Here is a 70893-nt window from a genome sequence, read left to right as displayed (position 1 = left end):
TCGCCTGGGCGCGGATATGTGCCTTGGAAGTTCATGGTGAACTGTTGGCACAAATCTTCCCAGGAGTGGACCGACGCGGGTGGCAGGTTCATTAGCCAACCCCGCGCCTGTCCTTTTAGGGCCATGGGAAAGAAGTTCGCCATGACCCTGTCGTCACCCCCAGCGGCCTCGATCCCGGTCGTATAGACCTGGAGAAACTCGGTGGGGTTGACGCTCCCATCGTACTTCTCGGTGATGGTGGGCCGGAACCTTGGGGGCCAACGGACATTCCGAAGACTCGCCACAAAGGCTCTACAGCCAACACCACCAGCCGGGGGCACGGAGGGCTGGTCCTCACGTCCATGTCGAGGTGACACTCTGGACGAAGAGGCGCCCTCCATTGCGCGGGGAGTACGCCGGCTATTACGCCGGCGCTCGATGTTGAGGCGGGCATCCGGCTCCCCATGCTGATCCTCCCGAGTCGAAGGTGCCGACGAGGGAGTGGCAGCCGAATGACGTGCAGCCGCCGCCGCTCGCCGCGCCCTCCGCCTCGATGACACGGAACCGGTGGTGGCGGCGCCGGAGGTCTTGGTGGTGGCGGACCGTCCACCAGCACCCAGGCGCTGCTGTGCCGTCATGACCAAGTTGGCCACGTCTTCCAGCCACCGTTGGGCTGGAGACTCCGGGTCATGGACGACAGGCGGATGTCGTAGAAGCGCGCCAGCAGCCTGAAGCGCACCCTGAGGCGTGCTGCCGTCGCCGTAGACGAGGAGGCGACGCTCCCCATCTCGCCGTTCTCCTGCATCACCTGCGACTGGTGATGCCACGGATTTGTCGACCCTCTCAAGCGCCTCCCCCTGCTTAGGGCTTTGGCGCGGAGGAGGTGGGGGAGTACGAGCTCGACGGCGTGGATTCGGCTCCCCATCGTCGCCGCTCACACTCGGAGAGAGGTCGTGCGCTTTTCCTTGCTCGGCCATTAGGCTGAACAAGAAAAACTTGGCGCACACGGAAGAGTCTGAGAGCTCAGAAAACACACGCTGAGCCCCCTACCTGGCGCGCCAGATGACGGAGCTCGTGGCTCCTCACCGGGAGACCGCGCAGGCCCCCCTTTGCCGGTTCGGCCGGGGGCTTAGGGTGAGATCTCAAGCTCTCGCTGTGTGTGGAAAGATCGCGTGCCAGGAAGAAACACGAGACACGGACGATGTATACAGGTTCGGGCCGCTGGGAAGCGTAATACCCTACTCCTGTGTTTTGGTGGATTTGTGAGTGGAAGAACTACAAAGTGTGAGCCGACCTCTCCCTTGTTCTAGGCTCTGAATCTGGAAAGAATCATCAATCCCCTCTCTATGGGCAAGGTCCTCCTTTTATACTTCAAGGGGATACCACATGCACCCTTCCCTTTCCAAACTGGACTTTTCTTCTTTACATAAATGGACGGAGATTTGCACGGTTGCCCTCCGAACGTCCTTCTGATGGGACGGCACATACCTACCTCCACTTCTGCCGGGGGCAGGCGCGTCGTGGGAACGTGGCTGTGCGCTGACGACATGAGCAGTGTCAGACCGGTCACAAATCAGTCATTCTTGTCCACCGCGTGTCAGCTTAGCAACGTGCATTTTTGCCCTTCTTCACACAACATCTTGCCTGTAATGGTTAGGATGAAGCCTGGTATAAATCTGACCAGGGCTAACGTGCCATCTCTAAGAGATAACACGCTAGCTCCGGCTTGAGACGAGTGCCTAGAGGCTTTCGTCTTGACGGGATGGGGCAAGGCGTGCGTCAGACCGCCAGTCGCCACCTAACCCGTGATCTGACCGGTCTGTGACTGGTCACAGACCGGATAAAGGAACGCGCTGTACTGCGTTGCATGCAGCGTGACACGCTTGACCAGACTGCAATAAATGCTGTTAGGTGAGCACAGCTGTGCTCACTTATCCCATATATGTGGCGCAGACTTCCTTAAGGGGTCGGGGTGCCTCGGCCCTCAGGGCCGGGGCAAGCGCAACCCGACCCCCCCCCCCCTCGGGGGAAATCAGGAGGAGGGCGGACACCTCACCCTCGGGCCCGACGTCCCCGAAGGTGCCAGGCCACGTGGGCGATTGCGTCTGCCTCAAGCCTCTGGTCATGATACTCCCGGTCCCATATCACCGACAGTATGAATCGAATTCTTATAACTAGGTATATACTCACAATTTGAAAATTTTGAAAAATTTAAGTGATTTTGTGCATTTGAAACCATGGTGCCCGGGCACCATGGTGCCCCATATGAGTGTCCTATATATATATATATATATATATGTATATATATATATGTATATATATATATATATATATATGTATATATATATATATATGTATATATATATATATATGTATATATGTATATATATGTATGTATGTATGTGTATGTATATGTATATGTATATGTATATATGTATATATGTATATGTATATGTGTGTATATATATATATATGTAGGTATGTATGTATGTATGTACGTACGTACGTACTAGCAAAAATATCCGTGCGTTGCAACGTGTGAAAAAAATTCTAATAATAATATACTTTTTCATGCATAATCATTGAATGACAATGTTTGTATTTTAATGAGCGGCTTGTCTTTTTTTATAAACGGCGTTTTTTTTCTCGCGTGATTTTCTGAAGCCATTTTCTACAAATAGCGCATTTCTTTCTAACAGTTTGTTCCTAACATGTTTTTTTCCCTTTTTTTACCGGTGACGAAAACCATATTTTCTCCCCTTTTTTGTTTTGCTTTTCTCGCATGTTTTTTGCCTATTTTTTCTGATAATTACTTTCTCGCGTGGTTTTTTTGCATGTTTTTTCTGAATGTTATTTTTTTCTTTTTTCCAATACATGAGAATATATGACGAAATAAAAGCCGTGTAGTAGATGGTAAAAAATCGATGGATCCTATCCGACTCAAACGTCCATCAATTTAGCTTTTTCCTGATAGTTTTTTCAGAGCGATTTTTTTATATAGATAGTGTTTTTTTCTTGCGTGGTTTTTTCAAACCATTTTTTTAGAAATGTCATATTTTTTCTGACAGTCTTTTCCTCGCATGTTTTTTTAAAATGTTTCTGCCGGCAATGGAAATAATGTTTCTCACGCGTTTTTTTATTTTTTTTAAGAAGATGGAAAAACCTTTTGAGCGTGTTTTTTGCGCTTTTTTCTGACTTTTTTCTCACACGTTTTTTTTTGACCGTTTTTATTTTCTCGTGTATTTTTTATTTTTAAATAGTTAGATTAGATTAGAGTAGAGAAGAGATTTATACTGATTAGAAATTGGACTTTGTTTCGCTCTTTCCATTTTTTTTTCTCGCGTGCATTTTTTATTTTATACGAACCAGCTTTTTATTTTTGACGAACCATTTTTTTGCCACTTTCTTAGGGAATCGGACAAACTTTTTTTAGATGTTTTTTCGGATTTTTTTTGCCTTTATAGGAATCAGACTTTTTTTTTCTGTTTTTAAAGAAATCGGATCTAGCGTTTTTTTTTCACCACTTTTTTTTGCCTTTTATAGGAATCGGATTTTTTTCCCATTTGCATGTATAGTTTTTTTCGCCACTTAGGGGAAATAGACTTTTGTTGTTGTTGTTTTTTGTTTATTTTCCTTTTTGTGTGGCTTTTCTTTTTCTTTTTATGCACCTTTCTGCCTTTGTTCTATCCCTTTTATTTATTGTTTTTTTTTAAAAAATACCAAAAGCACCTTATTGCAAGATTATAGGGACTCAAATGTAAATATAAAAATTACAGGGACTCAATGCAAATGTACAAACAAAACATTAAAATCATGTAAAAATGGAATGCTCTCGACATATAGGTTCCGTTTTTGCAAACAGATCTTCAATCCGGCACATCAATTTATTTTTATCAAGATGTATGAAATATCACGGTATAGATTGAAACTTGTGCCTGGTATCTCGGACTCAAACCGAGAGGAGTGGGACTCGAATCTAAAGTCGGACTTTTTTTTTTTGTTTCTGAAAGGGAATCGTAACGAGGAGTCGGACTTTTTTTTTTATCGCTATTTTTTTAGGACCGAGTCGGACTTTTTTTTTATCGCTATTTTGTTTTTTCTTTTCTTTTTTTCGCACGTTTTTGTTTGCTCGGTTTTTTTATCGGACAATTTTGGTTTTTTTTTCGTCCGGTTTTTTTGCCCTTTTTTCTGGATCGGACATTTTTTCCGCACTTTTTCGCTCGGTTTTTTTTATCGGACAAACTTAGTTTTTTTTTCGCCCGGTTTTTTTGACGGACAATGGAAGCACCTCTTATTTTTTAAGTAGTAGAGATATGTATATATATGTGTATATATATGTATGTATGTATATATATAGTAAATCTATTCTACACCTCTTCCCTAGAATAACTATTCTACACCCCCCTCCCATGGGTCAAACCCACCCTCTCTAGGGCCCAAAACCCCCTTCCCACCTCGGTCAAAGCGTCCTCCCGCCGGTCAAACCCGCCCATTGACTCCCTCTCCCGCCCACCACTTTGCTGTTCTCGTCTTGTAGGAATTGTGCAGTAACAGGACGGTCATCGTGCAGTAACAAGAGAACTTTCTCACAGTAACAACGTCAAAAAGTAGCCATGATGGATCTAGTTTCGTTAAGCATTTTTTTATGAACATTATGGTGCAAACGGATTAGAAAAACAAGATATGATGTGAGAGATATTACTTTCTAAAGATTGAGATTTGCCTCTTTTTAGTTCTCGTCTCACTGGAACGGCGTAGTAACGCGACGGCCAATGTGTAGTAACACGACTGCTTTCCGTAGTAACGACGTTAAAAAATAGTTATGATAGTTCTAGTTTCGTTAAGAACTTTTTTTTACGAATGCCATGATGCAAATGGGTTAGAAAAATAAGACATGACATGTACGTTACTGCTCTCTAAAGATTGATATTTAAAATATTTTAGCTCTACAAAAACATTACTACTATAGTGCCACCCGTTACTTTGCATGTTCTCTGTTACTACAAATTTTGTCATGTTGTTACTGCCATGATTGTAGTAACAACCTATAAATTTTGTAGTAACAAAATATAAATTTTGCAGTAACGTATCATGCTACTATCTTTATGTGATAATGTTACTGCCAAATCATAGTAATAAGATATAATTCTTATAGCAACATAACTGATTTATTCTCACACAATTTAAACAGACATACAAAGCATGCAAACAATGTTTTCTATTAACATAACATCATACAGTGAATTGGTTAAAAGAGCTTGCTATGAACCATGATATCATGGGCTCAAGTCTTAGATTCACCAATTTATTTTTTTCTTAAAAAAAGAAAAGAATAGGAGGAAAAATGAGAGATGGGAGGGAGAGAAAAGGGTCAGCACTCGGAAGAGAGAGATCGAGAGGGAGAGGGAATACCCGAGGGGGGGAGAGGGGGATCGAAGGGAGGGAAGAGAGATCGAGAGGGGGGTGGGGGGGATCGGGAGGGAGAGGAGGGCGCGCCCGAGAGGGAGGGAGGGATGGGATGGGCTGGGCTTGGGTGGTGGGAGGGGATGTGGAATAGTTATTCTAAGGGAGGGGTGTATATTAGAGCTGTCATATATATATATATATATATATATATATATATTGATTATTATTATTATTATATAGTATGATAAAGGGCCTCCATATTTAGTTTTGTAACGGGGTCTGAAATGTCAGGACATGCTCTGTTTATAGACACGTGGCAGTAAACTAAAGTGGTGAAAAATGAACCAATCAGATTGGGAGGAGAAACGCCAGCTTTATAGATAAGCATGCAGCTAGATGCCTACCTAGGACTCAAGTCAATCAACTCCTCTGCGACACTGCTCCTGTGGTAGAAGTCGACGAGGTACTAACCTAAAAGGTAATAATAAATATTAATAACGTTAAGTTTTTTTTTATGGAGGGAGTATGAGTTCTGGAAGAAGTGTGATCTACATATCACACACTGTAGAAGCTACTGAAGATGATCTCGTTCCACGTACCTAGCCGTCATCAGTCATTGGTAACATGCAAATTATCTAATGGCTAGGCCGCTAGGCCGCGATTTATTATATTATCTTTAAAAAATAGACAAATTATCGGTGATTTTACTGAGCCATCCAAATTTCGGCTCTGTTCGATTTTTTTTCTTTTTCAGATGGCTTCAATTAAGTTAAAGTTTGTTCAGATCTTGGATCCCCTCTCTCCGCGACGAGAAAAAAAAAACCTTGATTATAGGTACTATGGATTTTAAGAAGAGTTACAATCCAGCCAAATAAATGTCCTGAGGCAAGAAGTTGCTTGCAAACGTCAAATTGAACACATTACTGGCACTAATCAGTGTAACGAGCTAGTTCATTAAGCACTACGAATCTACGATTCATCAAATAATGCCTTTGTTTCCAGAAATAATTTATTCCCAAATTTCAACCAGGAGGTCAATATGAACATCACAGAGTATAGTATCTCAATCATTTTATTCTCACAACACACATACATCCGGCATCCTGTAGGACTGTTTGAAGTTTGAACAGGTAAAATTAACTGTATCCAAGTACTCTTCACTTCTTCAGTGTTCAGCTCAAACCTGAACTGAATCCTGAAGATTAAACCCCCTAATTAGCCAGTCTTTCGGTTTGCATACATACTGTGTAGTAGAGGCAGGCAGCCAGTTAAGTTTATCACTTCTTGCTGGGTGCAGCTGGTTTGGGCTTCTTGGCTTGCTTGTTCTTGTTCTTGCTCTGGTTAACGATAGGCGAAACAGGCTTCGGCCTATGAGTGACGACAGCGCCCTTGTACCATGCCGCCTTCACCACTCTCTCTGCAGGATCCTAACCATAAAACAACCATATGTTCATAATTAAAGTTAATTATGCAGAATAAAACATCTCTTATCATTGCTTAAACTAGAGATTATTAGAGAGAAAGAGAGAGAGAGAGAGAGAGAGTTTGCACCATATTTCGCCTGTCGAGACCTCGTCGGCTTTAGTTCTCTGTCGATTATATTTACTTGTTCTTCTGTGCTTGTATATATCCACAATGGCCTGTTTCTCCTACTGATATTATCAGGAGGCTTATATATGGGGCTTAATGGCCGAACTGACAACGGAAAATGCGCTGAGATTCTTGATTAGATCTTGGATCGATCAGTGGTTCTGGAGTCCATCCACTCAAAGGGCCATCTGTGGTTTTTAGCTGGCGTTGCCGCTTTTGGGGACTTGTTGGGAGTGTAGAGTGGCTCGGCCCCTTCCCGCTGTTTGGAGTTTGTATTTAGCCGCCGTAGTTTTTTAAGCTCCAACTTCTTTTTTGCTTTTTTCCCCTTCCCTCTGCATAAGCCGGTCTGGCTGATTACGTCGTGTAACTATAACTCTTTTCTTCTAATATATTGACGTGCAATTCTTTTGCGCGTTCCCGAAAAAAAGATCTTGGATCGATCGCCGGCATCTGATGCTGCTGGCTGCTCTGATCAGTTAGAGTGTGGGAATACGCTGATTTGCAGAAATTAGACCACATTGTATATATTCTCCCAACAGTTTTCGCCTGTAAATAGATCGAATTCAATTCTTGTCTTGTAATTAGTCCAAGACAATTGCCTGTACGATCCCCACAAAATCAAAGTTTTGTTCTTGCATGGGTAACTTCAGGGAGACGAAGGAATCAGATTATCGTTGATCACAGCAGGAGTGTGATAGGCATTACAAGAAGGTTCTATTTCCATGGCTTAGTTTGGTTTTGCAGGCATAATTGCAAGCAAAAAACTTGGAGATGAAGCTAAACCTCTCTTGCTTTGCTAGAAAACCATTCATACACGAAAACAAAAGGTGCATTAGAAATTAAGATCTTAGCAATGATTTGTGTCCTTCTGAAATGGCAAGCAATTGGCAGAGAGCTTGTCTCACCACAATGTGTATCTGTGTCTGTACCACAACGTGGTCACACAGGCATACGTAGGATTACACAGTGAGCATTGTCGTTGGTGCATTGCCCTTCACTAAATTGGAATCCGCGGATGTTGGAAGGCATAACACATGTCTATGTATAGTTGATTGATACCTAACTTTGCCAAACCACATGTTTTGATAATTATGATGGGGCTTGGTATGAACAGTGCGGCTAGCAAAACATACATTAGCTAGTACACTTAAGCAAAATTCGCCAACTGTTTAAAGTCATTGACATGTGAGTCCATACATGTAAAAAGATGTGGCGAGTCAAAACCATGGTAATGAATCTTTTTTCAATAGAGAAGTGGACCTCTCCCATTTCCACTATAAGAAACAGAGGTAATACTAAGTATCAATACTGAGGATATACGATGAAAAACATAACATAACTGAAAATCCGTGAAAATTGCATAAGAGTTTTATTCATAAAAACGGTACTAGAAATAGGTGTAGGCATGAAATACATTCACACAAAATCTCAAGTTCAAAACCAACTATATTTAAGATTAATAAAAATGACAAATTGTGGGTAAATAGTAACACATGATACTATTCACCTAAAATGTGTCTTTTTTATTATTTCATATTAAGTAGAGTTTAGACTTGAGATTTGATGTGAATGTATTTCATACCTATACCTATAGTAATTTTCTCATGAATTTAAATAACTTTTAGGTAAGGTTTTCACGAATTTTTACTGGATATTTTCTGGCACATCTAACTTTTGGTGTGGAAACTTGAAACATTCAAGCACACACTTTCTAGTTTCGCCCCTTTCTTTAAAGAGTTGAGACACATGTCTTATGAAGAGTTACGCATACGGTGAATTCTTAGTTCATAGTATTACAGACAAGATTTGTCGTAAAATACTCTCTCCATCCCAAATAATTTCATTTCTAGCAATTAGCATTCAAATTTGTATGAAAAAGGTACCAAAGTCTCTCATTAATAAGAAAATGGTATGATTCTATAGGTATTGAAGGGATAAAACCACTCGATTTGTAGAGCAATGTTAGGTAAGAACATATAGATGAATTCATTTTGGGATAGATATTAGAGACTACAAATAAACTTATTTTGAGATATGGGAGCTAGAGTAGTTGGTAAGCATACCGAAAACAATTTATGGTAAGTTTAATAAGATAATTAGGTGAATTTCTCAATTACACCAGGCCAGATAATAATCTATATATACGAAGTGGAATTATATTTTCTATACAACTACTAGTTTATCTTCAAAATACAATTGTTATTCACCGTACCATATATTGACCATGCTTTTCTTTTTCTCTTAGGAGTGAAAACGGATTGGGTATTTTCTGATCTGATCTGCTTCGAGTCCTTTTGAACAAAGGATATAGTTATAAAATTGGATGGTTCAAGACAAGGATATGGTACCGGTAAAATTAGATGGATGCACATGATCCGATGCTTTTATGAAGATTATCCGACAAAGAGTTTTATGGATAATCCGACTTTAGGTCATATTACTATGCCCTACTATTGTGTCATATACTATCATAGCCCAATTTTTTTAACTAATAGCCTCCCTAGTAAGTTTGGAAGTTTAGCTCATATGTGATGCTAAGTTGTTCATAGTTGCCATTATCATATTATCCCATAAATTCTATATGCTTAATTATAAGTTGTGTCCACTCTGACTCCACACCATTCCCAACGCCGCATCCGCATTGAATCCAAATCCGCCAAAACAATATATATAGTTTAGGATATGGTATAGTAGCTATTCATCTGAATTCGCTCTATTTTCACCCCTATGTTCTCTGATTAACAAGTAGTAGTACCCTATGGCAAAGAACAAAACAAAACAAAACAAAAACTATGGAAAGAGGGATGAATGTAGCAAGTACCTATTAGTAAAGAAAGGTGCTGGTTTTTTACGATGGCTCTCCCACGGGTGGGCTTGTGGGCGGGAAAAGCACTATAGGTGCTGGTTATACCATTTCCGGCACCTATAGTGCCACCCTCTATCTTTCTTTATGTAGGAGTGAGTTAAACCCAGACCATTAGAAAGCGGTCCAAACTATAGATCGAGTTGACGATTGATGAGAGAGTGAATTACGCTTTGGACGACCATCTTTTATTATATAAGTTTCACTTTGGATCACTCTCTATCTAATGTTTTTACTTTGGGTTATATATTTTTACTTTTTTGGACCACCCTAACACACTTTTGTCTAGCCACATCTAACCTATCCTTCGATAAAGATGTGAGTTGCATGTAAATAGAAAATATTGTGAGCATGAGGGTGCATGCCAATGTGCTTTGATGCTGTTGTGTTGGGCTCGCGAAGAAAGTTTAGGGGGGTCAAAAATAGAAAAATGGTAAAAAATATCTAGTCGAAAATGAAAAGATTAGTCAGAGTGGTGCAAAATGAAACTTAGGTAACACTTAAAAGTGAACCAAAGTATAATCATGAATGCCGTTTCGATCGGCATATCGGCCTAGCTAGCATTGATCTATTACGGTTCACACCGAGCGGGCGCGATAGATGAAAAGGATGAACGCCATTTGCCAATAGATGCCTCGACAGGTTGATCAGCCACACATCCATATTGCAGCAGTAGACAGACGGACCACATGGTACATATGCTATTATGCTAATGTGGCAGCTTTAATTTAATTTATGCGCCAAATGACAGCGAGGAAGCGTCGCTCCCATGCATGATTTATTAGTGAACTTGATACCCTAATTGACGTCCAATTCGTGTAAATTACTTAGTGGGTGACTCGATCGCTGACTCCACGTACGGCTGGCTCGATCGATATGCCGCCAGCTACTTGTCCACTGTGTACGTACTGTCGTCACGTGCAAATAAAACGTGATCTGCGCGTAAATATTCGGCTATTGTCACTGTTCCCTAAGTAGATTTTTGTTACAGTTTTGAGTATATTTTTTTCCTTTTTTCATTACATAGAAAATGCACTTGCACCCACACTATTATGCTTGAACATCACATTTACACACGTGTAGTGAGTAGTGACACCTACTAATACATCTACTAATAAATGTTCAAAAATAAGAACACGAATCCACTGAGTTCACGAAGTTCATAATTTCACTAAATTTGAATGACATTAGCTAGGATTTAAATTCTGATGGATGAGGGCAAACATATTCAAGATTCCATTACATCTTTTTGGTACTTCCCAACTTACTTTTTTTTTCCCTTTCATAGATGTTGTAAATTATTCTAATTTTAATTCTCTAGAAATGTCATAATGCTGGAGTAATTTTCATCTTCTAATGTTTATTACTCTTAGTATCTCTTGTAGTTAAGTTATAGTCCACGTTCCACCCTATAGCTCGGGTGACGCGTGTATATGCGCCACTATGTGGATGTGTTCTTGCTGTGTTATCTAGATAGGTAACGAAAATGTACATGTTTCAAGAGCGTACATAGAAACACCCATTTTCTCTTAAAGAAAGGAAAACCCATTTCAAAGGCTAAGCTAGGTTGGGGTTATAATGTTGTGAGGTGACATGGAAATCGTACACATATATATTGACATTATATAGTATGTTCGACAAATACAATTAAGGCCAGAAAAACTTTGTTCTTTCTACACCTTTTCATACTTAAAAAAACAATTTCCACCTTTTTTTTATGCATAGCAACTTACATTTGTCCATCTTTTTGGATGCTACACACAAATTCAAATGAATTATCCGCATCTCCCATCACATTAAGTTTTCAATGATTTTTTTCTACTTGACTTTTTTTTTTCTGACCGCAACTTATGTGCAGAGTCAATTGACCAAACCAAAGTAATTTTAGGTAAGATTTTTATACTTCTAATATTAACGGTTAAAAGCCAAGACTAAAACATGAAAGAAAAAATCACCTATATAATTTAAAATTAATTAATTTTTAATATTCAAATTTGGCTGTGACTTAATAAATTATAAACTTGATGAGATACCAAAATTGGTTGGTACATACAACTCGGTAGAGGGAATGGCTCTGCAACCATATCATTCTATTTTTTAGTAAATATTTTGAACTATTCACAGACTAATTTCATATATAATGTTTCATTAGGTAGTACCACCATAGTACTCCAAATCCAATAAGCTTGGAGATCTCTCAAGAAGGACCCTAGTACCATAGTACTCCACTCCTTGCCCACACATTCCTTTCCCTTGTACCCTCCCATGCATGTAGGACAGTAGGAGTAGCTATATATAAGGCTCGACCACGCACGCCGTGTCTGAGACCAACCATGGAGCATACCAACCTGCCGAGCCATGGCGCCCAAGCCGCCGAAGCAGAAGCACTCGCCGCCGCCGCCGACCTCGAGCAAGGCCTCACCCGCCACCTCATGGAATACCACCAGAGCGAGGCGTCGTCGGACGAGAGCGCCAGGCAGCGGCCCCGCGTCGGCCGCGTCCCGCCGCACGTCCGCAACCTGGACGGCGGCGCCGAGGCGTACACCCCAAAGTTCGTCTCCATCGGCCCCATCCACCACGCCGACGCCACGCTCCGCCGCCACAGCCACGACCTCAAGGTGGCGTACCTCCACGCCCTCATCGCGCGCCGCACCCCGGACCCCATCGACGAGGTCGCCGTCCTCGCCGCGCTGATCGGCTACAAGGCCGGCGTGGCGGCGGTGGAGGACCGGGCGCGCAGGTTCTACAAGGAGCCCGTGGACGAACACCTCACCGCCGAGGCGTTCGTCGACCTGCTGGTGCTCGACGCCGCCTTCCTCCTCGAGCACATGCTCAACCTCGCCACGGGGTACGAGGACCCGCTGCTCCACCGCACCCACTGGGCGCCGTCGCAGCTGCACTCCGACCTCATCCGCTTCGAGAACCAGGTCCCGTTCTTCGTCGTCGCCGAGCTGCTCGCGCTCTCGCCGCTGCACCGCGACCCGGAGCTGGAGGCGTGCCGCTCCGGCCGCCGCGACTTCCTCCGCAGCATCGGCGTGCACTGCCTCCTCCGCAAGGACGACGAGGAGCTCAAGACGCTGCCGCCGAGCGACGACATCCACCACCTGCTCCACCTCTACAGCCTGTCGCTGACGGAGGCGCGGCTGCGGCGGCCGCACGCGCACGCCGGGCTGGGCGCCACGGCGTGGCGCGCGCTCTGGAAGCTCCCCATCGTGACGCTCATGCCGTTCGCCTACCTGCTGTGCTCCGGTGGCGCCGACGACGGCAAGGGGGAGGAGGAGGACGAGGCGGCGGCGGTGAAGCTGCCGAACATCCCGAGCGCGACGGACCTGCAGAGGGTGGGGATCAAGTTCAAGCGGGCGCCGAGGAAGCCCGACGGCGGGTTCCTGGACGTGCGGCTGGAGGACGGCGACACGCTGGTGATCCCCATGGTGAACATCGAGCAGTTCACGGCGCCGCAGCTGCAGAACCTCATCGCGCTGGAGCAGGCCACGCCGGAGCTCCCCGACGACTGCTCCTGCTACGCCTTCTTCATGGACAACCTCGTCGCCAACCCGGCCGACGTCGCGCTGCTCGAGTCCGAGGGCATCCTCAAGAGCAACCTCGGCAGCCACAAGGCGGTACGTACGTACACAAATTATTAAGAGCTAGCCCAGGGTTCTTCACGAACTTGGAAAGAAAAAAAAATTAAACGAAAAAAATTTGAAATTTCAACAGGAATTTGAACTTTTTTTGTAAAGAAAACAAATTCAAGCTTTCTCTTTCTTCCAAAAGGCACATCCTAGGATTTAAGTTGAAAAGGGAGGATATGTTGCCATAGTTTGGTAGTAAGCCCGGTAACCATAGTAAACCGTGTGGTTGCCACGGTGAATAGTGAGATAAATAGATATGATTTATCAAAAATTCAAACTTTTACTTAATTGTTTTTAAAACTTTAAAACAATAGGTCCAGTTGATGGTAAGAAAAACACTGATCCTAATAAGATCCACAAGTAAACACAAAATTTTGGAAATTTAAGAACCAAATTAACCCTAAAAATTCTCAATTCTTATAGAAGTTTTCAAAAACTATTTAGGCCATATGTTTCATATTTTAAAATGTTTTAAGTTTATCCTAAGTCAAAATTCTTTAGGTTTGATCAGTTTTAAAAAATAGCAATATCTATAATATTAAATTAGTTTTGTTAAGTTCATTATTAAATATATCTTTGTAGCATATTTATTTTGTATGAAAATGTTAAATTTTTTATACTTAGTCAAATCTAAAAGAAGGACATATATAAACCTAAAACACCTTGTAATATGGAATAGAGGGAGCGCATGCTATTTGAGAAGCTCTAAGTGTGTATATGGGGGGCATGACACCATGGATTAATCATGCATGGGCTAATAACTATACCATTGGTCTGAAAATAAGTCATCATTTTGGGCTCAAAGTTTGCACCAAAATAACTGATCACTTTAATTTAGAACTTGGGAAGGAAAACAACCCACATAATCCTTGTCGCTATTTTAATGCAGCCAACAACGAATGGAATAGTACCAGTCCACATGGGTGGAGCTAGAACGAAATAAAAGAGGTGTCATCCACATGCTTTACTCTATTTCAATCGAGTTTACTTGATATGGGTACCTGAATTTAGATTGAGGAGTACACATATAGTAAAAATAGATGAGCTATAGCTAAAATCTTTTCTTAAACGGATTCCTGGGCAACTCCCCCCTCCCCCCTCTTCTACGTTGGCCCGCCCCTGCCAGTCCACGTGAGAATAAAGAAAATAAAAACCGGATGATACCTGTTCATGTGAGAATAAAAAATAATATAAACCAAACGAAATCAATCTACCTTGCACTGGTTTCCCTGCATGCACAATTATTGAACCTTTTGGGTATCCATGTTTGAAATAGCTAATTAGCGATCAGTCGCACGCGTATCCTCCCATGCACTCGGTTTCTGGACCCACAAAATATTCTATTCTCCGTATATATACATATATGAAGTTTAGATGTACATGTATAAATGTACACATATATAAAGTTTTATGTGGATGTATAAAAAATATTTTATATGTCCAAAGTGTATACATATACAGACATAAAATTTATACATATATAGGTATATATATGAAGTATGTACATGAAAGACATAGGGGGAGCTGACCGCGTGCCCACACCCGTGCCGCGCGCGGTCAATCGTGTATCAGTGCCCCACGCATCTTTCCATATCATAAAAAGCTCTAATAAATATTACTTATTTAATTTTGAGAAAGAGAGGTATCATTTTGGTTGATTACTGATTTGTCACTTATTTTGAGAAATATCATTTTGCTTAATAAGTATTAATTTGTCACTTATTTAATTTTGAGAAAGAGGGAGAGTAACTCAAACTTATGAAAATGGCTGCTTGCTGTTGCCAGGTGGTGACCTACTTCAACAAGCTGTGCAAGGGGAACAAGCTGGAGGTGGAAGGCAACTACCTGCGGTCCGTGTTCGAGGCGCTGATGGAGCGCAACAGGAACCCCATGTACGCCTGGATCCGCACCCTGAGGAAGAAGTACTTCAGCTCGCCGTGGGGGATCATCGCCATGGTCGTCACCCTCTTTGTCTTCGCCTCCACCGTCCTGCAGACCTACATCTCCATCGTCCAGTACTACTTCGCCAACAATGGCGATTACTAGCTAGCTAGCTGCCGGCCTACGCGTATATACGTACTGCATTTGCATTATTATTGTTATTATTGCCTTCGGATCGGATTGATTACGAGACCATCAGCTTGCATGCATGACGCATCGATCGAGAGCGAGAGCGGGGCCATCGATCAGAGTGGTGTGCTGCTGCTAGCTAATTAAGCTGTTTTTGAGTGCACATGCAAGCATGTATACCTTGTTTGTGATCATCAGTTTGCGCTTGTTTAATTTCTCATGCGTGATGCAGAGATGTGTACTGCTAATATCGGTTTTGTGAGCTGTGGGTTTACTGACGTACGCTGTGCCAGAAATATTGCGTGGCTTTGAATGTCATCTCATCGATTACTAATTTTCCCAAAAGGTTGAAAATAATTCGTCAAAATATACGCGTGTGTTCATATGGTGAATGCTTATTTAATGTGTTTCGATATTTTTTTATTATTTATATACCCATATATGTCATCAGTATCACACAAGCATGATGCAATAAAGCTTAAATCACTATAACATTTCTGAATTTTCTTGATGGATTACCAGTGACAAATAGAGATTTCATCACTGATCAATGTCGATTTTTCTTTTTTAGAAAAGATCATCGTAAAGTTTAGCTTCGACGGATTCTAACAGCGACTAGATGTCTTGGTCATAAAAAAAAAGTTCACGACAACAAACAGGATCGTCACAAAAGTGGTGATTCGTCATCAGAAGTTGGACTATCACACGGTGATGAAGAATTTATAGTAGAACTTGATCGGCAGGGTCCTCATAGGCCCACATTAATCCGGTCCCATTTGTAAATAGAAGATCGTGACAAAGTATTTTTGTCATAAAACTAGCTAACAATAGTTGCGAGAAGGTCCCACATGTAAGTATGTGAAACTTTAAGGAGGAAACAATTTATCCAGTATTTACTATGACTGTGTGTGTTTGTCTAGCATTTGTTATTGTTTAAGCACTAGTGGAGAAATCATCTTTCGTCGGTCGGGCTAATTCCACAATAGTCCCGGTTGCAACAAAAACCGGGACTAAAGATCCCGGCGATCTTTAGCCCCGGTTCATAACACCAACCGGGACTAAAGTCCCACCCCTATATATATGTCTTCTTCCTCCTCCAGCCCGAGCAAGTTTCAAAATTTCTTCAAAAAAGAGGGGAGGTCATTCTAGTGAATTTATTTTGGTGATTATATAGAAATCGGAGGTGCCTAAAAGGTTAGCAACTTCATCCTCCAATGTTTTTTTTTCATATTACATTTGGATCTATGTTTTGCACACTTTTTTGTCTCCAAAATTTTGTTGTTAGTTGATGAGAGAGAAAATTTGTGTGGAGAAGAAAGAATATATAGAAATTTAGTTTATTTGCTAAAGAAGATTTTATAAAATAGTTGAGAAGGAAAATATAGTGAAAGTTAATCTTGAATAATAGAAAACAAAGTAAAATGAAAAATTAAAATAAGTACAACACATTAATATTAGTTTAAAACTTTATAAATAGTAAATATATAATTATTCGGTGTAATATTTCATAATTTTTGTATGAATAATGATATGTCATTATTGTGTGACTGTTGAAAGAGTTTTTAATTATTTTATAATTATTGTACGAATAATTATGTGTGTACGATTTTTTTTCATGTCATGTAGATGGATCGGCAATGGATGTACGCTGACCAGCGGTCCAAAGAGTTTATTGACGGCGTGCATTATTTTTTGAGAGTGGCCGAAGCTAACAGGCAAAAGGGTTTTATTTGTTGTCCATGCAATAATTGTAAGAATCGGAAGGAGTATTCTGCATCCAGGACTATTCATTTCCACTTGTTTGAGTCGGGGTTCATGCCAAGCTATAATTGTTGGACATCCCACGGAGAGCAAGATGTTGAAATGGAAGAAGATGAAGTAGAAGACAACAATATTCCGGACTTTGCTCAGTACGCTGGATTTGAAGGAAATCAAACGGGCGAGGAGGAAAGGGATGCTGATGGTAACAACGTTGCGGATGATCTTGGTCAGATGTTGCAGGACGCCAAGGAGGATTGTGAAAGTGAAAAGGAGGCCCATAAATTGGACAAGATGTTAGAGGACCACAGAACGTCGTTGTACCCAGGTTGCGAGCAGTAGCACAAAAAGTTGGATACCACTCTGGAGTTCTTGCAATGGAAGGCAAAAAATGGTGTTAGTGACAAGGCATTTGGCGATTTATTGAAACTCGTCAAGAACATTCTTCCGGAGGGAAACAAATTGCCCGAGACAACGTACGAGGCTAAGAAGATAGTCTGCCCTCTAGGACTGGAAGTTCAGAAGATTCACGCATGTCCGAATGATTGTATCCTATATCGCGGTGAGGAGTACGAGAACCTAGAAGCATGCCCCGTTTGCAAAGCACTACGATACAAGATTAGACGAGATGATCCAGAAGAAGTTGACGGGCAACTAACGAAGAAGAGAATTCCTGCTAAGGTGATGTGGTATTTCCCTATAATACCATGGCTAAGGCGTTTGTTCAGGAACAAGGGGAATGCTAGAATGATGCGATGGCACGCTGAAGAGCGTCAACAGGATGGGATGCTGAGACACCCCGCTGATGGTTCGTAGTGGCAAAACATCGATAGAAAATTTAAAGACTTTGGAAAGGACGCACGAAACATACGGTTTGGTTTAAGTACGGATGGCATGAATCCTTTTGGAGAGATGAGCAGCGGCCATAGCACTTGGCCCGTTATGATGTGTATCTACAACCTCCCCCCGTGGCTATGTATGAAGAGGAAGTACATAATGATGCCGATTATAATTCAAGGCCCCAAGCAACCTGGTAACGTCAATGTGTACCTAAGACCACTGGTCGAAGATCTTAAACTGTTGTGGAAGAAGGAAGGTGTCCCCGTGTGGGATGAGGACAAACAGGAGGAGTTTAACCTACGAGCGCTGCTGTTCGTAACCATCAACGATTGGCCTGCACTTAGCAACCTATCCGAGCAGTCCAACAAGGGGTACAAGGCTTGCACTCACTGTATGGATGAAACAGAAAGTACGTATCTTAAGCACTGTAGGAAGGTTGTGTACATGGTTCTTCGTCGATTCCTTGCAGCAAACCACCCGATACGGAAGAAAGGCAAGCACTTTGAACATAAGGCAGACCACCGTACGAAGCCTAAATATCGCGGCGGGAAAACAGTGTTTGCTATGGTTATAGATCTTAAAGTAGTGTTTGGAAAGGGGCTTGGCAGCCAGCCTATAGAGAGCGAAGATGGTCATGCGGCGATGTGGAAAAAGAACTCTATATTTTGGGAGTTACCCTATTGGGAATTCTTGGACGTCCGCCACGCAATCGACGTGATGCACCTCACTAAGAATCTTTGCGTAAACCTTCTTGGCTTCCTAGGTGTATATGGAAAGTCGAAAGATACACTGGAAGCACGTAATGATCTGAAGCATATGGAACAACGCGGTGACCTTCACTCGGAACCAAAGGAGAAAGGAAGCCATTACTTGAGTCCAGCCAGCTACACTCTTAGCAAGGCAGAGAAGGAAAGTATGTTTGAATGCTTGGAGAGCATCAAGGTACCGTCTGGATACTCCACGAATATAAAGCGAATAATAAGCACGAAGGAGAAGAAGTTCACAAATCTAAGGTCTCATGACTGTCACGTGCTGATGACACAGCTGCTACCAGTTGTAATAAGGGGTATCCTCCCAGACAATATCCGGGCAACAATAACAAAGCTATGTGCTTTCATGAACGCAATTTCGCAGAAGGTCATCAATCCTGATAGATTAGAAGCCCTACAAAATGATGTGGTGCAATGTCTTGTCAGATTTGAGTTGATATTTCCACCTTCATTTTTCAATATAATGACGCATCTACTTTGTCACCTTGTCAAAGAGATCGGTATTCTCGGTCCTGTGTACCTACACAACATGTTTCCTTTCGAGAGGTACATGGGCGTTCTGAAGAAGTATGTTCGTAACCGTGCTCGTCCAGAGGCAAGCATCGCCAAGGGGTATGGAACAGAGGAGGTCATTGAATTCTGCGTAGAATTTATCGAAGACCTTCGCCCAATCGGGGTACCTGAATCACGCCATGAAGGAAGACTACGGGGAAAGGGGACTCTCGGAAGGAAAGCAATAATGACGGTAGACAACAATTTATTCCGTAAAGCCCATTTCACGGTTCTGCAACAATCTTCATTGGTGACTCCCTACTTCGAGGAGCACTTGGCTCTAGTTCGCGCCAGAAACATCGGTAAGTCCGATGCATGGATTACAAGGCATCACATTGATACTTTCTCCACGTGGCTGCGACAACATCTCATGGGTAACGAGACGATTAACCAACAACTGGCCTTCCTGGCGAGGGGACCATCTGGCTCGATCGCGACATTCCAGGGATATGAAATCAATGGGTACACATTCTACACGAGGGCCCAAGACATGAAGAGCACGAACCAGAACAGTGATGTTCGTATCGATGCCATGGGACACGATGGTACAACTGGCACGTATTACGGTGCCATCGAGGACATATGGGAACTTGACTATGGACCTCTCAAGGTCCCTCTGTTCCGGTGCCAATGGGTTAGGTTGACTGGTGGAGGCGTAACGATTGATGACAGTGGGATGACAACGGTTGACCTTAACAAGGTTAGATACTCGGACGAACCTTTTGTCCTTGCCAATGATGTAACCCAAGTTTTTTACGTCAAGGACATGTCTAGCAAAGGAAAAAAGGCCAAAGGGCTTGACGACCCGAAGCACCACGTGGTTCTCCCAGGAAAAAGAAAAATTGTCGGAGTAGAGGACAAGACTGACGAGGATTACGATCAGTTTGATGGGCAACCCCCTTTCACGGTCACGATTGACCCTAGCATCCTCCTATCAAATGAAGACACCCCTTACTCACGTAGCGATCACAAGGAAGGAACAATAGTGAGGAGAAAGTACGTGTGGTCAACCGTCACCGCCGATGTATTGCCGTAATTGTTCTGTACACGATGTAAACTATGTTGGATGTACTGAATATCCATACAAATCAATTGTTGTATGGCATATGTTAAATATGTACGATTAGTAGAATTTTTATCAAATTGAAATCATCCATATGCTAGTTATACATGATTATTAGATTTTTTATTAATTATGTATGATTATTAGAATTTTAATCAAATTGAAATCATCCATATGCATTATTAGAATTTTTAAAGGTTTTAAATCATGCACGTGGTATTTACATATGTTAATTATAATTTTCAACAATTTAATATCATGATATGCTAGTTATATATGATTATTAGATTTTGTATTAATTTTAAATCATGCATGTGCTATTTACATATGTTAATTAGAATTCTTAACAATTTAATATCATGCATATGCTAATTATATATGATTATTAGAATTTTTAACAATTTTAAATCACTCATGTGCTTATTATATATTATCCACGTATTCTAGTACATACAACAATAATTTTTCGAAGGTTTTATCATTAATTGTTCGACTTTAAATAATTGTAATGCATTATTTACTATTTTAGAAACACATATGCAATAAAATTCAAGACACAGCTGCTATTATCTTTAGTCCCGGTTCCTAACCCTAACCGGGTTTAAAAAGAATTTGGAAATAGCGGGAAAAGATCTTTAGTCCCGGTTGGTGAGAACAACCGGGAGTAAAAATATCTTTACTCCCGTACGAACAACCGGGAGTAAAGATCTTTTCTTTAGTCCCGGTTGTTGTTACGAACCGGGAGTAAAGATATTTTTACTCCCGGTTGGTCTCACCAACCGGGACTAAAGATCCGGGGGTATATATATTGCCGGTGCGCCCTCGTCTTCTCCACCATCACTTAGACATTTTTTGATCTCGGCTCGATCTCCTTCGCCGCCACCGTGCCTAGGGCAACCCCACGCCGACACCGCCGTCGTCTCTCGCCATCACTTGGCGGTCCTCGCCGCCTCCGCCGCAGACGCCCCCGCCGCATCTCTTGAGTGAGAGCCGACGTTGCCTCTCTCTCCCTCGATCTCGATCTCGATATCTCTCTCTCTCCACGGCCGACGACCGGCTTCGACGCGGCCGCCGCCGCCAACGACGCCGTCGCCACTGCCACTCCGCCGCCCCCGCCTCGAGCTCGCCACGCCGCCGCAACGCCACGGCACGGCCGCCGCGCGCTGCCGCCGCACCCGCACGCCGCCGGGCCCCGACGCCGCCGCGCCCGCACACCGCCAGGCAGGCCCACGGTGCCCCGACGCCGCCGCCGCGCCGCCACGCCACTGCCGCGCGCGCCCAACATTGCCGAACATTAACGAACGTGATTGAAATGTGACCGAACGCGAACGAACGTAACGAAACGTTAACGAACGCGAACGAACGTGCACGAAACGTTAACGAACGCGAACGAGCGTAAAGAAACGCGAACGAACGCGAACGAACGTAACGAAACATTAAGGAACGCGAACGAACGTGCACGAAACATTAACGAACGCGAACGAACGTGAACGAAACGATTACGGAACGCGAACGAACGTGCACGAAACGCTTACGAACGTGAATGCACTTGTACTAAAAGTGTGAGAACGAACGCGTTTATACTAATACGATTTACTGGTAATACATATATGATTATATATGTAACTTGGCCCGTTTAGACTAATACATTTTCCTGGTAATGTTGCAGAGAAGACGTCGTCGTCGTCCCTCAAGCCGAAGTGGTAGCTAGCCATCGAAGGAATTCGCGCAGGCAAGTGATGTAAAGAAGTGATTGTTAGATATTTAATATTAGACCGTTAGACTTAGCATACATGATTATTACAATTTTAATATAAGATTGTTATCGATTTAATATAATATTGTTAGACTTAGCATATATTACGGTACGCAAATACATCCTATATACCTAACAAATATTTTTTGTATGCACAGATGGCTGATCGCGATGAGGAACAGATACTATACGATACAATCGCAGAGGGAAGCAGCCAGTACTAGAACGAAGGAGAGGGGAACGAGGATCCAAACCAGTACTTGAACGAGGAGGGGAACATGGAGAGGGATGCGGAGGGGAACGAGGAGGGGAACGATAAGGAGGAGGCTAGTGGAAGTCATCCCTCCGCTGCATAGAAGAGGGCACGCGGACAACGAGGTGCCGCGAAGAAGATAGAGGGTCGGCACATCATAACTGAGGTGGACAAAGACGGCCGACCTAGTGCCCCGGCAGAAGCAGCCAAGAATTTTGTACGCCATAGCGGTTGGGTTGTGAGGGACAATGTGCCTGTCAGCACGGTGTACTGGCGCAGAACAAGGGCACGCGGGGATAATGACAACTTTGTCCTGGACTCAGAGAAAGAGATGCTGTGGACCACAATGCTCAAGATGTTCATGCTACCCGCGGGTACGGAGAACATAGTGAAACAATGGACTCTGAAGAAAATGGCAGAACAGTTCTAGAGCTTCAAGGGAGATCTCTACAAGAAATACATCCTGAAGAGACTAACACCGAACTTCGACGTATTCCCAAAGCTAAGGGATCATTGGGACGAGTTCGTTGCTTACAAGACAGGGCAGCAAGGGCAAGCGATGATGGCCAGAAACAAAGACAATGCCGCCAAGAAGAAGTACCATCACCACTTGGGGTCAGGCGGATATAGCGTCGCAATGCCAAAGTGGGAGGAGATGGAGGCAAGTTTGATTGAGAGGGGTATTGAACCGGCCACCGCTAAATGGCCGGATCGATCGAAGTTTTGGTACTATGCTTACGGTGGAACGCTTAACCCAGTTGATGGCTCCCTTGTCTTTAACGATCAGATACGCGAGGCTGCCAGTCGACTAACGGACGTAGTGGTAGCCTCTTCTCAGGGCACATTCCGACCCGACAGAGAGAAGGATGAGCTGTCACTCACCCTACAGACTCCCGAGCATCCAGGACGAACACGAGGGAAAGGCGTGATTCCCTGGAAGATTGGATTTAAGGAGGACATCCACACGTACAGGAGTCGGATGAGGAGCAAGAGAGATACCAAGGCGAAGATTGCAGATCTTGAGTACAGGGTATCGAGCTATGAGCTCAGCATGCAAGAGGAGGTGGCAAGGAAGGTGGATGAACGTATGGCCGCACATCGGTCCCAGGATCCCCAGCTGTACATTCATCCTGCAATGGTCAGCCCATCAGGCAATCGTAGCAGCTGCGCCTCAACGGGGCAGGTCGGATCACAGAGCATGGACGCCATGCAAACCCAGGACGAAACCACCTGCCCCGTTGATGAGATCACGCAGCGAACACCATGTGAGCTGCATATTCCCTTCAAGAACTTATCAATCAAGGTATGCTCATAGTTTGATGATTTTTAACTTGTACATTCCACAAGTTGCTGCTTAGGTTGATTACTAATAGATAACCTCTCATCATGTGAAGGTGGCGTCGGGAATGGCCATCCCAACGGACCCTTTCGGGACTTACCACTGCAGGCCGATTTCAGCAGGATACTCGAGGGTCGAAGTTGAGCTGGTGGAACACGCGTATGAGGACCTCGAGTTGGACTACCCAGGAGGAGACGATGAGACGCATCTACGAGACACAAGCCACGCCATCATACTATGGCACAAGCGGTACATCATCCTTCCTGGGCGACAAGCGGCGTCTCGTGCACCATCTCCTCCGGCTCCGCCATCTCCTCCTACACCATCTCCTCCGGTTCCTCCGCCACGTCCTCCTGCACCATCTCTTCCAGCTCCTCCGCCACCTCCTGCTGCACCATCTCCTCCGGCTCCTCCGGCTCCTCCGCCTCCACCGTGTCCGCCTGCACCTCCCAAGACAAGGTCTCGCCAAGCTCCACCGCCTGCCCGCACAAGGGCAACGAAGAAGACGAAAGTTGACGCCACCAAAAACAAGGAGCCACCGTACGATTGCAGTCAAGAGGAGCTTGATGCTTATGTGGCAGGAGAGGTGAAGAGGCAACTCAAGCCTCGGAGTCCTGAAAAGAAGATACCTATTGACCCGAGCGTGAAGAACTTCTTCAAGGGAATGTCCACAACAAACAAGGAGGCGTTACAGATATCGGACTATGACCGAACACTTCAGAGAGCCTATCACAAGAAGTCCAAACCAGTCCCTCAGCTTGGAGAACAACCAAACCAAGAGGTCGAGCCGTTGGTGACCGGCGAAGATTTTGGCATAACGGAATTCATTTCAGACACCGGTCTAACTGTGGATCAGCTGGTTGGAGGCGCACCAATCCCAAAGGCGGAAGTGGCATACAAGTTTGAACTCGGTAAACCGCTTGTTAAACCTGAACAGCTGCAGTCCCTACCGACACAGATGTACAAATTCCATGAACGGTACATGGAAATGAGCGCCAAGGGTAGAGAGATGTTCGGAGCGAGGATCAGAAACCCCGACTTCTTGCAAGGAGAAGATGTTCTCTGGATCCATTTCAAGGATCTCTTCGATCTGTACCAGTTGGACGCCCTCGACGTCTCTCTTCTAAACGCATGGATTTTGTGAGTATCTTTGAGTTCGATTTGTTTCGTTCAATAATTAGCTCCTGGCATATATGTAAGCAATAATACTTTCCTTTCATCGTTGTAGAATGGAGATTCAAAGGGCCCGACGGCAGAGGGTCTACGATACTGGGTTCATCGACTCTCGGAAAATCAACACCGAAATGATCGACAAGTACGAGAAAGACACAGAGGACAATCTCGTCCATCTCCTAACGCAGCAGCATTTCAAGACGTACATACTACTACCGTACAACACAGAGTGAGTTTTTATTGTCGTTCGAACAAATTTCGTTCCCATACATATAGCATGTACATTTTCGATCATATATATCTCATCTCACGCATATTCCAGATTCCACTGGGTCCTGTTATTCTTCGACTTGGACGCATGCAGAGTCACTGTGTACGACTCAATGAATAAAGAGGAGAAGATTTTTGACAAGGTCTTCAAACTGATAGACAGGTAATATAATGCCATCTATTCCAAAGTCGCGGGGAATCTATTGCTATTATGTTGATCTCAGGTAATAATTAATTAATCATAGCTTGCAACTGCATATGTAGGGCTTGGAATCGGTTCCGTGAATTGGTCCGCGGGACTTGGACAGAAAAACTTGGACGGAGGTTTCATTTTCCAGTGAATACATGCATGATCCAAAATTATATTGAATTAAATCTCTAATTACAATTAATATAAATAGTATATTAAATCTCTCATCGTTTCTCATGTAGTGTGCAAAGCAGGATCAGGGAACTAACTTATGTGGCTACTACGTATGCGAGTATGCCCACTGCCTATCAAACCAAATATGCACAACACGAGAGCTCGATGTACGTATACATTAACCATTCAAAATTTCATTGCTCGATTTGTTAAGTTGTTTATTAATTTCATATATTGATACGTCATTATTTTTCGAACGATAGCGTATTCACATAAGGGATAATCTCCCACACAAGGATTTTATCACGGCTGTTCAAGAACAACTGATGGGATTCATCAGCGAAGAAGTCCTTAATCCCGACGGTGAATTCTACTACGATGGATCGACAATTCATAACGTCGGTCCTTCCTCTTCTGACATAACGCCGGCGTCAAAGTCGTAGCTATAGCTACCGAGCAAATGAATTGTACTATATATGCATGTATATATATATTTATATATGTACACATTTACTTTTGTGTTAATATATATTTTGGTAACATATATATATATGCACATAAAATGTTAAGTGCTTTAAATTATACATATGTGTGTGTAATATATGATTTATACACACACACACACACACAGATATAGATATATATATATATATATATATATATATATATATATATATATATATATATATATATATATATATATATATATATATATATATATATATATATATATATATATATATATATATATATAATGAACCATGCAGCAAACAGGGCCATGCAAATAAAAAAAAATGGTGCACCGATCTTTAGTCCCGGTTGGTAACACAAACCGGGACTAAAGATGGTTTGGCCGGCCACGTGGCTGATCGATCTTTAGTCCCGGTTGGTAACACGAACCGGGACTAAAGATCGATCTTTAGTCCCGGTTAGCTATCTTTAGTCCCGGATTCGTAATCCCGGTTGGACAACCGGAACTAAAGGGGGGTTACCAACCGGGACTACAAACGGTTTCTCCACCAGTGAAGGGAATTGAGAATGTGAGAGTGAGAGCGAGATAATTGAGAGAGAGGGATGGATTCTCGTTGATCAAAGTGTACAATTTATACAATGTGAAGCGGTGGCAACCGCAGGACACGATGGTTGGGAACCATCGCTCCAACCATCGCGTCAGTTGTCGAGAGGGCCGCCGAGGGAGAGAGAAAGAGAGAGAGGAGCGATCTCCCCTTCTCTGCCAGTTAGTTTAAGAACCGTTGTTCCTATTTCTTTGGTGGATGAGATCATCCGTAGTTTTCTTAACGGTTATTAAAAATTAGCCTTTCCTGTGATCATGCTGGAGACGTGAGAAGACACCATTAATTGACTACCGTCGTTCTCGAGTGATAGCCCATCATACATTAGACCCATCTCGCATCCTATCCTATTTTTCCTGCTAAGTTGTTCGCTCGCGATGACACCCTTACCTCTTTCATCCCAATTGAGATCCTAGTGCAGTACTGCAGACGACCTGCATCCCTTCCATCCATGATTTCCCACCTCACACTTCTTCACTCCACTCCGTAGCCTCCGCATTCAACGCATGTAGCACTAGCCGCTCCCCTGTACCTACACCCATCCTCGACGCAATCGCTGGCCACCGCTCCTCCTACACGGCTACACCCATCCTCTTTCTCCATCGACGAGGCCAGGAGGTTGGGGATCACCTTATTCCTTCCTTCATTCTGGTGAGACGTTAGCGAGCTCGGGACGACATCAGCTTATCGTTCTTCCTCTTCTATGCTGAGGTTGTTCCTCCTGACGAGACATCAGCTTTGCCTCTTTCTCATTGACAAGCCGACAACAATATCGAGAAAACGATGCACATATTTGAGTTAAAAGTTTTGAATTTTTGAGTTAGAAGCTTTTAAAAACCGTGATATGAAAGATTAGGGATTTGGGTACGAAGTTTTTTTAACGAACCATACAATAGAATGAGAGGTGTTATGTTGATATAGCAGTAAAAAAATTACAAGACAATAGCCCTGGAAGGCTATAATCAAGAAAACAGAAAAAAAAAACAGCCATGCCAAGCGCTTATGACACAAACACCCACTACAGCTGGTTGGGAACGGACAGGAGCACGGTATCCAAACGTACTTGACTCCATCCACATCTTTGGGTTGGAGGGGGAGAGGGCGAGAGAGAAGAGTGGATCTGCTATCGCCCACAAGGCCCGCCAACATGGGATGACTAGGATGCCACCACAAGAGGACAATGTCTGCAAAAGAGTTTTGTCGGAAATGGACCTCCAAACGAAGCTTCTCTAGAGGTTGCAATGCCAATGGCGCCCCGTCGCCCGTCCTAGGAACCAGGGCGTGGCTTTCACCTGAGGATTCAACCATAGAGAGGAGAGACACCACGACAATGCCCCTAACAGGGTTACAGTGCCCAAGAGTGTCGTCACTAGTGGCCCGAAAAGGACTAGGCCTTTCACCCGGAGTCTCCCAACCCTCGCATGTGATAGCGTCTCCGTCATTACTAGCAACCTCCACTCTCCGAGCACCTTCAGCACACAACCATCTCACCACCACCCCACCAATGCTCGACAAACACAAGCAAGAGGTTGCTATGCAAGAGGGCCGCCTCCGCACTTCCCTGCACAAGTCCCACCATCGCTGCTGCCTAGCGGTGCTCACCCCTTGCTGCTACCTTGGGAAGACACTAGCAAGCAACACGATAGGACAGGGACATATGTCAACGTGGCCATACCCGGTCATTGTCGAAGTTGTTTCCTCCCATCCGCACAGTAGCAAGCAATGTCGCCATCCTCCTATCAAAGAGAGGAGGGGAGCAGCCACCATCATTGGCACAAACTACAGTGTCTCAGTCACTCCCTCCCATAGCCACAATAGCCGCCACACCCTGTCATCATTGAAACCGTTTCCTCTCATCTGCACAGCAGCCAGCAATGTCGCCATCATCCCGTTGACGAGTGGAGGGGAGCAGCCACCACCAGGGACACACCCAACAGTTGCCATAGTCGCTCCCTCCCATCACCACAACAGCTGTTCGTGCCCGCCGCATCCCATCAGTGTCCACGGGAGGGGAGGGAGCAACAACTCCACCCTTCCCCTTACCTCAATGAGGGCCCGTTGACAAGTGGAGGGGAGCAGCCACCACCAGGGACACACCCAACAGTTGCCATAGTCGCTCCCTCCCATCACCACAACAGCTGTTCGTGCCCGCCGCATCCCATCAGTGTCCACGGGAGGAGAGGGAGAAACAACTCCACCCTTCCCCTTACCTCAATGAGGGCCCGTTGACAAGTGGAGGGGAGCAGCCACCACCAGGGACACACCCAACAGTTGCCATAGTCGCTCCCTCCCATCACCACAACAGCTGTTCGTGCCCGCCGCATCCCATCAGTGTCCACGGGAGGAGAGGGAGCAACAACTCCACCCTTCCCCTTACCTCAATGAGGGCCCGTTGACAAGTGGAGGGGAGCAGCCACCACCAGGGACACACCCAACAGTTGCCATAGTCACTCCCTCCCATCGCCACAACAGTTGTTCGTGCCCGCTGCATCCCATCAGTGTCCACGGGAGGGGAGGGAGCAGCAACTCCACCCTTCCCCTTACCTCAATGAGGGTGGCCTCACCTTTGCCCACAACCACCATCGTTATCAGGCGCGGCACTCCACACGCGCTAACTCTAAGGATGTGAATCTAGCCTCGGCACTGCCAAATCGGGTGCTGCAGTCATCCATTGACCCTGTCGTCACACCTCCTTGCGGTAGTCGTCATCACTATCGAGCTCCCACTAAGCAAATTTGGGTGGGTCCGACCCCGATGGTCGTGGATCCGGCCACCGTCCACCTCCCAACCCCTGGCTGACCAAGCCGTCTCCTTGACGCCCTCTACCCCAGCACCACCACCTTCCATCGCTGCCAGCCAGTTCACTGCGCTGGCTTGGATTTCTCCACCCCTCCATCTGTTGTCGTTCTTACTAAGAACGGCAGCCAAGTGGCCAGATTTAGGCGAAGCCTCTCCGGTTCCCTTCGTAGCCCAAGCAAAGGTGTTTTGGAGAGAAGGAGAAAGGGAGAGCCCTACCACGGTCGTCGCAGGCCCATCCAGCTTGCTGGCGGGCCACGTGGGCGGTGACGATGCAAAGGAGAGGAGGGAGGGAAGAAGGTGGTGGCGGCAAAGTCACTATGTCACATCCGTGTTGCTCCGGAGGTGGGAGAAACATGGAGTCTCACACATGTGATGATCTGGTATCAAGTTGTTGCAATTTTAGATCAATTTTTTATATTTTAGTCGAAATTTTTGTGATTCGAGTTGAAAGTTTTAATTTACAAGTAGAAAGTGTGGGATTTTAGATTGAAAGTTTTAGGAGTCAAATTGAAAGTTTTAATCCATAAGTAGGAAGCTTTAGGCTTAGAATCTATTTTTTAATATAATTAATTTTAATTGAAAATTTTAGAGTTGAATCGAAAGTTTTTTCAATCCGGGTCGAAAGTTTTAGCCATGTAAAAATCATCATGTTGAAAAGACTCGAGCAGGATGCTTAGTGCTTGGGTAGCGCGTGCAGGATACGTTGTTACTGTTAGGAAGGAAGCAGCGGGCCGTGAGCCGCGTGGGCCTACATGCGCACGGTAGCATCACCGTCTCCTAAAGGAATAAGTTCACTTGCCGTCCCTCAACTTTACATCGTGTTTGTCTAACATCCCTAAACCCCAATACCAGAAATCTTCACTCCTAAACTATACAAAACCGTGCGATTGAGGTCCCATAGCAGTAGCTGCAGTATAGATGATTAGTTTCGCTGATGTGGCATCCTAGACAGCAAAAAGAAAATGTGGGGTCCACATGTCAGCCTCTTCTTTCTTCTCTTTTCTTCCCCATAATGAGATAGATAGGGGGAGAGGCAGCCGATGAGCTAGGAGGGAGGGGGAGACGTAGTTGGTGCGGCGGCGGCGAGAGTCACTAGGCCTCGCCGTCGATGAGGAGCCACAAGTCCATGGGCATGCACTGCGCCTTGTGCATTCCAGTCCAGCACTTGGCTCACGCGAGAGCTGTAGTTGGCCGCGCCGCACACAGAGCACCGTCGGAACTCATGCCGACGGGTCTCCCTCCGGCCGCACCACATTTGGGAGCAGAGTTGGAGCTCGCTGTGGCCATTGTTGTCGCTGGTGGCTGTTGTTGCTACTACTGGCGCCTCGAGGTCAAGTTTCTTGGCCGTCGCCTGCACGCCACAGGACATGCTCGAGTCGGCCATGAAGAGGTTGGCCGGGTAGGGCTCCACCTCCGGGAGGCTCCACCTGAAGTCGGAGAGAAGCGGGCAGCCGCTGATGGCGCCGCCTCCAGTGAGGTGGAGGGATGCGAAGGGGCGCCGTGACGCTGCAGCGGCGAGCGCGAGCGTGAGCTCCCATGCACTGGCGACGACAAGGAAGTGGCGGCCCTTGGCGGAGAGAATGGCATGGCGAGAGACAATAAACCCGATGTGTGCAAGATGGAAGGCGTCATCCGCATCCTCAGCCGCACGTCGGAGGTGTTCTTGGTGGCACCTCGCCTCGCCTCCGTATCTGGCGGCGGTGGCGTGAACGCGACGGGCATGGACGCGAACGTGACAAGGTGGAAGATACAGCCGTACACCTGCTGGGAGCGAGCTTGGACACATCGTAGGATGCCGGCCAGAGGGGGGAGAAGATGCAGCCGCACCGGCGGGAGAGGGGGGAAAGGATACTGGCCACGCCGGCGGGAGAGGGGGGAGAGGAGGCGGGCCGAAGTGGGGGAGATGAGGCTAACGGGAGAGGGGGAAAAAGGCGGTCGCCGCCTCCTCGGTGCACGTCGTCGCCGTGGACGAATCGCCCCAGCAGCAGCTGAAGAAGAGAAGATAAGAGAAGAGAATAAAAGAAAGAGAAAAGAGAAGGAAAAAAATGTAGAGCCTACAATTTTTTCTCACTTACATGTGGGTCCCACATATTTTTTTTTTTACTTTTTGTTGACTAATAAGATGTCACGTAAGTGAAATATCTATAATGTTATGAGACCCAAATTACACAGTTTTATATAAGTTTAGGGGTGGAGAGAATACTTATTCCTCTCCTAAAACCCCAAACCCTCTCAAAAAGAGAAAAAAATCACAGATCCTCCAAAACCAAAAGAACTGCCTAGCGCCTAGCGATGCTGCGCGCGGCGGCCACGGCGGCGCTCCGGCGCCTCCCACAGTCACAGGCCCCGAGGAGACAAGCGCGCGGTCTCCAGTACGCGAGCCCGGAGCGGCGACCGCTGGATGGTGCGAGGTGGGCGCTCTACGCGAGGCTGTCGGCGCACCTGCCGTCGGGTGGAATGGTGGAGGAGCTCGGCCGGTGGCTCCGCGAGAGGCGCCCGCTCTCGGAGGAGCAGGTCCTCTTCTGCGTCCGCAGGTTCCGCAAGTTCAAGCAGAACAAGCACGCCCTCCAGGTGAGCCCCCTCACCCCCACACACACCCACCCCCAGACCCCAGTCCCCTCCCGCGAAAACTCTGGCTTAATTTGGATTGGGGATGTAATGGTAAGGTTTCAGTCGATTGGATCCGGTTGAAACTCCAATTGTTTCGTCCTATCTACACTGTATTTTAGGGTAATTTTGTGTTAACAACTCCGTTTGTAATATTATAGCATTTGCCAATATCTTAGGGAACTATAATGTACTAGTAGTAATCTAGCAGCATAATGTGTTTTCCCCGTTATTTCGAGAATTTGTTAAGGGAAACGCAGGCCAGAACTGAGAACCTATATTTGTTGATTCTTTAACGATTGTGACTGAACTGAATATTTGCTTCTGGTATTCCAAGAACTGTCATACTGGATTAAGCTTAATCCTACGCTTGATTAATGTATTGTAGAAGAGGGGAGAACTCAGAAGGTCCTTGTCTTGTTTAAAGTTAGTCTGTTTTTTGTTGGTCATATGGATCAAAATATATTTTACTGTGGATTTTTCTTCATGATCTTCAGACTACCTAAACTGCCTCTGTATAATTTGATGGATAATACGGAATGGTTGATGTATACCAAGACCAAGATGTTAACCATCAGGTTTCCATTTTTATGTGGAACTTTGCTTGCTTGTATAATTCCTTTTTTCAAAAAAAAAAATCCATATCCATATCCATATTGAAGCAGTTCAAGTGTGTTTTGATGTGCAGTGAGGACAGTACAGGAAAGAAACTACCTTTACTCAGCAATACACCCAGTAATGGGCTAACGGCAGAGGAAATATTGCCGATGGAGAAGAGCTGAACTGGCTCTCCCAAGTGGGCAAGCAGATGAAGAATGTCCAACTCGCACATGCCTGCTTCCTTTGTTTCTGTAGTGCAACCAAATGGGGAGCCCTGCTTCTCTTGGCTAAGCCCAAATGAGCTAGTTCGATCCAGTTTAACGATGCAAGATAAACCAGGGGTAGTCGTGTTAGTCATGTACCTGTGTTTTCCTAGGAGCTGTGTGTCCTTGATCTCTATGTATCACCCCATCAGGTTACATTAGCTCTGTACTACTAGTTGTTTTCCTCATAAATCTGACATGTTATCATGCCTATATCCTGAAATGGACTACATTAGCAATGCAGCAGTTTCCTTCTAAACCTAGCACACGTAACCCTCCTTGACTGATACCACCATTGTTTAGTAGGTCATTTTTCCACATTGGAGCTATGTGACAGGGAAGGGGCATAATACCTTTTCCGTTTACTGATTCAGTGTATGTGCTGGGGATTATATGCCATATTAGCAAAAACATACTACATCCATGGTAGAAATGGATCCGGCTTTAAATGCTTATTTTCTTAATCCTCTGTCCTCATAGTTCATGTGAATAATATTTGCTTTGCCCTTTAATCTTTCTTTGGATGCATTTATGTGATTCAGAATTCTGAAGCAACATTGCATTCCTTAAGTTTAAAGTAGTCTTAACTTGAGTTACTGAATTAGTTTTAGGTTGCTACCATTATCCTTCATTTTACTAAATTCAATGATATGTTTGATTCCTAGTTCAATTTATCATATGACATGTCATCACTCTTGCTCTTTAATAAGACCTTCCTTACAAATAGAAGAAAACTTGCCATTATCATCCTTATCTCTACTAGCTTTTGTACTAATGAATATATGCAGTCTCTCGCATCTTGTTTAATGCACACAACTGTCATAACAAGCTGTTATATTTTGCTCTGTTCGTCACAATGTATAGCTACCTTTAGCATTAAAATTTTATTCCAAAATATAGCTGCTACTTCATCACTTTCTCATCTCAACCAATCACAACCATCTCTCATTTAATTTCTTCATCTACTTTCTTCTTTCAACCAATCACAATCATCTCTCATTTAATTTCTCTACATACTTCTTCGTCTCAACCATTTCATTTAATTTCTCTATCTACCACCTATCTCAACCAATCACAACCTTCATCCATTTAATTCTATATACTTTCATAATCTCCTTGAGAAGTCCTAAAGGTAGCTATATTTTTGGGAGGGAGGGAGTAGCTTTTACATAGTTTAGCAATAATCGTCTTCCATAAAACAGAGCCTGCAATCAACTGATTGTTTTTCATCACAGAAATTTGGTACAGTAACACTGTCAAACAAATAGTAATGGTATTGCTTACACTGCCACTGGTGAAGCAATGTTGGGTGGGTGGCAATATCTATTCGCTACACTGAGCGGTTGACCTAAATTGGAATGGCATGCTGTATTTGGTCTCAGTTCTTTTCTATCAAAAGCTTTGTGGGCTCCTTTGTGCTTATTACATTTCAACTTTGTGTGGTAACCACATAAAGATGTTCCTGTCACTTTGGTTATATATTTGTAATTGTATGTCCGATATAAACTGATGTCAATTTGTGTGATTTACTTTTTGTAATTTCGAGTCTTTTGCACCATTGCAATCATCAGAAAAGATAAATACTCTGTTTTACAGAACTGTTCTCTTTCCTTCAGGGTTCTGTATCATAAGAAACATTGAACATTCGAGTTGGGTTTTCTCCCTTTTGGGGGCAGCTGGGCAAGGTATTTTTCGTTGGCCATGTGATGACTGACCATGTTTTCATGTTTACAGTTGATGGACTGGATGGAAGCTCGTGGAGTGAACTTGGAGCTCAAGCATCATGCTTTGCGGCTTGACCTTGTTAGCAAACTGAATGGTATACATGCTGCAGAAGAGTACTTCGGGAGCCTTCCAGATATTTTCAGGTCAAAGCAAACTTATTCCACTCTGCTTAACTGCTATGCTGAGCACCGGATGGCAGAGAAAGGCCTAGAACTCTATGAAAATATGAAAGCGATGAACATTGTTTCAGATATATTGGTGTACAACAATTTGATGTGCTTATACCTGAAGACAGATCAACCAGAGAAAATCCCCACTACAGTTGTAAAAATGCAAGAAAGTGGTATACAACCAAACAAGTTTTCATACTTTGTGCTAACAGAAAGCTACATTATGATGAATGACATAGAGTCCGCTGAGAAGGTCCTGAAAGAATTGCAGGAGGTAAATTCAGTTCCTTGGTCCTTGTATGCTACACTTGCTAACGGTTATAATAAGCTGCAGCAGTTTGACAAGGCAGAATTCACCCTTAAGAAAGCTGAGGAAGTTCTGGACAAGCATGACGTTTTCTCTTGGCATTGTCTTCTCTCCCACTATGCCAATTCCGGCAACTTGTCCGAGGTCAAGAGAATCTGGGAGTCTTTAAAGTCTGCATTCAAGAAATGCACAAATAGAAGCTATCTAGTGATGCTTAAAGCTCTGAAAAAGTTGGATGATTTTGACACCCTGCAGCAAATCTTTCAGGAATGGGAATCAAGCCATGAGCACTATGACATGAAAATACCAAATATTATCATCCAAGCTTACCTTGATAAGGGCATGGTAGACAAAGCTGAGGCTATGCGTCAGACAACCATGGCTCAGGATCATTCCAACTACAGAACATTTTGCATATTCGCAGAATTCTATTTGGAGAAATCTAAAATGAATGAGGCACTGCAGGTCTGGAAAGATGCAAAGAAAATGGTGAAGGGGCAGGATTGGGTGCCAGAAAAGCTTGTGAACAGATATCTGAAGCACTTTGAGGATTCAAAGGATGTGGATGGGATGGAGACGTTCTGTGAATGCCTGAAGAATCTCGGTCGCCTTGATGCTGAAGCCTATGAAGCCTTGATCCGGACCTATATATCTGTAGGTAGAACAAATCCATCCATCCCTCAGCGCATGGAAGTTGACAGGGTTGATATTCGGCCTGAAATGTTTGAATCGCTCAAAGCTATCTCCACTGAAGGAGTTGAGAGTTGAGACTAGGGGCATGTCTGGATTTTTGCCATCTACTACATTTTGGTAAGGCAACAAAATAGGCAAATACCAAACCTACTCTAACCATTACAATTATATGGTCACATTTCGTAATTCGGGGAGCAGTCATACCCTTGATTTTATTATTTTTTTAAGATCCTTCGCTATGGTATCATCTCATAAGTCATAGCGAGTGTCACGGACAATTTGTTTGGTGTTGACGCAGGGTGGTTCTCAGGAAAACCCTTTCAGTTGGAGGTCCTTGAAATGGCTGGAGATGAAATTGATGTCAAGCAGCCCACCCAGCAGCACTTTAAGCACTAACAAGTTATAATCATGGCTGAAAATGAACTGAAGGATGATGGTGTTAGGTTGCAAAATCGTTGGAAGACGGGACACTGGGATATGAAGGAGCTTGATGCTAGCATGAATATGCTGCAAAGGGTGGGAGCTCGGTGCTTTACCCACGCAATCACTAACAAGCCAGGTGGAATTACATCCATTCAGAACTTGGTGGATGTGATGGATTCAGTTGCATGCAGGGCCTGACAGTTGAGGTGGACGATTAGTCATGTTTAGATTAACTGGTAGCTCCTACCTTACTCTCGAATTAGCTTCAAAATGTTTCCCTTGCCAGATTGAATTTTCTTCGATTTACTCCGTGCAATATATATCAACGTGTTTTGTACATGCACACGTTTAGTTCTATTTTGCACAGCTTAAGATCCATTTTTTTTAAAAGTTGGATATATCTAGCTCCATAAATTTATTGGTTTGTATATCTATACATAATTAAAAAAATATATAACGCTTCGTTCGTCCCTTCCTCCCTCCCGCACTCATCCCATTCTAGGTGATAGCAATAGTTAGAGCTGTTGATTATAAGCTGAAGTTGCCAAAATCTAGCCAGATACATCCAGTGTTTCATGTTTCACAACTGAAGGGTGCTAGGGGTTTCTCTTGGCCAGTTCAAGCTGAACTACCCCTAGAGCTCAGCCATTTTCAAGTCCCTAAACAGTTTCTTGATTATAGAGTGTCCAAGAAACATAATTTTTTTGTTATTCAGTTACTAACTCACTAGACAGGGGGTGCAGCTGAAGAAGCTACATGGGAAGATATGCAGGACCTTCAGTTCAGATTTCCTCAAGCACCAGCTTGGGGGCAAGCCGGTTTCCAAGAATGGGGGCTTGTCAAGCCTTCTCTGCAACTACAGGAAGACAAGGTGATCGAGAAGCCTGACGTTCGTGAGGAAGACAAGGAAGGAGATGCAGAACAAGACATCAAGATCAAGCGGAGAAACTCTGAAGATGCAGAAGAAGCTGGAGAAGCGGGAGAGATCATGCCGGACAAGCTACAGGAAGAACAACCCATGCATCCAAGAGCGAGACGGCCCAACCCACGCTATGTCGGAGACCAATGGGCCAAGTGAAGCCCATTAACTTGTAACAGCTGGCAATCCAGCTGGAGAGAGAGAGATGCTGCAAACTCTTATACTTGTCAGAGCAAGTTTAATAGTGTAGCCAACTACTAGCTCCAAATCACCTATAGTTAACTTAATAGCCAATTCATACAATAGTTACGTACTACACTATTAATATCTGGTCCCACCTGTAATACACACATTGTGTCTTGGAGTCCGTGCTACAGCTGGCTACGAATCTGTAGCCCGTTGCTCTTCTCTCTCCTCTATTATATCCTTAAAATATGTTTATAGCTGACTTAAGCCTGCTATTGTACCTGCTCTAATATAAAAAGAACAGAGTAGGAAGAAGGCGACGATTAACTGGATGCGCGCTGGCGTAGGCGGTGGCAGCTTGATCATGATGGATTAAGACCCTGTTTGATTCAGCTTAGGATTATTATAATCTGGATTATTGGAAGTAAGCTGAAACAAATAGATAGCTTATTATGATAGATTTTTATAATCTATAAGCCAGATTACTATAATCCAGTAATCCACTCTAAAGGTGCTTTTTTAGATTATTGGGCGGCTAACAACTAACAAACAACTAATAATCCAAAGAAACAAACAGCTAACAACTTATTCTATGTCGGCTTATTATAATTCAGTTTAGAGTAATCTGACTCAATAATCTAGATTATAATAATCTTAAGCTGAAACAAACAGGGCTTTTGTATGTGTACTCTGTTATCCAGTTAATTTGAGGGAGAAATCGTTAGAGTTCCTAACATGCTAATCTCTAGCTGCATGTATATGCCCACCCCAGAGAAGATTTATGCCACACCAGATGACAAGACCTGACAAAGCACAAAGTCTTACTTCCCTTATCCCATCCAAAAAATAAACAATGGAGCAATGAATAATGTATGGCAGATCCAATCTACAATGGAGGATCATGGACCCAAGAAGTTGGGCTAGCTATGTACATAGTGGAAATGGATACAAAATAATGGAATAATCGCATGGCCCTATATATCTTGCATAACCAAAAAGGCTGTAAATTACATGATGTTCCCAACTCACATAGATCGAACCGGATCAAGCAAATAATATAGAGTTAAAATAACAAATCCAGATGCATCAGATGTCAAACTCTCGCCAGGACATTGTTGCCAACACAACATCCCCTGGACGCTAAATAAAAAATGGACAAGTCACTTTGTTCGTTCAAATCATCCTTGCTCATATCTGAGCCACGGTGTCTAGGCAAAAAACATATATATCTGAGCAGAACCATTTGAATCATCCTTGCTCAAAACAAAAACAAGCAGAACTGTGATGCTATCATAATACTACCTCCATATTTTAATAATGTATGACGTCGTTGACTTTTTGTCCAACGTTTAACCATTCGTCTTATTCAAAAAATTTATGTAATTATCATTTATTTTATTGTGACTTGATTCATCATCAAATATTCTTTAAGCATGATATAAATATTTTTATATTTGCAAAAAAAATTGAATAAAACGAATGGTCAAATGTTGATCGAAAAGTTAACGGTTCATACATTAAAATATAGAGGGAGCAGTACATAAAACAAAAATACTTCACCTTGTGAATCATCATAGCCTCCAAGCCCTCCATGTCACCCATGGAATCATCGCGGACGACGGTGGAAACCCTAACAATTACCTCCCCGAATTCGGGAAATACCATCCTGTGTTGCCAACAAAACACGGTGAAACTTCTTCGTCACAGGCTCCGCCGAGCGCAGCGGCTGTGCCAAGCATAGGGGATCCGCTCACCGTAGAAGTTGCCGAGTGCGTCGCGGCAGCACTGCGTGTCGCCGCCGGTGACCACAGCTTCTCTCTCTTCGCTCGCATGAGTGTAGGAGACGAAGTTGGTAAAATAGGGATTACTGTTTCAAACAGTAGCTGCGCAGATTAAGTTCACTTGAGGTCCCAATTTGTCATCGAGTTCGAAATTCATCCCTGGACCACAAAACCAGATACAACACATCTCTCAACTTAAAGAACCAATGCAAACGAGATCCCTTGGCAGTATTATCCTTGATTTAGGGTGACGTGGCACCTATGTGGCTCCTTTGACTAAGTCTTCGTCTTATATGTCATTGACGTGGCGCTTACGTGGCAATTTAATAAAAAAATAATAAATTGTGGGGCCCACATGTTAGTTACACAGGAAAATAATAAAAAATGGTGGGACTCATGGACAACAGCATTGTGACAAAATATTAAAAAATAGCACCAGCACCCGGCGGCCGGTGGCAGTGATGGCGACGAGAGCCGCAGCGAGGCGGCGGTCGTGTTCTTCTTGCTCTGGGCGCTCTGCGAAGCCACGGAGGTGGTTGTCCCGGTCCAGGAAGTGATCACGGAAGCGCATAGTGGCGGAGTTGGATCTAGATATACTGTTGAGGGATCTTACTTGCACGGTTTTGTAAGTTAGGGGATGTGTTATATCTGGTTGTGCGGTTCATGGATGAATTTCAAACTCAGGCAACATTTTGAGGGACCTAAAGTGAACTTATTCCTAGCTGCGCGTGAGTGCAAGAAGTGACATGCCGTCAACGCGGCTGCTGGGGTGCATATTTTGCGAGAATCCTAATTTGCGCGCGTGCGTTGTCGGCGCGTATTTCCGGCCCGCAAGGCCCATGCACGCGCGCTTGCGCTTCTCTCCCTTTTTTTTTTGAGGCCGTTGTTTTCTTCTTTTTTTTTTCTTTTTTCGCTGTTTGTTGTTCCTGCCGCAGAGATAGGATAATTAGTTTAGATTAGTTTCCTATTTTTGCTAGTGGTTAGTTTACTAGAAATTTTTAAATCTTAACTTTAAATTTTTAAAATTTGGATATGAAAATTTTCAAATCGAGTTGAAAGTTTTTAAATCTCGAGTTGAAAATTTTCAAATCTCAAGTTGAAAGTTTTCAAAATTTTCAAATATGGACTTGAAAGTTTTCGAATCTCAAGTTGAAAGTTTTCGAATCTGAGTTGAAAGTTTTCAAATCTCAAGTTGAAAGTTTTCAAAATTTTCAAATCTGAACTTGAAAGTTTTCGAATCTGAGTTGAATGTCTTTAAAATTTAAATCTTAAATCGAAAGTTTCTAAATCTAACTTAAAAAGTTTTCAATATGTTACTTAAAAATTCTTTAAAATCTTTCCTAATTAAGTAATGTTAACTAATATGATAAATAATTAGGTGTGAGCGCTGCGCCAGGTAGGAACCCCCATATTTTGGGTCGGGCTTTAGGGGCACAAACGGTAATGAGCCGCCGTTGTTTCCCCAGCAGCCCAGGTGATCGCACAAATCTTGAAGAGAAACGAATGGACAGAAATTTGGCTGACATATCCCAATAAAACAGTCGGCCACCGTATAGCAAATAACGCTGTGTTTTAGATTAGGGGTGAAAATTTTTGCTGTGTCATATCGGATATACGAATACATATTTGAAGTATTAAAGGTAGTCTAATAAAAAATAAATTATAGAATCTGTCAGTAAACCGCGAGACGAATTTATTAAGCCGAATTAATCCGTCATTAGCGAATGTTTACTGTAGCACCACATTGTCAAATCATGGATCAATTAGGCTTAAAAGATTCGTCTCGTAAATTAACCATAATTTATGTAATTAGTTATTTTTTAGCTATATTTAATACTTCATGTGGATGTTTAAATGTTCGATGTGATAGGGTAAAAAATTTTAGGGTAGGATCTAAAAAGGAGCCTAAATAATAGTGGCATCGTTACAAAACCAGCATATTTTAATGGCATAGATCCAATCTATTAACTTCTTAAAGGAATATAAAAAAAAGCCTCCACGTTCGCTCTCACGGCCTAGAAATTCTCATATTAATCGGAGAAAAAAAAGCAGAGTCCATATAAAAATACAATTTAGAAATAGTTGAAATTCGGAATTAAAAAAATAAGGAATATTAGAACAGGAGACTAGAGTTCATATAGAAATATAATTTATAAATAACTGAAATTCGGATTAAAAATAAAGAATATTAGAAGAAGAGTATAGAGTCCATATAGAAATACAATTAGGAAATAATTGAAATTCGGAATTAAAAATAAGGAATATTAGAAGTAGAGTATAGAGTCCATATAGAAATACAATTAAGAAAAAATAGAAATTCGGAATTAAAAATAAGGAATATTAGAAGTAGAGTATAGAGTCTATATAAGAATTTAAAACTAACTAAAATTCAGAATAAACATAATAAAATTAAAAAGTAGAGTTTAGAGTCGTATAAAAATATAATTTACAAATAACTAAAATTTGAAATTAAAAAAACATGGGAAGAATAGTCTAAAGTCAATATAGTAATACAATTTAGAAGTAACTGAAATTCGAAACTAAAAATTAAAGAATATTGAAAGACGAGTTTAGAGTCCACATAGAAATACAATTAGAAATAATAAAAATTCAGAATTAAAAATAAATAATATTGTAAAAGAAGAGCCTAGAGTCTATATAGAAATACAATTTATAAATAACGAAAATTCGGAATTAAAAAAAAGAAATATTGAAAGATGAGTTTGGAGTCCATATAGGAATATAATTTACAAATAACTAAAATTTGATATTAAAAATAATTAATAACTAACACGCATATAAAATATAATATGAATGAATATGTCAAAAATTCGGAATTTAAAAAATGAAATATTGAAAGACGAGTCTAGAGTCCATATAGGTATATAATTTACAAATAACTAAAATTTGATATTAAAAATAATTAATAACTAACATGTATATAAAATACAATAATATATTTGAATAATATATTGAGAAAACATATATGATATTGTACGAGAGAAAATGTAGCGATGTTAGTCGCGCAATCTGTGTGGAAACCTATAAATATAACAACTGGCCACCGTATAGTAAATCCCCCAAACAGAAACCCTCTAAACCCATGGCACCGCCCACGCCCGGCCTCTCGGCCGCCGCTCGCCTCGTCATCCGCCGCTTCCTCACCACCGGCGCGGAGGCCGCGGAGGCGGTGGCTCCCCACGCCGCGAGGGCGAAGGGGAAGAAGGACAAGCGGCCGCTGGGTCGGCGGCTGCTGGAGCTCGGGGACGCGGCGGGGGAAGGGAGCGTGTCGCGGGTGCTGGACGAGTGGGTGCGCGAAGGGCGGGAGGAGGCGATCGCCGCGGCGGATCTCGCCAAGTGCGCCAGGGATCTCCACAAGGTCAAGCGCGACGCCCACGCCCTCGAGGTATGAACGGAATACGCGTGCATCGCCTCCTTTGCCATCGAAACACGTACGTACGGCTTTGGCTCAGGCTGGCTGTGTGCGCCTTCTGCTTTTGCTTGGCTTACTGTTGTTGTTTGCGCCTCTATCTGCACAGGGAATTATTAGTGCAAATCAAATCGAATCGAATCGATCAACAGAAAATTGACCTGAACCCTTCAAATGTTTAGGGCCCCTTTGAATCGTAGGAATGAAAAAACAGAGGAATAGGAAAAACACAGGATTCTGACAGGAATACAATTGTAAAACAGAGGATTGCAAAACACAGGAAAAACACAGGAATGGCCGTTTGATTGGACCACAGGAAAAACGCAGGAATCAGATGAGAGAGATAGACTCAGAGGAAATGTTCCAAGAGGTTAGACCTCTTGCTAACTTTCCTCCAAAATGTGCATAGGATTACCCATTCCATAGGAATTTTAAATGATTGAATAGGATTCAATCCTTTGTCTCAAAGGCCTTCATAGGATTTTTTTCCATAGGATTGAAATCCTCCAAAATTCCTACATTTTTCCTACAAATCAAAGGGGCCCTTAGGATTTGTCCGCGTATTCGCTGAGTATTGTATTTGCCCATGTTTTCATGAAAATAGTCAAAATGTGTCCCTAACAATGTATTTCGCTACTTCTTTTTACTCCCTCCGTCCCAAATTTTTCGAGAATACGCTAGAAGCGTATTTTTACATTAAGAGGAGTAAAAAAGTTATTTACAACCAAAGGCAAAAGCAGTAGGGGACAGGGGAACCGGACAAGAGAAAATAAACCCCGCCACGTGCCTACACACCACCACACCGAGAGGAATACACGGCCACCTCCAAAATGATGCCTTCAAGAAGGTCACGATATTCAAAACGCCGCCTTCAAGAAGGTCACGATATTCAAAACGCCGCCATCGCCCATTCCGAAAGGATGAGGTTTTCACCTCGAGGATCCTTGAAGAGGGGGAGGGAGGCATCTCAACAACTCCCTCAAGAGGGTTGCAACGTCCAAAGACGTCGCCGTTGCCGCCCAAGAATTGGGCCGGCTTTCGTCTAGCACCTGCCAATACCCCTCTTGCCGCTACCTCACCGACTCCCAGGCAATGTCAACACGTGGCCTCTACAGCAATGACGCCCCTCCGTCGGCTGGACTCCAAGCGACCTGACCTACTGCCAGCGCGACCCCCACAGCTACACGTTGGAACGAGCACGACCAAACCACCGCTGCACTTCGGCGACCAGCTAGCCTTCCTCCCATGCCGTCACCTCCAAAGAGAGTGCCCGCCACCACCCATCACTATCGATAACAACCTGGGGCAACCTTGCCACTGCCTTCATCGTCTCGCAAAGGAGCTCCCCACAACCAAGCGGTCAAGAAGGGGAGGAGCTCCAAGGAGATGAGAAGGCACCCACATGGCGTCCCCTCGTCATCGCCGGTCGTGATGGCAGTGCTGTGCGGCTGAATCCGAGCTCGACCCCAGATCCGGCGGCAACTCCACCGGCCAACACCTGCAGCATCGCCACACGGGCGACGCGCAACGACCCCGCCGCCGCCATGCAAGCCGGCGTCCCAGTCGGGTCCCCCACAACGTAGCCATCCTTCTGGCAGCAGCCCCCACCGGCGGTCATCCACGAGGCGGCAGCAAGCATCACCGGCGCCAGCCATTGCCGCGTCGGCCCGCTACACGGCGCCGCACGCATCGACCTCGACGTCGGCGTCGTCCCGTCGTGCAGGCGCCGTCCTCCCGTCGCCGGCGACGCCGGCCATAAAGACCTTGGCCATCCGGGAGAGTCGGATCCGGCCACGGGGACGCCGGATCCGGGCGGGGCGCCGCCGGAGCCGCCGCCGCCTTGCTAGGTGCCGCTCCCAGCTGCCGGGCCGTACCCAGGCAGCCGAGCCGTAACGGGCCTGCCGCGCCGCCGGCTACTCCCAGCCGGCAAAGCCACGCCGCCGCCGCTGCCCCCAGCCGCGCACCACCGCCGGGCCGCCGCGCCAGATCCGGCCATGGGGGTGCCGGATCCGCCGCCACCCCACACCGCCCCGCCGCCTCCACTTCTCCCAGCGGTGGGGTACCTCATTGGCGTCGCCCCGTCCACGTCGCGCCGGGATTGAGCCGCCAAGAGGAAGAAGGACCTCGCCGCCGCCTTCCCTGCTCGCTGCCAGCTTTGCCGCCGGCGAGCTCCGGCGGTGGCGAGGCGGGGGAGAGGGGGAGTAGGCACAGGCGGCTAGGGTTTTCGCCCTCCGAGCCGCCCGCGCGAGAGCGACGCGGGGTCTATTCCAAGCCACAAAGCTCCCCTCCGTCCTAAATTATAGGGCGTCATTTTTTTAAAGAAAAATCAAACTTGATAGCTTTTGACTAATAATCATACTAACCATATAGTAGTATATGTTAAGTATTATGCATGTTATATCACTATATTTCTTTCATGTGATGCTAATTTATTATCTGTTGGAAACATAACATGTGATAAATTAATGGTCAAAGTATGTCATTGGTGACCGTGTAAAAAAAATATAGTCCTTATAATTTGGGACGGAGGAAGTATTACCGAAATGCTGAATTTGAAATGGCCAAAACACATTACCTCTTCCTCACTCACTTCTCCTGCTACATGTCCTTGCAACCTTTCCATGCCCGCCGCTGTACGGCAGGAACATATGCGCTTGATCACTCCAAACAGTTAGCGCAAACGACAAGAAGTAAAATGCACCTTGAGACAGCAGAGATAATATTAATACAGCATGTTTCTTCCGGAATGATATGTACCAAAAGTTAGTTGGTTGACGAGAATGCATCCATGAATCAACCACGCAACGTAATTCAATCCATGAGTGTGTATTGCAAATTGGATGATTAGATTGAAATAAAACACCTGTCCCAAGCCTAATGCTCAAGCCAGATGGGCGGTAGGTCAGCAAAGGAGACCACTTTCCTGACCTACTGCCAGCAAGTGAGGCAGAGCAGGGAGAGGAAAATGTGGTCAGAGAGCTCGGGGATGAAGGCATTGGCCGGCGAACTTGGGGATGAGGGTGAATTAGGTGCACGACGGGCCAGGAGAGGAGAGGGTGTGGCCGATGAGCGAGGCAAGCAACATGCCAGGAGGGGATAGCTTGTTAGGACGAGTGTGGCAACCGGTGAGGCATACGATGGCCAGTTCGTGAAGACAGAGGTTAACTTGTGAAGCCCACCAAAATAATTCGCTAACTAGACTACCACGCAAGCTAAAAACCTTCATGGATTAGATTGAGGGGTGTAAAGCAAACGACTTGGAAAGTTGAGGGATGAATAATCTCCGGTTTAGAAGTTCAGAGGCGATTTAGACTTCTGTGGAAGTTCAGGTGCGTAAAATGGAATTTTTCCCATATGGAAGTTCAGGTGCGTAAAATGGAAATTTTCCAATATAATAGCATGTTGTTGCAACTATATGCTCAGTTATCCTCAAGATCACAAAAGATTAGTACTAGTACTGAACTTCTCAACATATCTTGTTTCAGAGCAATCCGTATGTACTGCAATTGGGGTTTAGATTATGATTATTGTGCTTATGTAATATTTTTTCTTGGTTTCTTTGGCAGTTGATGGATTGGATGGTTAATACAAAGGGTATGAGCATGACATATGCTCGATATGCATTGCATTTGGAACTCCTTTACAGTGTGTATGGCATTGAGGCTGCAGAGGAATACTTTTCTGGCATCCCTTCTTTTACTCGAGACCAGAACCATCGAACTTATGGTGCACTTTTGAACTGTTATTGCTCTGCTAAAATGGAAGAGAAAGCTACAAATATCTATCGCAGGATGGACGAACTTGGCATCCCATCCAGTACTAAGCTCATGAATAACCTGATGGGCCTTTACCTGGAGCTAGGCCAACATAGCAAGGTGGCTAACCTGTTTGATGAGATGAAAGAGAGGAATGTTCAACCGGATGAGCTCACATGCTGCATTCTGATGCGTAGTCATGCAGCACACAACAAGATAGATACTGTCAAAGAGACTTTTTACAACATGTCACTATTAGATGTGCCTAAACAATGGTCTATATTTAGAACACTCGGTTCCATCTATATGAATGCTGGTATGGTTGAAGAGGCAGAATTGGCTTTTATGAGAGCTCAGGAATTTCTCGGTTTTGATCATGGCAGGCACCCTTTTTATTTCCTTATGAGGCAATTTGCATCAATAGGCAATTTGAGAGGGGTCAACAGAGTGTGGAAAGACATAAAAATGACTTTTTCTTATAACAGGACTAACTTCAGCTACCTCCTCATGCTTCAATGTCTCTATAAACTCGGTGACACCGATCGGATGAAGGAGATTTATAAGGAGTGGGAATATCGTTATGAAAACTATGACCCGAGGCTGACAAATATGTTGACCCGAGCTCATCTAAGGAATGGCATGACCAATGAAGCTGAATTGTTGTGGGAGAAGGTCAAGGAAAGAGGTGGTGATTTCGATTTCGAAACATGTGAGCTGTTTCGGGAGCATTACTTGGGGAAAGGGGACACGACCTCCGCTTTGAAATGGGCTGAAAAGATGACCAAACTTCCCAAGAAACAAGGGAAGCAAGATCAGGAGACCTGCAAGTTCTTGAAGTGGTTCGAAGAAGACAAGGTTGTGGAAGGTGCCAAAAGTACCTGCAACTGCAGCAACTGCTTGAGGAATGCGGACAGCAAGACATGTGAACCCCTCCTGGCTCCTGCAGACCTACTCCCCGACTGACAAGACAAGCCGTTCGCTGCTTCAACGGATCAAAGAAGATTCAATTGAAGTGTTTGGTAGTCCATAGAAGTTTTTTTTTCACATATCTGAAAATTGCAAAATTAACCGATCCACGCATCTGATAACGATACTTTGTTTTGGAAAGTACCCAAATAATGTAACTTACTTCCTCCGTTTTATAATGTAAGTCATTTTAGCATTGCCCACATTCATATAGATGTTAGTGAATATATACATATGCATATGTCTAGATTCATTAACATCTATTTGAATATGGGCAATGCTAGAATGACTTATATTATGAAACGGAGGGAGTATATCTTTACCTACTTAAAAATTACATATTTTTCCAATGGCCTGCTCGATTTTTGTCAGTCGCGTCCGTCCCTTAAAAAGGGAGTAAAGCACTGAGAATTTTCACGCTGATGCATTTTGTGAATTTTTCCAATGCTAATGCATATCTTGACTATGATTATATACATTATGCATGGATTGAGGTTACAAAATATGATACTATTGATGTTTCAGCATTCTCATTCCTGTAATCGGTAATCCCCATAGTTCCCATTGTCGCATTAACAGATCTTCTGTCACCAAGCATCAACTCCTACCACGATTGTGGCTAAGATAAAAAGAGGAAGCTAGGACTTGGGTCAAAGCGGGTGCTGCGACGTTGGAGAATTACATGTTTTGGGAGAGATCACCTAACTCGCGGTTCTTTTGCAGGGGTGGAATTTTAGTACCACTGTATATGTGTTTCCTTTTTCTCCTTCTCTGTTAATATAAATGGCAAAGCTTTTGTTGCCGTTCAAAACAAATTGTCAGATTAGCATGCTCTGGAGTGTGGTATTATTATTCTAATTGATACTAGATGAAGCCCCGCGCGTTGCCGCGGGCACATTAGAAAACATGAAATGTGCATTGAAGTATGAACAATCAGATTGTATTGTTTGAACATGAAAAAAAATTGATTGGCAAAATATGTACTCAAGTAAGAAATACTTGAAACTGCATCAAGCTCATAAACCAATAATGTGGAGCTCTGTTTTATTGCTTGAAAGACATGAAAAATCAAACAGGAATATAGTGTAGTATACAATTTCAAAAACCTGCAAATATCAGAAACAACAAAAACTCCTTTAGATTTAGCTATATGCACACAATATTAAAATGTATAAAAAATATAGATGGAAGAATCGAGATATAAGTGAATAGTTCTGCTACTTGAGCAATTAAATGTGATATTTGCATCAATTGCTAAAAGCACTGAACACAGAATACTCATTTGGATTGCAAGAAGTTTCAAATTTATAGTCATAATCACAACATTAGTCTCGCTATGTCAGGACATCTATATACCAATCCTCTGGTTGCTCTCCAACTGCTCAAATTAATTAGAGTTATAGGACATATAAGTATCCACTGCAAGTATTAGAAATCCTTTCTTAAGAAACTGAAACAACAACAGTGCATAGGGTAGGGATTCTTTCTTAGGTTTAGAGAAACCAATTCACAAAACTTTAACAGTGCTCCTACTTGGTTCAAATCATAATGTATGCTCAAATAGAATGTGGGCAAAATTCATGGCAAATTTAGGCTTACCAAATAGAATAAATTCAGATACTTTTTTTGAGGAACTAAAATCAGCACTCAGGGCAAAGAACCAATTCAATTCAGAATTAACTAATTCTGATTATATATTTACAAATATCGGAAGTAACTATCATATTTGCTAAATGTAGGAGTATATCCATAAGTTGTAACTGGAATATGAAATGATATTGCAAAGATAAATTAGAGAAGAGATGTACAGAAGATATGAAAAATATATGTTGAGTTGAACAGTAGACATACCGAGCAAGGTTATCTGCTTCAATTGTCAAGCTTCTCCTCAAGTTGCCAAACAAATATTTTTGTATCTATTTAAGGGATAGGTGAAAGAAGTATAAGTTGCAGGTAGAATTTTTTTTAAGAAACTAAAACAGTACTAAATGCATAGGTACTCTGAAAGCTTTGTATATCGATCACGGCATAAGGTAAAATGCAAATTAGTGTGTAAGGTTACTTTGAATTATCTCTTATATAAAACCAGGATTAGCTTGCATTTTGTTCACAATGTACATTATATATGATAAAAATGCATGGGGTCAACATTTACACGATAATTCTTTCCCTGGATTATTCCAATGATTGGTTCATCGCTGCTTTAATTTTACATCTGCTCGACATGAAAAATATACTATGACCTGTCAGTCACCAAGACATCAATGGCCAAGTTAACTCTGACCTTCAGTAGGATGTTTATGGCAGAGAAGCTTAATTGCATTATGAGCTGTTGCCAAGTCATCAATAACTTGCTGCTAGATGTGTCAATGTCAAATGAACAACCACTATCAGGGGCTGATGATATTCTACCTATTCTTATCTACATTACAATAGGTAAGCTTACTTTTGTTGATATTTATTTTCTCTATTTTTTCTAATCCAGATTGACATGATTACATGCTGTCAGATCATTGAGTACTTATGGTTCAAGTTTTACTGTCATAAATCACTTTTAACGTCCTGGTACGGCATAAATCACTTTAGATCAATTCCAATGTCTATGTGCGTATTGGTCCAGACATACCAATCAAGGGTGGTCACCTGGTTAAACAGAAAGAGAATTCAAATCGATTATTCCTTTATATTATGTTTGCAGGCTGATGAAGCCCTATCCCCAGGGATAGTCGTCACCCACAAAATGCATCATACATCTCCTAAAATTGCTTACACGAAACCTAATTATAGTCTTACACAAGTGGGGATTCAAGATCTTGCAAAAACAGGACCCCTTAACACCTAGGGTTTTGGAATTCATTGAACCACACAGCTAGCGAAAAATGTCAAGAACTCACACCATGGGTTTCGAAATCCCACCACCCCCACCCAAACCCCCCCCCCCCTCCCCGATCCCCCTCAATTCCTTCTCCCCTCTCCGCTCCGCGAATGAGACCTCCAATCACGAGACGCAAGAATCAAAATAGAGAGGCATCGAAGTCTACCTCATCTCCCCACGCTAGGGTTTCGCCTCCTCCGCCTGCGCCGCCACGGCGGGGCGGATGGCGCCGGGGCGTGACGCGACTCCGGCCCCCACCACCATCGAGCTGCACGGATCGCCATCGCACCCACTTGCCCTCCCACGACCGATCTGTCTCCCAAACGGATGAGCGGCGCTTCATGGCTTGGTGCGAATGGCCTCGTGGGCTCACGGCTGGCGCGCACGGGGAATGCGGGGGGGGGGGGAGAGAGAGAGAAGCGAGCACGGCAACTGGCGCGTGCGGATGGGGGAGGAGAAGCGAGCGCATGTGGCGGCGGGCAGATGTTTGCAATGCGGTGGAGGGTGAAGAAACCCTGGAGAGAGAGGACACGGGCCGTGATGGGCTGGGGCGTTGGGCTTCACCCGATGACCTTCTTATCCAACGGTTCAGATGCGATCTCATCCACCGATCGAACGGCTGACAATTACTGATGACGTGGAATGCTGTGGTTTCAGTTTTGGGTCTTAACTTTATAGAAAGAAGGGATATGCCTATTTAGTAACAAACTAGAAAAAAACACGCGACGTTGCCGCGTGCAACACTCGATGGGCCACACTATTTGGCCGTATGGAGACAGAATGATCAGTTTAACAACAATGCAAGTTGTAGCAAAATACTATATTGCACAATCATGATTACTACAGCAGAGTATTAAATTTTAAAAATTAATTTATGGCATATAATGTGATATAGACTGTATAATCTGAACAAAACACAATAGTTATCCTATATACTTATATAGTTCATCTCCACTAAGTGTAGTTAATGCTATTTCTCTCTTCTCATTAACCCACATCACCCTAATTATTTCTAGCCTTTGGATGATAGATCTATGGTCTAAATTGTTTCTTCTTTCTTCTCTCTTAAAAACATACAATCTCGATTACTTTTAAGCTCAAAATTGTATCAAATTGTTTTTAGTTTTGTACATATTATGCAACTTAATTTTCCGCAGCAACGCCGTGGGGTATGAGTATGTGACATATTATAGACATTTGATCTGGAACTTAAATAATGGAAGATTTTAATAAAGCTCCCTATCAATTTTGTATTAGAGTAACTGGAAAGTAGATGAGTGTAGGTTCTTGGTGAGTGCTAAATACATCAAAAATAAATTGGCTGGTAGATGAGAGGATAACAAAAGTATCCAGCTTGGGCTATAAATAGCAAAAGTCAGTGTTTTCTTCTTCATTATTTTCCCAAAAAAAAACAATAATTAGAATCCTTGTCAAAGTATGTTACTGAGGAACCAGCAATTCTTTCTCATGCAGTACTTAACACAATGCAGTAGCTAGGTTGGGCAAGTATGAGGTTTCTATGTAGTGTCAGGTATATATGTGAATACTACATGTAAACAGGGTATCTGGTAGGTAACCGTGAAATTGAAGCAGCCATATAAGGTAATACACTTGCTTGAAATGGTGCCAAGCTTATGCACAGTACAGTAGTAGGTTAATTATATGATTGAAAAACAAATGATTTTAAATATGAGCAATTGTTTACCTGATCATTACTGTTCGGATCTTCATAAGCTCTTTTGCCTGACAAACTGCTTGTCTCTAAATTACATGGCTCAGCTTCCATGCTCTGAATATCTTGGGGTGGTTCTCACTAAATTAAGTGTGTCAATTTTTCACTATAGTGGCAGAACAGAGAAATTTAACCACCAGATAATCACAGGAATAAATATTCGAGGAATTAAATTAAGTTAACCAACTGAAAGTCTGAAACTTCTTATGCATGGGTAGTCTCCTAGTCAATACAAGCCCCAAAGCTGGAGCTAAGCAAAGACTTAACAAATAAAATTCAAATGTTATAATTAATCATTGGCGAAATTGTCAAACAAAAACAGAAAACCTCATGATATTGGAACTTGGTAGAGTAGGAGTAGTACCAGCATCACTAAACAAAATATATTCTACAAGGGTTCTATCTTAATGAAGATGGTCCTCATTATGCGTTTACAATAACAAAGGGACAGTAAAACTTCTTTCCGAATGCTTCCATTCCCAATAACTTATACTATAACAAATAGTCTAATATATATCAGTGAAGTAACAGATCTAGCTGGTTTTTTTTTAAGAATGAAAAATCTGCAATATTTATATCACTAATACATGTGATTGCCATTCACTGAACTCGCGAACGTCGTCCTCGCGGTGCAGGACGTGCTCGCCGCAGAGATACCGGCCGAAGGCCACCGCCTCCTCCTCGTGGTGTTGTCTCTGTGCAGGACATGCTTGCCGCAGAGGTACCGGCCGGAGGTCGCTACCTCTTTCTCCCGGTGGATCAGACAAGATAGAGAATGAATGTGAAACAATGACAAGAGAAAAGAGGAACGATTATAGAAGATGAAGAGTGAATCAAGATTATAGAAGACCAAGAGTCGTGACCCTTCCGGAAACATCAGGTGGCTTTGCACTTTTTGATTTTACTCCAACGTAAGATTGTTTTTTATATTTTAGTCCTTCTCAAGTGTGGGAGCGCACGCACGAACCACGCTGTGCCACGTGGCATCGCTAATTGCTCGATAATTTGCACGGATTTCGATAGTAAGAGATGGGTACCTCTTGTATCTCTCCTAATTGGTTTTGTGCAGCTACATAGCACATTCTCGTGTGTTCCTATTTTCGATCTGTTTCTACACCGAAAATCGAAGTGCGAGAAGATAAATAACCATTTTAAGTCTACACCGAAAAACAAAGGGCAGGAAGATACATGACCATTTCTTGCCACTCTTTTATATTGTCACATGCCACCCTATGACAGTGACGTGTGGATTAGAATGACAAATCATCAAAACCCCTACATAAAAACTGGCAAATCGTCAAATCTCATCGAAACATTTCGTTCGAAAAAAAAAATCTCGTCGAATCTTCTATCAGTTAATACGATGTCACGATCACATGCTGATAGTGTGTAATCGATCAGTTGTGAATCATTATAATGGAGCTACTTGTAGGCTGTATTCAGTTACTTTCAAAGTTGAAAGTTTGAGTTAAAATTGGTACGATGTGATTGAAAATTTATGTAAATGACAGATTGATGTGATGAAAAAAGTTAAAAGTTTGGATTTAAAGTTTGAATCTAAACACACCAGTAGTGTGAAAAGGATATTTAGCGAGCGGTCACGTACGGGATCACATCGATCACGATTAGACCGTAATTTCCATTTTGGACAACCGTTCTGATTTCTTTTTCCAGTTTCGGCAACGCGTGTGTTCCATTTTTTCTCCTTTTCCTCACGCTTTCCTTTTGTGTGCGATATTTATAGGTTGGCAAAATTTGCTACGGGACACCGAAAGATTACGGCCTTTGCTGTGAGACACTCAAAGATCGTGTATTTGCTCGTGGACACTGTAAAAAAGTGGTAATTAGCTGCTGGACACTCATTCCATTATTTTATTATTTCCGGTCAAAATGAAGAGAGAAACTTTGGTTAAAGACAAGTTTGACCATAGTCCCACTTGTTAATCTCTCTTTGTTCTTCTTCTTCCTCTCTCTCTGTTCATCTTTTTCTCGTTGCGCTGCCGCCGAGCTCCGCCATGGCCGAGCCGTCGTGCGTCGTCGCCGTTCCGCGAGCACTCCCTCTCCAGCCTCCTCGCTGCCCTCCCCGCCGGCGCACGCTGTCGTCATCCCGTTCGCTTCCAGCTGCGACGTTGGCGGCGCGAGCGCGGGGAAGACACGCCGCCGTCGTGGAGTGCGGTGAATTCATCGCCATGTTTCCATGTGTGTGTGCAGATGCGGTGCTCAAGGCACTGAGCCTAGTCTCTCCCAAGGGTGGCGACGCGCCGCGGCCCGAGGGGGCTCCGGGAGAAGCCCCGACACTCCGAGAAGCCCACCAAGTACGCCGGTAGCCCAAGGAGCGGCGGCGCGCCCCGTGTCATCAACCAGCCTCGCTAGGCTGCCATGACGAAGCTCCATCCTTGATGGGTAAAAACTAAAGAATGGAGCAAAAGCATTACGTCTTTGCGCCGTGGTGTTGCTTTGCGTCCTCCCTGGCTGCTGCTGCTGGTGTGGTCTACTCAAAATGACCAAAAATGCAACCTTTGTTCAGTGTTGCCTTGTAAGTTGATGTTCATCTAGAGTTCGTCTAGTATAATTCCCCAAAAAAAGATGTGGAATAACTGCTTGGGACTAAAATCTGCAAACAATTCATCACCGTGTTTGATGATGATCTGCGCCGGCACACTCCTCCGCGTCGTCGGGAAGCACTGGTAGGATCGCAGCCACAGCAGGAGCACGACACCTCCGTCTGCGCCCCAGCGGCCCGCGCCGGCCGTTGCAGGAAGCGAGGACGGCAGGGAGGAGAGGTGGGGACGGGGTGAGCTGGCAGACGGAGGTGGCTGTCGGCGATGAACCCCGGCGATGCGTCGCCGTCGCCGTCCCGCCGTGGCCGAGCCATCCCGGCTCGGGACAGCCGCCGTCGCGAGGAAGAATGGGGAAAAGAAAAGGAGAGAGAGGAAGAACAATACGTGTCTAGGGGCATTTTGGTACTTACACAGCTCTTTCTCTATTTTGACCAGAAATAATAAAATAATGGACAAGTGTCCAGCAGCTAATTACCACTTTTTTACAGTGTCCACGAGCAAATATACGATCTTCGGGTGTCTCACAGCAAAGGCCGTAATCTTTCGGTGTCCTGTAGCAAATTTTGCCTTATAGATTGGGCCATTGAGGGTCGGCCCAATTTGATTTTTTTTCTTTACTTTTTAATTCTACAATTTATTGCTTATTTATTTTTATGATGACTAGCAAACATATAATAATGCCATGTTTAAAATAAAAATCTATACATATAAATTTATATACACGTAAACTTTACATGTTTAAATTATAGTATAAAGTTTATATACCAAATATTTATATGTATAAAGTTATGTACCAAATATTTTATAAATAAAGTTATATATCTAATGTTTCCACGTAGAAAGTTTGTATGTATAAACTTTCTATGTATAGAGTTTTAATGTATAATATTTTTGAGCAACGTAAATATAAACAAACGTGTGGCCTTTTCCCCTAGTTTGCACGTGGGCCACAATAGAAGATGGTGGGAAATTGGGTTGGATCGGATTTTGCTTCTCCACACGTGGTCCTCTCGCTATTTGCGCTTGCGTGATCGCGAAGAGGGATGCGTGAGCGGTCGACCGCATCAGCATGATAGACCGACCCCTTGTAGTACACATGGAAGAAAACATATAACTAAAAAAAGTCCAACTTGGTAGAGCATAACCTGAGCCGAAAAAAGTTTGGTTGAATACCGCCAGAAAACTAACCGATATAAATTTAGTGATGACATGAAAAACTTGTAGAGATGTGTGCTTAAAAGAGATTTAGGGACTCCCTATTTTACGGGTTTAGGTGGGCATCCTGATAGAGTTTTTTTTTTTAAGTAAAATTTATAAAACTCCACCTATTATGATCCAAAAGAATTGCACTATGATATATAGACTTTGGCACGTGACATATAACCCTTGTCCTAAAGTTTTACGAAACCACACTCTTGATTATTTTATATTACACTTTTGAGTTCTTCAATCACATCTCAAATTTATGGGGGTTTTGGACTATTTGCCACTCTTCCAGATGGCGTGTTCTCAAATACCACTCTCCCAGATGACTTCGCTATTTTGCTACCGGAGAGAGAAGATTTCTTGCCCGTGTGCCATTTTTGAGCCCGCAAGGCGCCATGTCACTCGATCTGAGGACAAAATGATCGTCTTACCCTTCTTCATTTCTCCTCCTGTCTCTTTCATCCGCTTCCTTCGCTCCGGCGAGGTTATTGGGCTCCGGTGAGCTCCCCGCCTCACACTCCTCCCTCCTTCGCTCTGCTCCTTACCTCCCCGGCCCCTGCTCCATTTCGCTGCGACCAACACCGGCCCCTGTCTTTTCTTTTGTGGCATCGCCGGTGCCTCACCCCATCACCGCCGACTTCACCTTCCTCCTCTCAGCTCTTTTGCACTCTCCCCCGATGTCGGCGCCTGCGCCAGGTCCACCCTCAGGGCTTCCCCTACCTTGTCGTTCTCCACCCAGCGCCAGGACGTCGGTTCGTCGGTGGTGGTGCACCGGCTCACACGCAGGGAGGAAGGTTGGAGAAGAGGGACCCGAGCTAGATGAAGAAGAAGGGCAAGGCAGTCATTTTGCCCTCGGATCGGGTGACGTGGCGCTTTGCGGGCTCAAAAATGTCACACGGGTAGGAAATCTTCTCTCTCCGATGGCAAAATAGCGAAGTCATCCGGGAGAGTGGCATTTGAGAACACGCTATCTGGGAGAATGGCAAATAGTCCAAAACCCCAAATTTATGAGTTTTGTTATCTGCGATACAAATCTTACATCCACTTTGTTAAATTTTGATATAGGAGTATGTCAAAATGGTTAACGACGTGATTGGCTCTATACAATTTGAATCAAAGGAGGTAAGGTTTAATAAAATTTACTCCCTCTTTCTTTTTTTCTTTTTTTTTTTTTTACATTGAGTTGAAGGCTTGAACCGGATTGTGAATAGGGGAAAATGCTCCCCAAGGCTTGCAAATTACAGCCCACTAATCGCCGCCGATTTTCCCCCATCTTCTTCTTCTCTCCCGCACTCCAAAGTCGAAACCCTCCCAAAACCCTAAACCCCCCATGGCGCCGCCCGTCCCCACTGCCGCCGCTCGCCTCGTCCTCCGCCGCCTCCTCTCCACGGCGGTCGCCGAGGCGGAGGCGGCGGCCGTGGCTCCCGCCGCCGAGAAGGCCGCGGCGAAGGGCGCCAAGACGGCGGCGGCGGCGGGGGAGGAGAAGGACGCGCGGTCGCTGTACCGGCGGCTCTCGGCGCTCGGGGGCGCGGGGGAAGGGAGCGTGTCGCGGGTGATGAACAAGTGGGTGCGCGAGGGGCGGGAGGCGCGCGCGGCGGATCTCGCCAAGTACGTCAAGGAGCTTCGCAAGTACAAGCGCCACGCCCACGCCCTCGAGGTATGTGCGATTGTGCATCATATCACTTTTGCTAGGAGAGATGCCATTTTTCAGGAGCGATTGGCGATCGAAAATGAGGTGTTACCCAATTTTGCACCAGTTGGGGGGATAGGAGTTGGCAATGGCCTGATTTGTATGCGAATACACTTACGTTTGGCAGCAACGAGAACGGGGACTCAGCAAATTGAACTGTTTTGATAGTTCAGGGTTGTTAGAGTTCAAGGATCGTCTTGAGAACTAGACCTTTTGAGTAGTTCAGGGGTTCCAATGGATTTTTTTCCTCTGGTTAGTTCAGTTTTTTAGTCTAGGTTCGTTTATTTTAATATGGATTTAGTTCCACCTGCTAGATTGATTGCTTCCATTGTATTGGGGACTTTAATTATCTTAGTTTTAACCTTGGTAATTACACCTGCTAGATTGATTGGGTTCATTGTATTGGGGACTTGTTATCCAAAATATGCAAATTATTCTAGTCTTTTTAGAAAATGAAGCAAATTATTCTAGTGCTCTTAACTTTAGAAGGCTGTAGTTTACTTCTGGATTTTGTGTGCTAGGCCCAATTCACTTTATATCCTTATTTTTTGAGGAAATTTTGCCTTATCTTCTTTTGCTTTCTTTGTTTCAAGTTTCAAGTTGCAGCTGCCAAATATGGTTACCTACGCCCCTGAGATGTAATTTTGTCTCACAAGTTGTCTGTGCGATGGCGTGGTTACCTCAGGATGCTGGTTTTGTTTTACAATGTCTGTGTTTCTAGCGTAAATATGTCATTGACCCTGAATGGACATAAATTTTATTCATATATGTTTCATAAGCCTACATCCATGTGACTTTTGGTTCTGTAGAATGGAATTTTCCAGAGGTCCAAGCATAGAGCAAAATATTGTAAAACTTGTTTCAAAATTATTACCATAACAGTTCCAGATGACAATTAATCGAATAGCATGACCATGGAGATGAAACTGATAACCTCTGTAGATCCTACAGAGGGATTTCAATGCCAGTTGTAAAACAAACCTTCACTTGTTGTCTTTCGAATGGCTGAGGATGGATGAAGCTCTGAGGAGAGAAGCAGCGAAGAGTGGTGAGAAGGTGGAGGTGGTGCCGATATGGCAATGATGCGGGGAAGGAAGGGGATGGAATGGTGCATAGATGTGAGGGGATAAAAGGAACTCGAGGGAGGGAATGGTGCAGGGAGGTTGGCAACATGAGAGGAATATTTGGTGCAGAGAGGTGCCTGCGGTAGAGAGAAAGCGGTTGCATCTTGTGTTTAGTAGCGACGCAGGGAAGACCAGCATTGGAGGTTAGAGGGGGTGGAATGCACTATCCAGATATTTTGGGGTCTAGGGATTTTTAAGCCATTTAAGGTCAGGATGGTGGGCTCGGTGTTTTCTCCCTGCCAATTCACTGACTGACTCCATTTAGATGATGTAGCATACTCTTTTGCAAGAAAACCTGCCTGCTTTTGACATGGTAGATGTTGTTCAGCATGTTAAGCAGATGAATGGACATATTTTCTGCCTATATTGCAATAAAAATAATAGCATGTTGTTACAACTATATTCTCAGTTATCCTCAAGGTCTGAAAAGATTAGTAGTACTGAACTTCTCAACATATCTTGTTTCATACCAGTCTGTATGTACTTCTGTTATTGGTTTTTGTTTATTATGCTTATGCAACATTTTTTTCTTGATTTCTTTGGCAGTTGATGGAATGGATGGTTAACACTAAGGGTATGAACATGTCATACACTAACCATGCCATACGTTTGGATCTCATTTATAAAGTGCGTGGCATTGAAGCAGCAGAACAATACTTTGCTGGCCTCCCTGATCCAGGCAAGAACCATAAAACTTATGGTGCACTTTTGAACTGTTATTGCTCTGCTAAAATGGAAGACAAAGCAACAGACATCTATCGCAAGATGGACGAACTAGGAATCTCATCCAGTACTCTTCCTATCAACAACCTGATGTCTCTTTACGTGAAGATAGGCCAGCATAGGAAGGTTACAAGCCTGTTTGAGGAGATGAAAGTGAAGAATGTTAAACCGGATAACCTCACATGCTGCCTGCTGATGAGTAGCTATGCAGCATTGAACAAGATAGATACTGTTGGAGAGGTTCTAAAAGAAATGGAAGAAAAAAAAGTGGCTCTAGGGTGGTCTGCATATAGCACACTCGCTTCCCTCTATGTGAATGCTAATATGGTTGAAGAAGCGGAATCTGCTTTGAAGAAACTCGAGAGTCTCATCGATGTTCAAGCTGGCAGGCAGCCTTTTGATTTCCTTATGAGCCTATATGCATCAGTAGGCAATCTGAGTGAGGTCAACAGAGTGTGGAACCTGATAAAGGCTAATTTTCAGAAGGTGACTAACACCAGCTACCTCGGCATGCTTCAAGCTCTTTATAAACTCAATGACGATGATCGCATGAAGCAGATTTATGAGGATTGGGAATCTAATTATGAAAATTATGATGCGAGGCTGACAAATATGATGACCCGAGCACATCTAAGAAATGGCTTGACCAAGGAAGCTGAATTACTATGGGAGAAGGTTAAGGAAAAAGGTGCAGAATTTGATTCCAAAACATGTGAGTTGTTTCTAGAGCATTACATGGGGAAAGGGGACATGACCTCCGCTTTGAACTGGGTTGAAAATATGACCAAACTTCCCAGGAAGAAATCGAAGCTAGATCAGGAGAAGATCAGCTGTTTCTTGAAGTATTTCGAAGAGCACAAGGATGTGGAAGGTGCCGAAAGGTTTCTCAACTGCTTGAGAACGTCAGGATGCATTGATGGCAAGGCATATGAGTCCCTCCTGCGGACCTACTTGGCGGCTGGCAAGACAAGCCGTTCGATCCGCCAAATGATCAAGGAAGATAAGATTGAGATATGCTATGGCATCGGGAAATTACTCAAGAGGATTGCCGACAAGGGACGCTGAAATGTTTATCCTCGGTAATTTTACTTTGTCGGTGACACGTGATTCTTCGGCGAGCGGCACAAAGCAGATTCGTTTGAGTGAACTGTTCTCCCTTCTTCCTACTGCTCCATGTAGAGGATGATATACCTCATGGCTAGGATGCTGTTCCAGCCTTTTCTTGCTTTTTTTTTTCAAGAAGCAGAGGCATGCTAGGGTAAAGGGTTTTTTCTTCAAGTGCAACGTGTAGTCTTGTCTGAGGAGGCTTTTCTCCAACACTTCTTTTTTGCTTACTTTCTGAACGAAATGGCTTCTCCAGACATACAGTACTGAAGCAAGAATCCTACTACAGAATCGTTGCTGTTTCCATCTCTTGTAGTCAGTGTGCTATCAGTTTGATGCCCTGACAATGATATGTGCATGCTAGTCCCAAGTGTGTTGTGGATAAGTCTTTGTGAACAGGAGAAGCCATTCGGACAGGAAGTAATTGCGTGCAGAACGAGAGACAAGGCCTTTCAAGAGAACACCTTGCATAGGCTTCTGTCTTGTCATCCCGTGCAAAGGGATCGAATATGTTAAATCAAATTTGAGGTAATTTATTTGGTCAAAAAAAATGGTCCCGAGTTGAACCTTTTTAATTCATATAGGGGCGAGATGTGTGAGTGGAACCTTTTTAATTCAAATTTGATTGCTAGAGGTAGCTGTAATATGAGATGGAGGCTGTGTGGTAAGATATTTTCTCTAAGATTATAGTCGCTTCGATGAATCAATAATTTGTTAAAGTTGTCATGGGTGCCAATATACCATAGGTCGGAGAATCAAGATTGGCATAACCTATTTTTTTTCGGGATTTCACTGTTGATGACATTGGTTTAAAATTTGAATGTTCAACCATGCAATATCGGTTTTTATCCAATTGTCAAGTTCGTAATAACAACTAAAATACCAACATCATTAACCCATCAATGTAAAACTAGAGAGTATATCTATTATCCGTACATTGCCTGATGTGGGCGATAAGAATCCTAATCTCTGGCCGTGACTGCGACAAAAGTAGTACTACTACAACAACTCAATCAATTGGTCATCTATACCCAATTTTGCTTTTGAATTCTCTCTTCGTCCACTCGTTTACTCCCTTGTGCCATTTGTACTGTCAGACATGGATTGGACTGATCAATCCTTACAGGCTACAGCTAGTACTGATTGCAAGCTCTGCTCAACTGTCGTTCAGCGTGAAACAGACACGATGGAAAATGAAGCAAAATCGTTCAGTACTTGTACTAAATCAGAAAAGAACATGTTTGAGAGTCCATGATAACTCATCCTAGGCTGTGTTGATAACTCATCCTAGGTTGTGTTTAGTTCAGCGCAAAATTTGAATTTTGATTGAAATTAAAGATGATATGACTGAAAAGTTGTGTGTGTATGACAAGTTGATGTGATGGAAATGTGATACAAACTTTGGATCTAAACACAGCCCTACTCACAAAACCTTTTCCATGAAGGCAATTGACTCCATATAATGACAATAACTGCAAGCACCCAAAAAAAAAACTAGTCGCATCAAACTAGCACTATATCAATATATCTAACACGCAGGAAGAAGAAAATTGGGCATTATCAGGAACAATTACACAAGGTTACTGGTCTTATTTTTGTCAACCAGGATGACTATTTTACAAGAGCAGATTAACAGATCAACATCAGAGGCCAAGATCACAAGTGTTAAAACAAGAAAAGAGGTGTCACTTGCCAGCTCCAGGCCCTCCCAGCGTGAGCACAACATCGTGCAGGTCACTGCCGCCCCTCTCCGGTTCAGACTTGATGATCTTCGCCGCTGCCGCCGCTGCAGACGCCGGGAATGCTTGCCGGGCATGGTTGCTGCAGTCCGGCAGCACGAAGCCCGTCGCCTGTGGCACGGGCCGGGCATGAACCGGGATGGCGTGGGCGAGCACCGGGCGCTGCTGCTGCTGCTGCGGGGGAATGGCCGAGCTCATCAGAATCGGATGGTGCAACGTCGGTCTCGGAGCCGTTACTCCCGGACCCTGATATGGAAGTAGGAATGGCGGGAAATGTCATGAGAATGCGAGGATGAACAATGTGTATCATCATCTGCAATTAGCTTTTTCGGATGCGAATTGCTTACAGGAGCGAAAAGGACGCCTCTGAAGAGCTGTCCATTCACGACAGCGGTCATGAGGTACCCTGAATCGAAAGCTCCATCGATAGTCCCATGAACCTCTGCGCCGATCTGTAGACAAGCAATTCATCAAGAGACATGAACAATATGGCACGCCAGAGTTGGAAGAAGAGTGCTGTGAAAAGAGTGCCATACAAGGGGTGGAGTAGGCGGGCGGTGGTGCAGCTTGGGTTCAGCTGCTAGGAACTGCACTTCATGCCGCTGCTGCGGAGCAATGGTGCGGAGGAACTGATCCGTCTTCAGGGTCCTCGGTGACACACCTCCAGCAGCCCTCAGAGTGCCATTGGTGTTGAGGTGAACAAACGGTTGCAGGGCTGAGATTGATCCGTTAGGAGATGCCGAAAGCTTCTGAGCTCCATTCTGCTCCTGATCAGATTGGGATGGTGAAGAGTGCTGAGAAAGTGATAGTGAGTGCTCCTCCTGCTCCGACTCGGTCTCTTTCAGTCGAACATCGCCAGTTCTCCTCCTTTTCACATGGCCATTCTCTGAAAAGAACGTAAACGATGTAGCCATTGGATGTAAACATAACAATGACAACTCTACATTTTAGTTTTGTAAGATATTTTCTTACCGAGACCACGCAAGAACGGGTTTCTTTGTTCGATTTCTGCTTCCCGAGATCTTGGACCAAGTTCTCCATTACTCATGTTTGGATCTCTTTGCTGTAATATCCCATTCATGATATTAAGTTTTGCGGAAGAAATTAACATCAAGCCTACTCATAAGAAAGTTAGGTACTCACATTTTCTGTTCTCAAGAATTTTCGCCTCTCCTGGCTCCAGTGGTTGCTTAGAACTTTGCACATTGAGATGTTGTAACGGCCATTTGGATGCTCAGAGCCCAACTGAAGAATGAGCAGCTCATTCAGGGGCCGTTCATCTTCACCACACCTGTGAATTTGCCAGGTATGTCAAATTGCTCCCCAGATATATAGTAGTACCGTGCTAAATTTTTCATGCAAACTTACCCTCCGTAAATTGCGATATCGGTATTCAGGACAACCGCGCTATGAGAAAACCGTCCTTGCGGTTGCTGCCCACATATCTCAAGCTGTGTCCACGACCGATTTGCAACATCAAGAATCCAGGCATCACTGTAGTATTGCTTATCACCAACTCCTCCAATAACATAGACCTACACGATGTGCGCATTGCTTAGAAAGTGGCACAACAGATTTTTCTTTTTTCCCTCACAAAATTTTATAACTCCATTGTTCCAATAATTGGTGCTCACCTTAGATCCAACACCTACAGCAGCGTGGCCAGCTCGAACACCAGGTGAGGCCCCTTTTACTGCAAACTGTAAAATCAGCAACAACATTATCAGAGACGAGCAAAAATTCACTGAGCATTTCTAATGTAACACAATGGACTATAGTTTTCAAGCTGGTATAAAAGCAAATTGCAGTAGTTTCAGTCTAGTCATCAACGGTTAGGAAAGTGTTTATTCAGCACTGACAGGTTAGTTAGAAGTGTTAGTTATACAAATCATTAGTACTCCTATGAGCTGTGGCACTGTGAGAGGTAGACCAACCAAATTACCGACAAAACGTACACACTGAAAAATTATGTCACAGTCGTACTACACTATTACTAATACACGCAGAGGCAAAAGAAGTCAGCATCAGAAATCAATAAGCTCCTGAAATTTTGCATAGTGGCATCTAATCCTAGCAGCAGCAGTGCAGGCAGAGGCAGGACGGTGTGGAGGCCGAAAGCAACGGTGGCGATCTGCACCGGAAACATCAGCATCTGCCCCCCCCCCCCCCCCCCCAACATACGTGACATGGACGGGACCCCTTACCCTTGACCACGCCATGGCGTCCATGTCGAGCACGTCCACCTCGCCGTGGTACCGGTCGCCGCAGTCGCCGCCGTAGACGACCAGCCGGCTGCCCACAGCGACGGCGCCGTGGCTGTCCCTCGGCGCGGGCACGACGTCGCCCTTCACCTCCGGCGACGACCACGTCATGGTGGCCACGTCCAGGACGTGCACGTCGTTGAGGTAGTTCCCCTCCCCCTCGCCGCTGCCGCCGAACACCACCAGCCGGTCGCAGCCGCCGCACGCAGTCACCGTGTGGCTCTCACGCGGCGACGGCGGCGTGCCCTTGCACGGCGGCTTGGTCCACTCCTTGGTCCGGAGGTCGAGCACGTGGAGGTCGTTCACCTTCTTGGACCCGTTGGTGCCGCCGAACACCATCATCCGGTGGCCGACCAGCGCCGCGCCGTGGCTGTCGCGCGTCCCCGGCCGCGCCCCTGTCGTCGCCAGCGAGCTCCACGCCATCGTCTCCAGGTTCAGCGTCAGCACGTCGCTGAAATGCAGCCCGCCGCAGCACCCCTGCTCCATCCACATCCATCAGTTTAATTTGCAACTTCATCACAAAGAAAAAAAAAACATTGCATAATTGTAGATTAAGCTGTATGCTCCCACTAAACTAGACAATCGACAGAAAATCAGTTGCATTTCATCGCAGCAAAGAACATTGCACGGAAACTGTTGTTTTTTTTCAGCATAATTGCAGGTTAAGCTGTTCTGCAGTCCTACTAAACTTCACTGTTGATTGAAAATCAGTTGCATTTTCTCACAGCAAAAAACATTGTAAAAAAAAAAAACTGGTTTCTCAGCATAATTGCAGGTTAAGCTGTGCTGCTCCTACTAAACTGACCATAGACTTAAAAGTCAGTTGCATTTCGTCACAGCAAAGAACATGGCAAAACAGAAGATTGGTTTTTTCAGCGTAATTTCAGGTTAAACTGTAACTGCTACTAAACAGGTGCTAATTAAGAGCATTAAAAGAGCGATCTTTCGGTCGGTGAATCACAGCATATCAAGAGGCAAAGAAAGGGAGTGGTCCAAAAGCCAGGGGGAAAGAGAAAGAACAGCAACGAAAAGGTCCTCTTGCTTCTTTTTCGTTTGTTTTTTTCTTAGTACATTTGCCACTAACTTCCACCGGCCTATTGAATGAGTTCAGTGGAATCACTGCAAATGAAATTTCTGAAGAACAACTGTTCCAAAACAATTGTTTCAGTGTTTGTAATGTTCATGGAAAAAAAACAGGTTTTCATCCTACTACTTCTATAGAAGATTATCTGAGGTGATAAAAAAGACAAGAACATATATTTGCAGGTGATGACAAACTGACAGTAATCTATCGATCAAAAGGAAAAGCTACTTTCTTTTGCTACTACTACAACTTTTTCATCCAGGAGGAATATTACAGCAAGGACTGACTTCTCACGGTCTTCAACTTTAGTTGAAAGCTGCTAAACATTTTGCTACATCATTCATCACAGGGGACCTCGCTACAACAGGACAAAACCCAAACTCCACAAGATTAACACCCCCAAAAAAGACGCATCTTTTTCTTCTCCTAAAAAAGAATTCACAGCCTCCTCATCAAGTTCAGCCTAATCTAAAAAACTAAGAAAACCATCGACATATGCTTCCAATTGCAGAGAGAGAGAGGGAGCACAACTATCTAACGAGGTTCATGGATGATACAAGCAGCAAACTGAGGAAGAAGAAGAAGTCAAAAAGCAGAGGAATGTGCAGAAGCAGAATCTTGCAGGAGCCATTTTTTATGAAGAGGAGAGTTGGGAAGGATTGTAAGCACATACCCCAAAGACGTAGACGACGCCCTCGAAGAAGCAAGCGGAGTGCCCCCATCTCTCCGGAGGGTTGAAGCCCACCACCTTTGGATACAGCCACATTGCCTTCCTCCTCCTCTCCATCTCTCTACCTCTCTCTCACACACACACACACACTTCTTGTCTACACTATCTCCTTCCTACTACTACTACTCTGATGAAGTCTGAATGAATGAAGGAGAAAGAAGACGACGGCGACGCTGAGAAGAAGAAAAGGAGAGAACCACCGTGTAAACAAAGTAGTCACACCAAGAGGTCCCTGTTGCTGATGAGATTTGCCACAAAGGAAGGAGGAGGAGGAGGGGGGGGCTCAGCTAGTGAGGCATCACACATCAATCCATCACTCACTGTCACTCACTCACTCACTCAGCTCACTGCTACTGAGAGATGGACAGGAAAAGATAGGGGCCTCTCAATTCATGTCCAAGGTTTGCTCCTCCACTTCCACCACCACCACACAGTACTGTGACAACCAACACACCACAGGACGGCTCACTGCTGCTGCTGCTCAAAGGGAAGAAGAACAGCAACAACTCCAGTGGCCATGCAAAGCGAAGCCGTCTGCTCTGCTTGCTGTGTGTGTGGCCGTGTGGTAGGGAGTAGTAGGGCTAGCAAGTAGGAGTAGCAGCATCTATGCAGAGAGAGAGAGAGATTGAGGGAGATGTGCATGGGGAAATGTGTGCGTGGGAATGTGTGAGGAGGTGGTGGCACATAGGAGGAGAGAAAGGGGGAGTATCTGGTGAGTGCACACATGTACATGTACACATACACAGACGTTCTGCGGTTACAATATCCGGATTCACGGAACAGTCGTCTGGTTTTTTCACTTCGAAGAAAATTTAGCAATAATGGTTCTGTTCGTTTGGAAAATGACTACTACATAGGTTTGAAAATAAACTTGTACTACTAGTCTACTAGTCAAAAGATCGGATTAACATGGCTTCTCCGTATTATCACTAGCTAAATATTCATCAAAACCTTCTAAAAATCTTCATCTCCCTTAGATAAAATCACAGTAGCGTGTTCTTTTCTAAGAAATGAAACAATTCCTTTCAGCAGCACCTTCTCAGGTTTCTAAATGATACGATTTTCGCAGATATATATATATATATATATATATATATATATATATATATATATATATATATATATATATATATATATATATATATATATATATATATATATGCTTCCTTAATAAAACTATTTTAATTTATTTTTATAATTTTATAGGAGTTAATTTGTTTGCGTGTAGTATTCTCGAATAGCTTTTATACAATCATTCAACTATTTAGCCATCTCAATGTTCAAAAAAGAAAAATCTCAATCAAACTAAAGCAACCAAGCGAGTAGCCGCTTGATTTATCGTAGATGATACTAAATTAGTACATGATTGATTAATTAAGTATTATAAACTTGAAAACAAATTTATACTATGATTTTTTAAATAAACTTCTTATATACGAAGTTTTGTCAAAAATCGTAATTCCTCTGTTACAAAATTTAAGATATTACATCTTTCAAATTTATCCTACAATATAGGAGTAAGAGATTTTGTAATTGGCGAGAAAGTGTTTTAGTATTTCTCATCAGTCATCTTCTGTACTGGTTTATTCTCTACCTTTCCCTTTTTCTATACTAGCTAGTTTATTCCCCCCCCCCCCCAACTATTAGATTTTGAACTATGTTATTTTCCTACCATCACATTTTGAACTATGCCTTGCCCTTCTGTCACTTTCTTAATTTTGGTAAGAAAAAAAAAGACATACTCCCTCGTATTATCGGATGGAGAGGGTACTATTATTATTTAGCCGTTTGAAAAATAAAACCACCATAATTCAGTGACTCTCTCTGTCCCAAAAAAACACAACCTAAGACTTCAAGGGGACATAATCTAGTACAACGAATCCTATCTAGATTCATTGCACTAGATTATGTCCCATCTGCCTATCCAGATTCATTGCACTAGATTATATCCCATCAAAGTCCTAGATTTGGTTTTTTTGGATGAAGGGATTACTCCAGTAGCCAAAACCAGTTGAAAATATTAATAGGGTGGTGTTTGGATGGGAGGGAGTTATTTTAGTCCCTCTCACAGAAAATTTTAATCACTCCTATCCCAAACAGCCACTAGGGCTAAGTTGGGTTTTTTTTAAGAAAAATAGGGGATTTGTGATTTGTCTAAGGGCCCGTTTAGTTTCCCAAATTTTTTTCCCAAAAACATCACATCGAATCTTTGGACACATGCATGAAGCATTAAATATAGATAAAAAGAAAAACTAATTGCACAGTTATGGGGGAAATCGCGAGACGAATCTTTTAAGCCTAATTAGTCCGTGATTAGCCATAAGTGCTACAGTAACCCACATGTGCTAATGACGGCTTAATTAGTCTCAAAAGATTCGTCTCGTGGTTTACAGGCGAGTTCTGAAATTAGTTTTTTTATTCGTGTCCAAAAACCCCTTTCGACATCCGATCAAACGTTCGATGTGACAACCAAAAATTTTCTTTTCCCCGACTGAACAACACCCTAACTGAAAATGATGGGGAGGTGTGTGGGGGCGTCTGTCATTGGGGTGTGTGGGATGTGATGGGGAGGCGTGTCATGGGGTTCGGAGGTGGTGTGGTGCAGATTCTCAAGGTGGATGGGATTGCTGGCTGGCTGATCGGTGCTGGACCTGCTCCTTCCTTCTCTCGCTCTCTCACATGTGCTTTGCTTTGCTTTGCTTCCGGTGCTTCTCAATCTCACTCATCTCGTGGTAAACCAACTTGTGTCAAGTGTCAGCTCGATCGTGATGAGGTTTTGGAGCACGCCGTGAAATGGAGAGCACGAAAGATACAGGTGGTTGAAATTTATATTGGTATTTTTTTTCTCTCTTCGTAATTTAGTGCTATATGTCTATTTCTCCAACATTTTATGCCTCCCACTCTTTCTCTTTGTAATTTCGTGTTACTCCCTCCGCCCCATTTAAACTACAATCGTAAGTAAGTTTTTCGTCCAACTTTGATCGTCCGTCTTATTTAAAATTTTTTTATAATTATTATTTTTTTATGAGATGATAAAATATGAATATTATTTTCCTCGTGACTTATGTTTTCAAACTTTTTTAAAAAATTATAAATAAGACGGACAGTCAATGTTAGGCGCGGAAAACCATTGCTGCACTTAAAATGAGACGGAGTGAGTAGATGATAAATTTGTGATAATTATCTTCCCAAGCACCAAAGATACAGGTGCTTGAGAAGTATGTGTAGTGTATTTATTTGAAGAAGAACAGTGCAAAGATACAAGAACGAGAAAAATGAAGAATTGAAATGTCACTACTTGTCAAATTTGTGTGATTCATAAAAAAACACGGGAATGCTTTAAATATGTTGTTTGGATGGTTTAAATGAAAAGGGTAAAGGAATTTAAACAGAGGAATTTCGTAGAATTTTGGAAGGTTGTTTCTTTGTTCCAAAGGACGCGTATGAAAATTTTATGTAGTAGTATTAAAATATTCCAAAACCCCTCTAGAAAACCTCCTTTAGAGGCTCCTTTGGAACAAGGGATTTGGTTAGGGCTATTTGGATTCAAATTACGTCAGAGCCTCTTAGTTTGAAGGATTTGGGGTCAGTTGTTTTCTTCAATTTATCGAGAATTCAAACAGAAGCTCGTCATGGTTTTGATTTAAGAGATATCCAATACATCATATCTCTTTATCTATCCACTCAACTCTATCCTAATAAAAAAAATTCTCTTAAATTCCTTTGAGTTTCCTGCGAAGCACTCAACGGTCAATTCGACTAGCTGCTCTATTTTTCAATTTGTGTATGATTGCATATGTCACGACATATCCAATTCATGTAATTTTCCTATTACTTAAAGTTGGGAGGGGTCATATCAATTGAAGGATTAGGCTCTGTTCAGTTGTGCTTGTTGCGGCTATAATGTACCGGGAAGCCGGGAACTAACCGCTTATCGTTTCGCTTATACTTATACTACTTATTAGCAAAATAAATTATGATAAAAATTTATATATTGTCCAATGCGATTAAAAGCAAGCTAGTATTGTAAAATAAAGTAAAAAAAACATAAAATCAACTCTACAATTTAGATTTAAATTCTAAAGTTTAACTTATATTATAAACATAAGTATAAGTGAAACGTTGAGCTATAAAATACCAATAGCAATAAATGAATGGTGATGGTTACGATTGTGTTGCCGCAGCTAGCTAAGCTGAGCAAGGCATTAGGTTTTGTTAGGAATTTGTATCAAAAATAATTGAAAGAATTTTATGAGAATGAACTAATGTTTCTACGTTCTAAAGAAGCCATTAATCTCATTTTTATTTACTGTCTTTTGAACGACTATTTTTATTTACTATCGAGATCACCATAAAAGTCCTAACTCTTATACGAAGTGCTAGTAACAACTAACGAGGTACAAGTAGTACACATAACACTGGTTAACATAAATACTAAGTACTGATAGGATAGCAAATAACGCTGGGACTGTCTCCGTTTAAATTTGGTCCTGTTCATTAGAACTATGCAAAGCACTTCCAGGGAGCATCCTGTCATGCACAATCACAACACCCAATTCCCATCGCATTTGTTCCTTAGCTTGCCTCCAAAGTCACCACACCTCTCATCATCAGCTCATCGATCAGTAGTAGTACCACCACCACCACCACCACAAACCGAAGGATTGAATTCTCCTCATCTTGGTACAG

At 43.5% G+C, this 70893-nt stretch overlaps 5 protein-coding genes and 4 long non-coding RNA genes across 10 annotated transcripts; 4 read left to right on the top strand and 5 right to left on the bottom strand.

The window, feature by feature from the left end:
• Window positions 1-6376: 6376 nt before the first annotated feature.
• Window positions 6377-7222, bottom strand: LOC107278119 (uncharacterized). The gene is made up of 2 exons (XR_001547078.3): window positions 6937-7222; window positions 6377-6812 (listed from the first exon to the last, which is right to left on the bottom strand). It is a non-coding gene; the product is annotated as an uncharacterized lncRNA (long non-coding RNA).
• Window positions 7223-12136: 4914 nt separating this feature from the next.
• LOC4325786 (UPF0481 protein At3g47200) lies at window positions 12137-15818 on the top strand. Of its 2 annotated transcripts, XM_026024969.2 has the most exons (3): window positions 12137-13458; window positions 14360-14418; window positions 15256-15386. In XM_026024969.2, exons 1-2 carry the CDS (start codon window positions 12172-12174, stop codon window positions 14411-14413), a joined length of 1341 nt encoding a protein of 446 aa, XP_025880754.1. In that variant the 5' UTR covers window positions 12137-12171; the 3' UTR covers window positions 14414-14418; window positions 15256-15386. The 2 variants fall into 2 exon arrangements, with proteins under 2 accessions (XP_025880754.1, XP_015633897.1); XM_015778411.3 differs by lacking the exon at window positions 14360-14418 and having other exon boundaries at window positions 12139-13458; window positions 15256-15818.
• Window positions 15819-31801: 15983 nt separating this feature from the next.
• On the top strand, window positions 31802-36742 carry LOC4325785 (pentatricopeptide repeat-containing protein At4g01990, mitochondrial). The gene is made up of 3 exons (XM_015769959.3): window positions 31802-32121; window positions 34755-36032; window positions 36214-36742. Exons 1-2 carry the CDS (start codon window positions 31843-31845, stop codon window positions 35988-35990), a joined length of 1515 nt encoding a protein of 504 aa, XP_015625445.1. The 5' UTR covers window positions 31802-31842; the 3' UTR covers window positions 35991-36032; window positions 36214-36742.
• A 5442-nt stretch (window positions 36743-42184) lies between these two features.
• LOC136356931 (uncharacterized) lies at window positions 42185-45356 on the bottom strand. Its single transcript, XR_010741963.1, has 2 exons — window positions 45230-45356; window positions 42185-42755 (listed from the first exon to the last, which is right to left on the bottom strand). It is a non-coding gene; the product is annotated as an uncharacterized lncRNA (long non-coding RNA).
• On the top strand, window positions 42328-47559 carry LOC4325784 (pentatricopeptide repeat-containing protein At1g02370, mitochondrial). The gene is given in 3 exon segments (XM_015791767.3): window positions 42328-42630; window positions 46221-47345; window positions 47347-47559. Coding segments are annotated over 3 exon segments (1521 nt in total). The 3' UTR covers window positions 47440-47559.
• An 835-nt stretch (window positions 47560-48394) lies between these two features.
• On the bottom strand, window positions 48395-50636 carry LOC4325783 (uncharacterized). Its single transcript, XR_001544809.3, has 3 exons — window positions 50417-50636; window positions 49227-49291; window positions 48395-48481 (listed from the first exon to the last, which is right to left on the bottom strand). It is a non-coding gene; the product is annotated as an uncharacterized lncRNA (long non-coding RNA).
• Window positions 50637-53826: 3190 nt separating this feature from the next.
• On the bottom strand, window positions 53827-54892 carry LOC112938729 (uncharacterized). The gene is made up of 2 exons (XR_003241966.2): window positions 54615-54892; window positions 53827-54473 (listed from the first exon to the last, which is right to left on the bottom strand). It is a non-coding gene; the product is annotated as an uncharacterized lncRNA (long non-coding RNA).
• Window positions 54893-57020: 2128 nt separating this feature from the next.
• Window positions 57021-60696, top strand: LOC4325781 (pentatricopeptide repeat-containing protein At4g01990, mitochondrial). Its single transcript, XM_015794140.3, has 2 exons — window positions 57021-57406; window positions 59110-60696. The coding sequence occupies exons 1-2, from the start codon at window positions 57080-57082 to the stop codon at window positions 60349-60351; spliced, it is 1569 nt and encodes a 522-aa protein (XP_015649626.1). The 5' UTR covers window positions 57021-57079; the 3' UTR covers window positions 60352-60696.
• Window positions 60697-61915: 1219 nt separating this feature from the next.
• LOC4325780 (uncharacterized) lies at window positions 61916-66749 on the bottom strand. Its single transcript, XM_015775060.3, has 9 exons — window positions 66148-66749; window positions 64334-64867; window positions 63764-63829; window positions 63498-63664; window positions 63273-63420; window positions 63102-63192; window positions 62666-63015; window positions 62477-62581; window positions 61916-62375 (listed from the first exon to the last, which is right to left on the bottom strand). Exons 1-9 carry the CDS (start codon window positions 66259-66261, stop codon window positions 62076-62078), a joined length of 1875 nt encoding a protein of 624 aa, XP_015630546.1. The 5' UTR covers window positions 66262-66749; the 3' UTR covers window positions 61916-62075.
• Between the last annotated feature and the right edge of the window lie 4144 nt (window positions 66750-70893).

Source organism: Oryza sativa, chromosome 1 (genome assembly GCF_034140825.1).
Source record: "Oryza sativa Japonica Group chromosome 1, ASM3414082v1".
Classification (NCBI taxonomy): Eukaryota; Viridiplantae; Streptophyta; class Magnoliopsida; order Poales; family Poaceae; genus Oryza; species Oryza sativa.
Note: the sequence above shows the minus strand (reverse complement) of the source record. Positions and strands in the feature narration are given on the sequence as shown.

Coding starts and splice junctions, on each gene's coding strand:
- LOC4325786 (XM_015778411.3), top strand. CDS start 12,172: ATGGAGCATACCAACCTGCCGAGCCATGGCGCCCAAGCCGCCGAAGCA. Junction 13,459..15,255: donor ACCTCGGCAGCCACAAGGCG/GTACGTACGTAC, acceptor TGCTGTTGCCAG/GTGGTGACCTACTTCAACAA.
- LOC4325780 (XM_015775060.3), bottom strand. CDS start 66,261: ATGGAGAGGAGGAGGAAGGCAATGTGGCTGTATCCAAAGGTGGTGGGC. Junction 63,830..64,333: donor ACGCCATGGCGTGGTCAAGG/GTAAGGGGTCCC, acceptor CTGATTTTACAG/TTTGCAGTAAAAGGGGCCTC. Junction 63,665..63,763: donor CTGTAGGTGTTGGATCTAAG/GTGAGCACCAAT, acceptor CACATCGTGTAG/GTCTATGTTATTGGAGGAGT.
- LOC4325781 (XM_015794140.3), top strand. CDS start 57,080: ATGGCGCCGCCCGTCCCCACTGCCGCCGCTCGCCTCGTCCTCCGCCGC. Junction 57,407..59,109: donor GCCACGCCCACGCCCTCGAG/GTATGTGCGATT, acceptor TTTCTTTGGCAG/TTGATGGAATGGATGGTTAA.
- LOC4325785 (XM_015769959.3), top strand. CDS start 31,843: ATGCTGCGCGCGGCGGCCACGGCGGCGCTCCGGCGCCTCCCACAGTCA. Junction 32,122..34,754: donor AGAACAAGCACGCCCTCCAG/GTGAGCCCCCTC, acceptor TCATGTTTACAG/TTGATGGACTGGATGGAAGC.